Consider the following 72,089-nt stretch of genomic DNA (forward strand, 5'->3'; position numbering starts at 1 on the left):
TATAGGTCAAAATCTACCACGGAACATTTATGGCGAGGAAGTATTGAGGGAAAATCAGTCGAGGACGATCAGGAAATGGCGAAGCTCGTGGTCGGGATGCTTATGATTGTAACGACCCGACCGGTCATTTTGAGCTCTAGCGTGTCGTTCAGTGGTTTGAGGGATTGAGTAGATTCACTTCAGGTATATTGACTGGTACGTATGGCCGGAATTAAATTTCGAGAAGTCCGGAGTTATTTTGGAAGGAAACATTCTAGTTTCGGAAGCTTTAAGTTGGAAGAATTTACTAAGGTGTGATTTTGAGTAAACGACCCCGGAATCAGGATTTGAAGGTTCCAACAGGTGTTTATGATGATTTTGGTCTTGGAAGCGTGACCGGATGTTGATTTGGAGGTCTGTAGGTCATTTCGACGTCATTTGGCAAAAGTTGGAAATTTAGATGATTTTGAGAAGTTTAACCGGGATTGGACTTTTTTATATCGGGGTTGGATTCCGATTTCGGAAATGGGAGTAGGCCAGTAATATTGATTATGACTTGTGTGCAAAAATTAAGGTCAATCGGACTTGATTTGATAAGTTTCGGTACAAGATATAGAATTTGGAAATTTATAAGTTTGATTCGAGGTGCGATTCATGATTTTGATATTGTTTGATGTAATTTAAGGATTTGACTAAGTTCGTATTATATTTTAGGATGTGTTGGTATATTTTGGTAAGGTCCTGAGGGCCTCGGGTGGATTCCGGATGGTCAACGGATCGAGTTTGGACTTGGAAGAAAGGCTGAAGCAGCTGCGGAGCCGCAGAAGTGGCCAAGAGGGACGCAGATGCGGATTTCATTGTTCAGTGCTGAGACAGCAGATGTGGAAATATCACCGCAGAATCAGGACCGCACTTGCGGAGTTGGCAGTGCAGATGCGCATGAGGGCCGCAGAAGCGGCCATCGACCTTGGCTTGGTTTCTCACAGGTGCGAGACTTGGAGCCTCAGAAGCGGCTGTCACAGAAGAGACCTTCTCACCGCAAAAGCAAAATTTGTGTTGGGCAGTGAGGCTTCTTTAAAATGGAGGTTTGGACCATTTTCATCTCATTTCGTTTATGGGAGCCGATTTTGGAGCACCTTTGGAGTGCCATCTTCATCAACTATAATGGGGTAAGTGATTTATTCACATTGTGAGTTAAATACATGATTTTTATGTGGATTCAAGCATAAAAATTGGTAGAAAATGTGAGATTTTGAAAGAAACCTAGAAATTTGGTATTTTTTAATTTTTACAACGAAATTGGACATGGAATTGGAATAAATCATATATTTGAGTTTGTGGTGTTATGGATAAAGTTTATCTTCGAATATTTTCGGAATTCGGGCACGTGGGCTTGAGGGTTAATTTTTATTGACTTTTTGAGCGGAGTTGGGAATTGTTTCGAATGATTAATTATGGGTATGAGAATATATTTTTATAGGGTTGCACAATTGTTTGAATAGTTTTGGATCGACGGGCATCGGTATGCGGTGTTTGAGAGACTTTGGATACAATTATGGAACTTCGGAGCAAGGTAAGTCTCATGTCTAACTCTGTGAGGGGGAAACTACCCCTAAGTGATGTATTTGTTATATGTTACTTATTGTGGGAGCTACGTACGCACAAGGTGACGAGAGTCTGTGCGTAGCTAGATTCATATTATGACCGGGTAGACTTAGGCTCACACCATGTATACTACTTGAGTTGTTTCCTTGTCTATTAAATTCTCTTATTTTACATTACGACTTGAGACTAGACTTGAGTATAGTGATAGACTTACTGTTGTTGAGATTTGACGGGGTTCATGATAAGCCGCGGATTATTTTTACTCTCCTTACAAAATTCTCCCGCGTTATGCATTCTCGACGAAAAGTTCTCTAAAAAATATATAACTCAGACGACTATTCGTGAGTGGGATCGAGGACCCGACAAAGATTCTTATTCTAATGGGATCGGGCCGTTCTTCTTGGTAGGTTAGATACATCTATGGTTCGTGCCGTTCGACCCTTGGCAGTGCGCACACTAATGGGATTGGGTCGTACACCACGACAAGATTTATGTACCATACTCTCATGGGAGCGGGCCGTTCGCCTCGGCAATAAAATAGATGTATCTATGGTTTGGAAATGTTATGATGAATCAGGTAATACACCTCGACATTTCTATGAAATACTATTATGAAATCGTGCGTAATAATGGGCAAGAAGCAAGAATATCTGTGAGCTTCCCTGATTGAGCTATGACGACCTATCTGGTAAGGTCCATATTATATATACTCCGATTGAGGAGGTAACTACTAGCTGAGAGCTTGAGATATCTTTGAGAAGAAATCTGTACCACGTATTTACACCTGTTATTTTTGTTTACTTACTCTGTTTCACATCTATTTACTCCTACCGTATTTGTCTTATTGGACATCTAGTAAGTGTCGAAGTCGATCCCTCATCACTACTTCTCTAGGGTTAGGCTAGATACTTACTGGGTACGCGTTGATTTACATACTCATGCTACACTTGCTGCACTTTTTGGGCAGGTACTTATATGTCTGATGGTCTTTAACGCGTAACGGTGCTGCTATTGCGGGGACTTTACCGTGAGCTTCTTTCCATGTTACGCTCTGCAGCCTACAGAGTCTCCATCAGAGTTATTTATGTTCTTCCTCTCTAATTTATATTCTAGATAGATGTTGTATTTTATGATATTTCCTAGTTGATGCTCATGCATTTGTGACACCGGGTTCTGGGGGTTTTCCTTCAGGGTACGCTTTATCGTGGTTCGTGTAAACATTTTTATTCACCCTATAAATTCTATTTTATACTGTTTAATTTAGGAAAAGCATGATTTCAATTATTAAACTGAGTAGTCGAATTGGTAAATCACCGTTGGCTTGCCTGACGGCTGACGCTGCACTTTTCAATGACTCTCACCAGCTCATCATCCTTCTCCTTAAGTTCATCTCGAAGAGCCTGGAAATTTCTGCTCTCATCAAACCGCCTACAAATTTCCCGGTGCTTGCCACGGTACTCGCGGTATTTTTGCTGCAACTTCATAAAAATAGCCTTATGGCGCTCCTCTTTTTGGGCACTTTCAATTTCCAAGATCAGGGTCTGAAAAAGAAAGAAAAAAAAAGCAGACAGAGTAAGAACAAATCCTAAAATTTGAGCATAACGAACAGAAGCGTCGAAAAACTTACCTTGAGAGCGAGGTCGGCTTTGCTCCTCGATAAGGTAGTATCTTTCAGCTCTTGGAGAGTTCGACTATCCACGTTAGAACAAAGGGGACCGAGGGTAGGAACCACGTTCTCAGTATATTTTAATAAATCCCTATCCATGGGGATCACAATAGTCCACGTGGACCCCTCCAGTATCACCTCCAGCTGGGTAAATCCCTCCTCCATCATCCTCATCTCGTCAGCATCGAGATCAAAACCCATCCTACAGCCAGCCTTGGCAATACCTTTGCCTCTCCCCTAGGTTGGAAAAGAAGCATCATTTGTCGGCACCAAAGTCGACGGCCTCTTCCGGCAGCAAATTATCAGAAGTCATTGCGGCCTGCCCTTTGGCTCCTACCACCGCAAAGGGAAGAGGTATGTCCTCAACGACCACCGCCGATATCGGAACATCAGATGCCAGCTCGACGTCGTCCTCAAGTATTATGTTCGCCATCTCATGGATGACAAAATCATCCTTTGCTGAATCCACAGCCCGAGCGACCCCATCACCAACGTCCATCGATCTTCTCTTACGGGAGACCAAATTCTCGCTGCTCAGCAAAGATTCCCCATCCTCGTCCACTAGATGGTGCAAAGGGGAATATGGGAGTTCTACTGTCGAAATATCCACATGCGGAGAAGAAACTGATGCTCAGGCAGTAGTAGATGGGGCCGACGACCGAGCAGACCTGGCCGCGGTTGAGGAAGGAACAGAAACAGATGATCGATCAAGTCTATCCACGGTCACAACAGGAATAGACGCCGAAGAGGAGGCAGCCTTTCTCTTACGAAACACATGAGGAGGAGCCCTCGGCCTCCTCGAAGATCCTCGGGCTAAAAAATAAAAAATCAAAGCAAGGTTATCATCAGCACCAAGAGAAAACTACAATAAGTAGGCGACCATGAGGCCAAAACAACAAAAACATATATAGATAAACTTACCATCCAAGGAAGGAGCAGGCACGAACTTTTTGAAAAATCCTAGCCACTCACGAATTCCCACGATGTAAGGCAGAATCCGGCCAACCCAGTCAGAAATTCCTCAACCAAAGAAGGGGCGTAGTCTTGGTTGCACAAAGAAGGGATAAAATTTCAGGGCCTATGACTAAAGCAGACAGATCAAATGTTTTACCAAAAGAAGAATAGATACTCACGAGTGTAGTTCCAAGTCTCAGGGAAGTCGTCCGCATTGGCCACCACGTCTTCGATTTTGACAAAGAAGAAGTTGTGCCAGAACTGACGATTTGCCTTGCCGTCCATCTTCACCACCAGGCATTTGCCTCTTTGATGGCAAAAGTTTAACATTGTCCCATATAGAAACTAGGGGCGAAGAGATGCATCAGATGCCGGAGTGTGATCTCGACCCCGGCTAACTCCGCAAATTTAGTAAGCATCCTCATGAGCTTATACATATATGGGGTGAGTTGAGCCTGGCATACGCCATAGTGGTGACAGAATTCGGCCGCAAATGGGAGAAGAGGAAGAGCGTAGCCAACCTGGAAGGAATATGCATAGAACGTGCAATACCCGAGGTGATGGATTTGTACCATGTCACGCCCTGCTGGGACCAAATCGTGCGGGCGGAAATGTGGAATTTTGCCCTAAGCTCTACTAGATCGGCTTCTTTCATCGCCGACTCAGAAACTTCGGGCTCGTCTTCAGGCGCCTTCGAAAACTCAGGCCTAACTTTCTCGTTGCGAGGAATTATTTCCTCAACCGTAGGAAAGTTCTCATCTTTAATGGAGATAGAGACACCATCAACGTGATGAGACATAAGCACCGCCAAAGGGACAGGGTTAGTTACCATACCAGAACCAGAGGATACATTAGCCATATTTTCGATGCGAGAAAGGATATTCAGGTAACGAAGGATTAGAAGCAACATGATGCACTAAGACCAGGAAAAAAAACTCATAGTAAAGTAGGAAGGAGAAGAAGTCATAAGGTTTGATGAGAAAAATACGTAAAGAATAATTGTATGTCATCATATCTCTATTTATAAGAGTTCGGGCATCAAAACCAACAGATTATGCCATCATTACCCAGCACTAGAACCGAAACGACAGCTCTAACTGATAGTCGCACGGGAAATGAAGCAAAGCCTCGGTAAAACACGCCATAATGACACATGATGTCATGATGTCATTCTAGCACAGAAACGACGAAACCCTAAAAGTTGCGACTCATGAAAGGCCACGTTGCCAGCTCATCCAAAACTTAACTGCTTGACCCACTCGTCCACTCTCCTCGACCATAACCAACAAAGTCCGCTTATTGAGGTCGTCTGAGGACGACCTCGATAAATAGAGGAACTATCTGTATAGGTCAAAATCTACTACGGAACATTTAGGGCGAGGAAGTATTGAGAAAAAATCAGTCGAGGTCGATCAGGAAATTGTGAAGCTCGTGGTCGGGATGCTTATGATGGTTGAGGACGTGGTCCGCGGAAAGTATCGTAACAACTAGTTTTTAGAATAGGATAATAGAGGAGATATTCTAAAGAATATTCTCTGCCTATGTACTATTAGGGTTTACTAGGGATATGTCCCATATAAAGAGGACAAAAGAGAAGGAAAAAGGATATGTAATATTCAGGTAATAAGAACATATTTCTAAAAATGATTCTCTCTCGCTAGCAAAGATACAAATATTACCTTTTCATCAAGATTCTTGTTCATATTATTCCATACTTTTTTATCAGATCCGAGAATAGTTCGAACATTCTAGATTATCTATTACTCATCATTGTTAAGAGGAACAATCATCTAGTTCATTCTTCATTGGGTGAATCACTCCTCATATTTACTTAAATGCTATTTATTGCTAGTTACTCCCCCATTATTACTCATACTTTTTGGAATATTTAATACTTGTTATAGTCAATCTTTCACTAGATCTGTCCCACATTATCCACACTTTCAGGACCCGCATTTAGAGATATTATTATTAACTAGGTTTAATCCTTCATTATATAAATACAATAGTTTTAACTGAAAGTTATACTTTTTGGTCAAACAATGACGTCTGATTGATTGTCTGCACATATATGAGATAGTTTTACTTACGTAAACTCTTATGAATACTAATAATCCTTCTGTGCATACTCTGTTAAGGTTAAGTTACCCCTTTTCATAACAACATGTCATGGTTTTTGTTTGTTATAGTTGAATAGTAACTGCTATTAATCTAAACATAGTTGTCTCATGTTTAGATATAAATCTGAGTTTGTATATCTGAGTTGAACTTTTTTTTGGCATAACACTTTCTTTGTCTTTAAACTCCTCATGGCATTGCTGACTTTGTAAAGCTTCCCTTGCTTTTGTAAAATCATTAAAGTATCTATACATAGTTGATGTTATATGTTTCCCTGTTTTGTCTTTATGATTCCATGCCTTTGTTTTAAAATAGTACTCAGTCCTCTTTTTATTGTCAACCTGAACTGAATCAGATCTTTAAATCTTATGAGAAGTTATTTATTGATACTACCTGAACATAATAGTTTACTTAAGGTTAATATTGTTATGAATGTGATCCTGTTGAGCACCTTAGGAGTTCCATGGTCAAATCTGTGAACCTGTAGTCATATTGAGAGTGTTGATCATGTTTCTGATATCTCTAATAACTTATGTAAAAGTGGTTAGTTGTAACTATTTGTCTGAACCTTTACTGATGCCCTTTTAAAAGGTTCCAAGTAGTGTTATTAACCCATGCATGTGCTAGTGTCAAAACCTGAGCTAATCAATCTATAATTAGTCTATCAGGGTAGAAATATTTACATTTTCTGGGTTGCTACACACCTGAATTCTGTATTCTTTACTTTTCCTTTGAATGTATATCCTAGTGTTAGACATTTAACAGTATACCATGATGTTTCTATTTCTCTCCTATATGTGCTCGAAGTTTGACCTTCAGATTTACTTGATATGTGTATTACTCATTTAGTATTAGAAATGTACTCATAAGGAATGTTTGTGTGTCCCTATGTTATTCTGTTATGTGAAAGTATACTTTTGTGGTAGTGGATATTATAGCATTTAGTTTACATTGAAAGGGCCTCATTTGAACTTAAACCCATAGGGGGAAAAAAGTCGTTAGTGGTTAGGGGTATTTAGGAGTGGAGTTTAACTCTAGGTTGGGTTGTTCTCCTCGGCAGAAGCATTGCCCTGGGCCTTGAGTCCCTTGGGAACTTTGAAGTGTAGGGAGATTCAAAGGGGGCATCAACCTTGAGTAGAACTCCCTCCTTATCCCTTAATTCATCGATACTTTTGGTTCTTTAGGGGTTTAGTATTTAATGACAACGAAAGGTTTTCAACATAAATTATTGCCATGTATAACCACTACATTTGTATGAGTCTTCTTATAGTATTATAATATTGATAATTTGTTACATTTTTTATTCAATCATCAGTTTATATGTCTGGTGTATGGTTGAATTTATAGAACATGTATCTAATGACTTTCTCTTTTTCTTGGACATGTATATTTGTTTGGGCCTGCTGAGTTCCTAAGAAACTCAGGCCCACGCCCAGTACTGCTGCTGTAATGACCCGACTTATCATTTTAAGAATTAACACCTTGTTCAGTGGCTTAAGGTCTCGAACAGCTTCGCAATATGTATTATGACCCGCGGATGTGGTCTAGTTTGATTTTTAGAAAATTCGGAATTTAATTAAAAGAACAATTCTTATTTAGAAGCTTAAAATGGAAAGAGTTGACCGGAGAGTTGACTTTTGAGAAAACGATCTCGGAATAGAATTTTGATGATGTCAATAGCTTCGTATAGTGATTTCAAACTTCGACGTATGTCCGGATTCAGATTTGGAAGTCCGTAGGACAATTCAACGTATTTTGGCGAAAGTTGAAAAAATAAAAGATTTTAGAAAATCCTACCGAAGGATGAATTTTTGATAACGAGGTTAGATTTCGATTCCAGAAATGGGAATATCTCCATTACGTTAATTATGACTTGTATGCAAAATTTCAAGTCATTCCGGATTGATTTGATACGTTTCGGCGCAAAATATAGAAGTTGGAAGATTTGAAAAACTTATAATTCGATTCGATGCGCGATTTGTAATTTCGGCGTTGTTTGACATAATTTGAAGCCTCGACTAAGTTCGTATTGTATTTTGGGACGTTTGGTATATTTGGTTGAGGTTCTGAGGGCCTCGGATGGATTTCGGAAGGTTAACGGATCAATTCGGACTTGAAGAAAAGCTGCTGGAATTTCTGGTCAGCTTGCTGTTGTTTTCGCAGGTGCGTGAACAGTGCCTGCAGGTGCATGAACAGTGCCTGCAGGTGCGTGAACAGTGCCCTCAGGTGCGAATCTGGGCAGAATGTTAAGGACCAAAAATGGTCATTTCGCCATTTTCGTTTTGGAATTTTTGGAGCTTGGATTTGGGCGATTCTGGAGGGATTCTTCACAAGCTTGGTTGGGGTAAGTGCTATATGTCCCAAAATGTTTATATTTCATGAATCTATGATTATATTCATCATTTAATTCGGATTTAAATGAAATTTGGAGGTCGAGTTGTTATTGGAATTTGATAAAATTGGTGTGGTTGAACTCGTATCAGAATGGGTGTTCAGATTTCATAAAATTTATGTCGGGTTCTGAGGGGCGGGCCATGCGTTGACTTTTGTTGACTTTTTGAAATAAAATTTTAAGTCGACGTATTATTATCCAAAATTGTTTCCGATTAATTTTAATAAAGTTATGCAATTAATTTTGATAGATATGAGTGGTCCGGAGGTCAATTCAAGCAAGAAGGCGATTTTGGAATATCGGCATAACTTCAAAAAGGTAAGTGTCTTGCTTAACCTCGAGTGGAGGAATTACCCCTTAGGCATCGAGTCTTATGTGCCATTTATGAAATGTGAAAAACCGTGTACGCAAGGTGAGGAGTACGTACTCGGGTTATATGTATAAAGTTTATTGAGTTAAAGTTTTGAGCATATTGTGTGGTAAATTGGATAATTGTTGGTATATATTTAATCATCTATTTGTCGTTCATAAATCGTTGTTGTTGTTGAATATGTTGTTATATGACAATTTGATGTGATTGTTACTTGATTATTTATGTAATTACGTGAATTTGTTGGTTTGATAATTATTGAAATTTAATTTCATTATGGATTTTTCCTCTGCAAATAATTAATTAAATGATCTTACGAAGAAGTGTTTATATAATTATTGAAAATTTGAATTTAATGAAGACTTTGCTTTATGTTGAGTAATTTCTATCTCTATTGATTGTTTTGGGTGTTGTACACATTGTGTGGAGCTTTTGGCTATTTGTTGTGAAATTAATTGACGTGGTTGTAGCTTTGGAATTTGGTTGTGGCCATTGGGCAAATTGTGATATGAATTGATTTTATTATATTGTCGTTTATATAATGTGGGTACAAGGGTGGCATTTCACTATGGTTATGTTTGTTGGAATATTGTCTGGGCGGAGCGATAAGGGTGGCTGTTGTTAGGGACGATATGTGATGATGTGGGGTTGTGGTGTTGATGATTTTCATGTGATATTGTGATTTTCTTATTTTTATTTTTATACCTTGTACAATTTGTCTTGTTGGTGGTAAATTGATAATAATTTGATTTATGTTGAAATTGAGAGCCTGTGGCTATTGCCAGGCGGATTATAAAATGAAATATAGGCACGAGGTGCCGTGAGTAAATAATGAGGATATTTAGCACGTGAACTGTCCGTGTAGTTGTGATATGAAATGTGGGCATGGAGTACTGTGATGAAATGATAATGATATTTGGCACGTGAATTGTCCGTGCAGTTGTGATATGAAATGAGGGAACGAGGTGCCGGGAAAATATGATGATTTAATTATGGGCACGAGGTGCCGTAGAAATATGAAAAATGGGTTGAGACTTGTATTTACGAAAAATATGAAAATGGGCTGAGACCCGTATGAAATGAGGTGTCACATGGTGACTCTTTAATCGAAAGAATTATATTCAAAATATTTATTTGAAAGTATTTTTATTCAAGAAGAATTATATGAAAGAATTGTATTTGAAAGATATTTATTCGACGAAATTATATTTGAAAAAGAGTTTTATTCGTAAGAATTGTATGTGAAAGATATTTAATTGAAGAACTTGATTTAACTAGATGTAATTATATTTATTAATTGTTGAGCGATATTAAATGATGATTTTATTGTCTTACTGTGCATATCATTGGTTGTTTTATGTTGCCTTGGTGTTATTTGCTTCCTAATATTTTGTATATTATATTGCACAGGTTATTAGACTAGTGAGTGTATTGAATGTACCTCGTCTCTACTCCATTGAGGTTAGTCTTGATACTTACTAGGTACCGACTGTGGTGTACTCATACTACACTTCTGCACATTTTTGTGCAGAGCCATGTATTGGAGATATCGGACTTGAGCAGAGTTAAAGCGGGATCGTAAGGATTCAAGGTAGATCTGCTTGGTCGTCGCAGTCCCTTGGGGTCTTTTTATTTCATTGTACTGTTAATTTGTAATCAAACAGTATTGCATATTCGGTCCTCGTGATCATTCCATGTATTCAGTTAGAGTTCGTGACTCAGTACTACCAGTCTTGGGAGGTTGTATTTTTTTTATATTTGTTCCGCTATTAGTTTTGATTACTTATTTTAATTCAAAAATAATGGCTTAAAAAATATAACTGAAATCGGCTTACCTAGCCTTAGAGACTAGGTGTCATCACGACGCCTGTGGTGAGATTTTTGGGTCGTGACAAGTTGGTATCAGAGCTCTAGGTTCATAGTTCTACGAGTCACGAACGAGTCTAGTAGAGTCTTGCGGATTGATACGTAGACACCTGTACTTATCTTAGAGAGGCTACAAAACTGTTAGGAATTTTTCACTTCTTTCATTCCTGTCGTGCGGATTTGTTGATTGTGGAATTTGAGCCTTTGTATATCTATTCTCTCACATATGGTTAGGACACGCTTTATCGGGTTAGCTGAGCAGGCATCCGCACATAGTGCTAGGTCTGCAAGAGGCCGGAACTGAGGTAGAGGCCGAGACAGAGGTCGAGGAAGGGCACGTGCCGCGACTAGAGCACCTGTTCGAACAGCAGTTGGGGAGCCACCAGTAGCTCCAGTTGGGGGACAGGTACCAGAAATACCTGTTGGTACCCCCGGAATTCAGGAGACTTTAGCATAGTTCCTGAGTATGTTTGGTACATTAACTCATGCGGTATTAATCTCTGTTGCACCGAATATTTAGTAGATTGGGGGAGTAGATCAGACTCCTACCACGACTACAGAGGAGAAGATTCACGTTGGTCAGGTTCCAGGTGTAATACCGGTACAACCTGTTATTCTGGTTCTGTCTAAGGTCAGGCTAGAGGCATAAGAAGAAGAACAAAAGAGACTTGAGAGGTTTAAGAGGTACAATCCACCTACTTTCAGTGGCACAGCCACAGAGGATGCCCAAGGATTTCTAGAAAATTGTCACCGTATTCTCTGCATCATGGGTATTGTGGAAGTGAGCAGAGTTGCCTTTATTACATTTCAAATGTCAGGCGCAGCGTATTGGTGGTGGAAAATCTATGAAGAAGGTAGACCAGCCGATGCAACACCACCAACTTGGGCTCAATTTTCGAAAATGTTCTTGAAGGAGTTTGTTCCCCAGACTCTCCGGGATGCGTGGTGCACAGAATTTGAATGGTTGCGTCAGGTCAGAATATGCTATCAGGTTTTGTGTGTTTAGCCCGTCATGCACCTATCTTGGTTCCTACAATCAGAGAGAGGGTCCACAATTTCAGTGAGGGGATCGATTATGATATTAAAATATGCATGGCTCGAGAATTGCAAACTGATACTCCATTTCAACAAGTAGTGGAAATTGCAAGAAAGATTGAGGGTGTTTTAGGCGAGGAAATGGAGTCTAATGAGGCCAAAAGGCCTAGAAGATCTGGAGGGTTCAATGGATTTTACTCTTCATCTAAGACCCATTATAGCGGAGGCTCGAGCAGTCGGCCAGCTCAGTCCGCACATCAGATTACTCGGAGTGCTCCAATAAGTTCTTACAACGCACCACTGGCACGAGATTTCTATAATGATTATTTCAGTTATCCGGCACAGACCCAATTCGAGCAACCACGACCTCATAGGGGTTGTTATGGGTATGGTGACACTAGGCACATCATGAGAGATTGTCCCACACTTGGGAGGGGTGGATTTCATCAGAGCACTCAAGCTACAAGCCTTATTCCAGTTAATACTCCACGTGCATAGTCAGCTAGAGGTGGAGGACAGGCGGGTAGTGGACACCTAAGAGGTGGAGACCTGACCCGTTGATATAATCGCTATGATTTGGCTGAGGCCAATACACCAGATAGTGACGTTACAGGTACGATCCTGATTTTTATTATAAAAGGATATTTTTCCCTTAATTTGATTCTGTTTTGAATATTGAGGCGAGTCCTCCTATTATGCTCCACTTATGGGTGAGCTTCGTAATTTTGTGACCTACTTACATGTTTATCCCTGTTGGGAGATTTGAAAATGTGAGCCCGTGTCTGTCATTTTTATTTTTGGGCACCATTGAGGACTAAAAGTCCAAAAGTAACTTTTATTATTCATTACAGTGGGTTTGATGTGTTTCGGAATAATTGATTCCAATTTTATGAATTATATGCCCTACTGGCATGAGGGTTTATTATGTGTTATGAAAAATGTTTACGAAATTTATTGAAAAGAAGAAAGAAAGGAAATTGAAATTTCAGTTGGCACAATGTGCAAAATACTTGTGATTCAGAGTTGAGTACGAGATCCTCGCATTTTATATATGATGTGAAATATTTAAACCGGATTACAAGCCGCGGTGGAAGTTATATAAGGACGAGGTCCTTGTGGTGAAATATTTATGAGTTTAAAATTCTCCATGTGTGAAGTTTAAATTGTACTATAGTACTAATAGGGAGTCATGCCTGATAGACTTATGTGATAATTCTTTTATGTGTTTCTGTGCCATAATTGTTCTGTAATTATTATGTTTTAACCTATGAGATGAGTGCTCAGGTGGCATTAAATGTGACTCATTAATCCGAGTAAGTAATCAAGAGGTTTTCATGCCTCACATTCTGTTGACGGTGTTGTGAAAATTCAAAATGAGGTGGTGGTTAATATGAGATTAATTGATGATGCTCGAATTAATTATGAATAACTTTTAAGACCAGAGATGTGCTGAAGAGCATACATATGATGTGCTTCATGTCCTGATACCATTATGATAATGTAGTGCTTGTAATGCTGAGATTAGTATTATTGATATATACCTTGTGGTATTTTGTTGGGTTGTGGATGTGTTGTTAGGAATTATTTTGGTTTTACTCTAGCAGGTGGATAGGCCCATTTACAGGGGGGACTCTGCAAAAATTTCTGAAAACTTTGGGAGTTATCGGACTTGAGCAGAGTTAAAGCGGGATCGTAAGGATTCAAGGTAGAGTTGCTTGGTCGTCGCAGTCCCTTGGAGTCTTTTTATTTCATTGTACTGTTAATTTGTAATAAAATAATATTGCATATTCGGTCCTCGTGATCATTCCATGTATTCAGTTAGAGTTCGTGACTCAGTATTACCAGTCTTGGGAGGTTGTATTTTTTTATATATTTTTTTCGGTGTTAGTTTTGATTACTTATTTTAATTTTAAAAAATGGCTTAAAAAATGTAACTGAAATCGGCTTACCTAGCCTTAGAGACTAGGTGTTATCACGACGCATGTGGTGGGATTTTTGGGTCGTGACAGCCGCATTATTGGAGGTATGAAGTCATCTGTTGCCATCTCTTTATTGTTGGTCCTGTCTTCTTGAGGCCCAATTACCAGAGTCCAGTCCTTTTTCCCTCAACTCCTTTATTGTTGTTTACAACTCCACTAGTTTGGCCTACTGTCTTGTTGTATTTCATTATATCTTTGTTATTGTTCTATATAACATGTATATAATACTCATATATTAGATCACGTACTTTATTTTATGCTTTAATGTCATATAAAACTTAGGTAAGCCCTAAAAACATAGGACTAAAAGGATCAATTAGTAATTAATCCCAATTTCGCTAATTACACTTGTTTATACCATATTATATTTTCGCTCATCTACTTTTCTTAACAAGATTTTGAAGCCCATAACTTAGCAAAAACATCAGCCCCATTTTCAAAAATGAAATCAGATCCGAATCGCAAGGCTAGAAAATTATCTCTTTCAAAAAAACCAAAGTGTTGCTGCCCAGCAAAAATTTCAAAACCATTTCTCAAGTCAAATATTTAAGATTTCAGAATCCAAGGTATATTTTAGGTTCACTTTCTTACAAACATCTCTTAGAGTTATATAAACACCCATTCTCTAAACCAAGTATTTTTATAACTTAACCTCTTTTCACATGATTTATAACTATAAACCATTTACATACATATTTCAAAACTCTTTCAATTATATCCACCAATATATCTTTAGACTCCTTTATAATTTCACATCTCTTTAAAGGTCTCACGCTCATTTTATTATATTCTCCCTTAGATATACAGTAAGTTGTACTCTTTAATATTAATTAAGTCATAGTATAAATAATTGATTCCAAACTTAGTCCAAGTCCTATGGAGCAACCTCAGGTAGATTTTAAGGGGTGCCTAACACCTCCCCCTTAGAAGAACAAGAAACCTTACCCATAATCTCACCCCTTATCAGACTAATAAAGAATGTGACTTAGTAATTAAATAGGTACCCTAGTATACTTTTAAATATTAGGTAGCGACTCTCTTCTATCAACAACAGAGAAACCACAAGTTGAATCTTTTTTTGACTAGTGCAAAATAGGGTGCAACACTTATGCCCGGAACCCAAACGCTATCGGGGAAAAATACACTTGAAGCATTGTATAATTAGACGCAAAAAATAAACTTTGCACAATGCTTTAAGAAAAAGCACTTTTATATAACAAATGTGCCAAGCGGTAAAAGTAAAAGAATATGAAAAGAAAACAACAAAGGAAAAAGAAAGCAAAAAGCTAAACTACCGCATCCCCAAAACTTGGGGGAAGAGAAGCATCTGCACTCCTAGGAGAAGTTGGCAGATCTATCGCTGACTCGGAACCTTGACCTTTGTCGCGACCAAAAATTTACTATAGGTCGTGATGGCGCATAACGCCTCCGTCAGGCAAGCCAACGTTAATTCATCAATTTATTTTCTCATTTATTACTCTCGAGATCATAATCTCCATATCTTAAACAATATAAAATAGAATTTACAGGGGGAAAATGATAATAACTACGTGATCTACAATAACGATCAACCAGTAGAAATCTCCAAAATCCGGTGTCACAAGTACATGAGCAATTTCTAAGGAGTACAATATTAATACAACGTCCCGAATATAATAAGACAAATAAAATAAATAGTACAATGGAGACTCGATGGACTGCGAAGTGTGACCTGGAATGCATCTCACATAAAGTCTTCACAACAGGTGCACTTACGCGCCGGGATGATCACCAAATGCACATGTTAGTTCCTGCACATTTTGTGCAGAACTACAACATGAGTACGTGATGAGAGGTCGACATCGACACTTACTATAGGTCAAATAAAACAATATAATAAAACTTAAGCAGATATACAACGTATGGCAATAACCAGATAAATCTGTAAGGTGCATAATCCTCCAATTATTTCTTTTAAAGTATAAGTTTCTCGATCTTGTATCCTACCTTAATAGCTCAAAAATTATCAAGTGCCATTATCAAATAAATAAGGAACACCGTATAATATGTCGGGCATCAATCGAAAGATTAACTCGTGAATGTTTGGACTACCAGCGATATAACGCACGATTATGCCGAGGTCGTTCGGTCCAATCCAGAATAATGTGTACACTGCTGATGGTCGAGCGGCATGAACCATAGATGCACCTATATACTGCCAAGGCATTCGGCCCGCTCCACAAAAAAATAAAGTTCACCGAATTATGAGACACGTGTTTACAATACAACAAAGGAGCATAAAATGAATATAATCGTTACCATTTCTCATTTAACTTGCCCAAACATTCAAAGTATCAAGGCTTGGCCTATTATACATACGTTTATTTCTAATTCAAATTCAATTATATCTTTAATTAGTTAGGCCAGCAGAATGAGTTCAGATAATTTAAATATCACAAGATAAGTTCCTAAGTCTATCCAGACATAACATGTTTTAGCTACGTACTGACTCTCGTCACCTCGTGCGTACGTAGCACCCACACCTAGTTGCACATAAAAATATTTATCACCTAGGGCTAGTTTCCCCCTCACAGAGTTAGACAAGAGACTTACTTCGCTCCGAAGTTCCATAACCGACTCCAAGGCCTTTCAACACCTCAAACCAATGCTTGTCGGTCCAAAACTAGTCAAACAATATACAAACCAATCAAAATATACTCTAATACCCATAATTAATCAATTTAAACAATTCTCAACTTCACTCGAAAAGTCGATAAAATCAACCCTCAGGCCCACGAGCCAGGATTCTGAAATTTTTGAAGATAAACTTTACCCATAACATCACGAACTCAAATATATAACTTATCCCAAATTCCATGCCCAAATTCGTGGTTAAAATCCAAAAATATCAATTCTAGATTTTCTGTCAAAATTCCACAATTTTACTCCTTAAATCCACATATAAACCTTACATTTAGCTCACAATATGTGGGAAATTACTTACCTTGTGTTACATGAAGAAACTCCTCAAAATTGCCCAAGAATCAAGCTCCAAAGATCCTAAACGAAAATGATGAAATGACCAAGATCGATCCCTTATGTTCTTCCCAGTTTTCGTTTCTGCGGACAAAATTGCTGCATCTACGGCCTTGATGTTGCGAGTAAAAAGATTCTTCTATGAACGTTACCCACATATTCCATCTCCACTCCTGCGTGCCAAAATGCACTTCCGCGCATGCGCTTCTGCGCGCAGACTGCCGCTTCTGCGGCCTTCCCTCTCACCCCAGCCTGCTTCTGCGCTCCTCCGCCCTCATCTACGAGCCCACAGACGCGGCAAATTTTCTCTCACCTGCAAATCCATCCACCCTCACTCATTCCGCATCTGCGACCCCTGGGCTGCTTCTGCGGTCTCGCACCTGCGGCCGTTTTCTTGCATGTGCGATTGCACCAGACACCAGCTGCCTCAGCTTTCCCCCAAGCCCAAACTCGATCTGTTAACCCTCTGAAATCCACCTGATTCCCTCTGCACTTTAACCATCTATACCAACGCATTTCAAAACACATTATGAACTTATTCAGGGCCTCAAATCACGCCAAAGAACATCAAAACTACGAATCGTTGATAGAAATCCTTCTTTGACTTTTAAACTTCCAAACTTCGACGAACGCATCCGAATCATATCAAATCAAGTCTAATTGACCTCAAATTTTGCACACAAGTCCTAATTGACACTAAGGAACTACTCCAACTTTCGGAATCAAAATCCGACCCCGATATCAAAAACTCCACTCCCAGTCAAACTTTCAAAAAATCATCCAATTTCCAACTTCCGCCAATTGGCGCCGAAATAACCTACGGACCTCTAAATCAACATCCGGACACGCTCCTAAGACCAAAATCATCATACGAACCCGTTGGAACCTTAAAATCCAAATTTCGAGATTGTTTAATCACACGTCAAACCTAACTCAATTCTTCCAACTTAAAGCTTCTGAAATTAGAATTTTCTTTCGAAATCAATCCCGAACTTCCCGAAAATCAATTCCGATCACACGCACAAGTCATAATACCTGAAGTGAAGCTACTCAAGGTCTCAAACAGCCAAACGACGCGCTAGAACTCAAAATGACCGACCGGGTCGTTACATTCTCCCCCACTTAAACATACGTTGGTCCTCGAATGTGCTAAAAACTGTTCTGGAGTTGTCCAAAATCACTGTTTAACACCTCGTACACCTACTCGGTTACCACATTCCAGTTGAAAACACTAGCTCGAGCCAGACAGAAAATCCTCCCTATAACCTTAGCTAACAAGCTTTAGAACCACAACTTCCGAATATCCTTACAAGACCTGATTATAACATACAAACATTGTACCAATCACCATGCCCTGTACCAAAACATGATTATGCACCTATGCTGAGATTACACCATGCACCACCTAAGTCGGTTTACTATAGTAACATCCTCCGACCACTAAAGCTGAAATTTGACAAAACCGATGCCCGCAATACATCTCATGAAACATATAAATCCTATTCCAATTCTTGCGATATTTCCATGACAAAGGAGATGCATAGGATCTCATAACCACATGCTGAATCAACAAATCATGGAGTCTTTCCCCCTAACAAGGACCATTACCTCGTTCTGATTGACTAACGATATTTGCTCTTTGACATACCTTATAAAAAAAAATCTGATTGCACTGATTTCAGGTCTAATAGTCTCGTCTCACCCAGTATAAGATATGCAGGCAATAAGCCACATCAAACAGTGAACAAGATCTCATACGACGCCAATAATGCGCCAACATGCTACAAACTCGAATGTGATATATAAGGAAAAATGAACTCTGGAATGGAACCTCCCAGCCTGCATAACAAATAAAACGGCCGAACAGACGCTATTAACTCTCCTTAGTGAATGAGAAATAAAATACACAGAAACAAATATATGGAACCGTACTCAACATCTCACTATTGCGGTGTGCATCCTGATCCAACATGACACTGTTGTGGAGTGCAATCCGATCCAAACAATATATACCTGTGGCGGCTTGCCACCCGATCCGCACATAATAATCAAAAAGAAAATATACATCAAGTCGTAACGCTTGCCCTTACAAAAATACTCAAATATCAACCACACGCACATTGATTTCATAATACAACTTCCTAGGGAGATGGATAGTGCCATACGCTACAGACCCAAGCACAACTAAGTTGCGATAAATGACCTGCATCTCGAGGGCCATCCTGCTCATATAATATCACCAGCTACACGGGGCCTCAACACGTATGCGGATAATCAATCCATCTGACCGCCTACATGGCACAGTAGAGTATTATATGGAATACTGACGACGGGAATGACATCCAGTGTCCGAAGACTTTTCCATAAGCAACGCCATGCTGAACGAACACATCTGGTCTGATGTAGAGCACACATTCACATTAGACCCACCAATAGACTTCAAGACGATTCTGATCCTATTGTACTGGGCTAATAACCTTTCAAGGGTCCACAATAACCTTTTTCCATGACACACAAGTACAACCACCAAATTCGGCACCAACTCACACGGTCAACAACCTAAGGAATAGAACGCCTCTCAAGCATTAAACTCTCGCATTTGCGATATAACCAAAATCTTCATACTCACTTTCAATCTTTAACAATCATGTGACTAACTCGTCACACTTATACAATCCTCCCTGTGGGGTATGACCCCACGACCTTTCGCACCAGGTAGAAAAGTCTGCACCTCTATACCACCAACGGTACTAATCTGTAAAGCAATCCAAGAACCCACAAATTAATACACAAAGCCTTTTATATAGAACGTTGTTCTCAAGTGACACTAGAGAAAAGGCCAGCTTACTCTGAACACCTGAATTCACCCCTGTTCATCCGAGCTCGTGACATTCTTGTCAACACCGAAACGTGACCTTGATCCTCAACTCTCAATTTCCCATGCCGCTCACTACACCTATCATGCCGATACGTGAGAATACCAAAATTCATCATAACTCCTGAGCTACTAGTAGAATGAACACTTCATTGGCTACAAAACCTTTCACTTAGTTCATTTCAGAAGAACCAATAGAACACGCAACTGAATTCCCAAACCGCAGAAAATACAAACCTCGAGTCATGATCTAAATCGCCATAACTCCCCCTGAAATACATTTACACCACCAGGCCATTCGAATCCAATACTTCCCAAATTTACTAAATTATGGTGGTTGTCAAGCCCGCACGTACCACCACCTACATGTTATAAATTCACGGGTGGAATGAACTGATCATTGCCAAAATCATGCTGATTCAACCATTACTAACCGACCTAACTTCTTTACATTTACTCTTGACCTGTCTTAGAAATGATAATAGCACCTTCTACAACATAACGAATTCTATACGCACTTATTCTGAGCGACCCGAATCGCGAGACCATATCGTCTCAATACCCATGACTAATTTCATACCTCCTTACGCGCACAATATCATCTCCAACTGGTGCACCCATTCTATAAGACCTTCCGCGAGTCCGAAGCAATTTCTTCCTTACCTCTAGTATTGCGCTTAAATTCTTGAATCCACTAGGACCGTTGTCGAGAGTCACCCACTCTGACGTGGTCCCAAATATGACCAAACTCCAACGCTCTACTAGCACATGAACACCCTCTCGAAGAAGCAACCGGCTGAACTCTTTTTCTTGTATATCACATCTACAAAAGCATAAGCTCCGAGTTTACCCAAAATCTTGAACATGCATCGATAACGCTGAATATAGCACGCGTCCATCAAGTTCTTTGTTGAATTACCCTTGATATTTCCTTTTCTTGGTCATACATAATCCGCCAATGCACCGATAACCAAAAACCGCACAAGCAGACAACCACGCGATGCAATTGAAAATGGTGGGGCTTCCCTACTTAGCTTTAAGCTACCATCACATAATGCAGAGCCCACAATGATTCCTCCTTCTCAATTACCATGATAACAACGTTAACCCGCCAGACTTCTAAAAGTCTATTGTTAAGCTTTTCATGAACATCCTGAATCATGAGTCACAGTCACACACTCGACCTATTACCGGGTAGCAAATAATATTCCTCGCAGAGGTTTCATCAACATCGCGCCACCGCTAACCCGCTCACAGGAGATAACCTACTTGTGGAAATTCCTTACCGACATCTTCCAATGACGCTGCACTGGGTACAACTACCACGTAATTTGTAAATTCTCCTGAGCTCATGCTCATCCACCAGCTATATAAGCCTGCTCCATCCTTATTGACATCACATGAAAGTTCAAAAATACCTACTTAACTCAAGTCATATTACACCTGAAGCGATACTCAGATCTTCACACCCCTCTTCATTTCAAACAAACTTCTTTATGCAATATTCAATCTTTTTTCGTACAGTAACCATTAATCCAGATAAAATCCGTAGGCCAAATCACATTCCATCATGATCTCCAAACCGTTCTACACTTTCTCAAGACACACAGTTATCTTACCACAAAATCCATATGCTAATATGCCACTCTTACTTTGGTTAAACTATCTCCTTTAAGCAACTTCTCCACCTCTGCTTCTCATACTTGACATGCTAGTACTTCAACCACTGCGAAACACTTTCCGCCGTGTCTTCCCTCATACTTTGCTGCCCAATTGTTGTATCAAATGAAAAATGCATCTCTGTAGCACATGAATTAGTAGATTGTTACCGACTTTAAGACTCTCCAAATATCATGTCTCTCGAGCCATCGACATTAGAAATACCAACTCGATCCTGAACCGTTGCACACCGCTATTTCTGACAACCGCCCCCATGCACCATTTCACCCCACCCCACCCCGAAAGCAAAATCAAAGAAGACCATAACACCAGTGAAGCATAATGCGTTCAAACAACGACACCGCATCGCAATGAAAATTCCTCCACGCTCGAAAATACCAAGTCTCGTTACCCCTTCAACCAAAAACCTGAAGATCCACAGTCCAATTGCCTTTTCTTTGCTGGAATTAAATGATGAAACTGAGAAATCCCCATTTCAATCCATTCACTGCCTCAACACATAACCGAGCACCCTACCATTACATCAACACTGTGCGATAACAACGCATGAATATCATCGCAATCTGTGCATCGTCTCGAAATTATTGAAAATACAGATACTGAGCTGGAACAAAAGAACATCCTTACGCTAGGCGATGATTATATCCTACCCGAGCACACAGGGAAAACATCTTGCACCACGTCTGCAGTACCAATACAACTCCTCAATGTCCAATTGACAACGAGCGCTTTGCGTCGCGTAAGATTGAGTAGGAAGGAAATAAAGGCACTAGCCTCAATGGAATCAAACTGCACGATGAGGAAACCAAGAAGGGAAGTGCTCCTAACAACCCTGTAGCCTCTCGAAGTTAAGTACAGACGTCTCAGTACCGATCCGCAAGACTCTACTAGACTTGCTCATAACTCGTGAGACCTAAGTGAACCTCGCTCCTATACCAAGTTGTCACGACCCAAAATCCACTATAAGTTGTGCGTAACGTCGACGTCAGATTAGGCAACGTTAATTCATCAATTTACTTACTCATTTATTACTCTTGAGATCATAATCTCCATTACTTTAATAGTATAAAATAGAATTTACAAGGGAAAAATGATAATAACTACGTGATCTACAATAATGATCAACCAGCAGAAACCCCCAAGACCCGGTGTCACAAACGCATGAGCAATTTCTAAGGAGTACAATATTAATACAACGCTGGTCCTGAATATAATAAATAGTACAATGGAGACTCGTGTACTATGATGCGTGGCATGGAATGCAGCTCACATAAAGTCTCTTCAACAGGTATGCCTACGCGCCAGGATGATCACCAAATGCACCTGTCAGTTCCTGCACATTTAGTGCAGAAGTGCAATATGAGTACGTAAATCAATGTGTATCCAATAAGTATCTAGCCTAATCCCGGAGGAGTAGTGACGAGGGGTCGACATCGACACTTACTATATATCAAATAAAGCAATATAATAAAACTTAAGCAGATATACATCGTACAACAATAACCAGATAAATCTGTAAGGTGCATAATCCTCAAATTATTTCTTTTAAAGTATAAGTTTCTCGATCTTGTATCCTGCCTTAATAGCTCAGAAATAATCAAATGCCATTATCAAATAAATAAGGAAGATCGTATAATATATCCGGCATCAGTAGAAAGATTAACTCGTGAATATTCGGACTACCACTGATATAACGCACGATTATGCCGAGGTCATTCGGCCCGATCCAGAATAATGTGTACACTGCCGAGGGTCGAGCGGCACAAACCATAGATGTACCTATATACTATTGAGGCGATCGGCCCGCTCCACAAGAAAAGGAAGAAAGTTCACTGAATTACGAGACACGTGTTTACAATACAACACATGAGCATAAAATGAATATAATCGTTACTATTTTCAATTTACTTGCCCAAAATTCAAAGTGTCAAGGCTTGGCCTATTATACATACGTTTATTTCTAATTCAAATTCAATTATAACTTTAATTAGTTGGGCCAGCAGAATGAGTTCAAATAATTTAAATATCGCAGGATATGATCCTAAGTTTACCCGGACATAACATGCTTTAGCTACGTACGGACTCTCGTCGCCTCGTGCGTACGTAGCACCCACACCTAGTTGCACATAAAAATATTAATCACCTAGGGGTTGTTTCCCCCTCACAGAGTTAGACAAGAGACTTACTTCGCTCCGAAGTTCCATAACCGACTCCAAGGCCTCTCAACACCTCAAACCAATGCTCGTCAGTCCAAAACTAGTCAAAAATATGCAAACCAATCAAAATTGTCACGCCCCAAACTCGGGGAGCACGACCGGCGCTCAACCGAGTGAACCCGGCCGAGCATGTCTATTAGATTTCCTTCTACCCAAACTCATCCATGAATAAAAAGGATATGCACTCCATTAATCAAACACTAAAAATATTTTATTAACAACTCCCATTTCATTCCATTAGCAACTTCATTCATAATTTCCAAAGTATTACAAGTTTATAGATATAATGAAAAACATGTTTGCCAAATGGCAACATTTCTAGTTCAAGTCCCAACATCATACACCAACAACAAACTGTCTACGGAGCCTCTAAATATGATAGAAAAATAGTATGGAAGTGCGCGCAACAAGGCCCCGGCTATACCTCAAGACACAAAGGGTAACATCAAGTGGCATCGGGCTCGGAATAGAGTAGGGCGCACCAAAACCTGCTGAATAGGGAGTAACTGCTAACAAGGACCAAAGTTGCCCACTGCTGAATCACCTGCATCCATTGAAGATGCAGCGCCCCCGAAACAAGGGACGTTAATACATGTGGAATAGTACTAGTATGTAAAGATAACTGTCCTCTTTCAAAATAGAATGCCAATGTGAGAAAGGGAAACCCGTGGAAACAACAATCAACAATCAATGATATTCAAATGCCAAGTTAAAATATAATAATTTCCAAAATATGAAGATAACATTGTAAAGTGATAACCAGAATATTTTTACAATACCAATATTCACAATACCAATACTACTGTTCACAATACCAATATTCATAATAGCAATACCACTGTTCACAATACCAATATTCACAATAGAAATACCACCGTACTTTTAGCACGGAGTCCGATCACGACCAGATCGGCTTGGCAATCTCATTAGAGACAACAACCACAATCACTATTAATACCAATACCATAATACTTTTAGCACGGAGTTCGATCACGACCCGATCGGCTAGGCCATCTTAGACATCAACCACAATCTCAATCACAATCTCTGTGCAAATATACCACCGTGAATATAGCACGGAGGCCGAGCACGACCCGATCGGTTAGGTTGTCTTATTTGATGACATCAACCAAAATCACAATTTCAATTATAATTTCCAGCACAATCACCACCATGTGTACGACATGGTGTCTGATCACGACCCGATCAACTAGGCTGTCTTATTCGAGATATCAACCCTTTTATATCAATCAATCTCATCCCAAATAAGAAGAATAATTTTATCACATCAATCTCATCCAAAATAAGCGGAATAATTTTACCATATTAATCTCATCCCAAATAAGAGGAATAATTTTATGACATCAATCTCATCCCAAATAAGGGGAATTATTCACAAAAGTAACATAGGTACAAATGTATTTACCTCATCATCTTCCACATTGTATAAATGTCCACTAGTATTTTCAACCAATAACAACAACAATATTTCCTTGGCTCTTTTGGCCATTCACAAGATTCTTTATTCAAGGCACGGTGACCATATTTGTTATTCCACACTTTCATTTCTTCCCTCTCATGTATCATCATCATAAATATCAACATACATATAATATTCCAGAAATCACAACTTTAAGTTCATTAGAAATGAACAATTTAAGCACAATAGATTTTTTTCCGAAAAATAGAGTAAAATAATTGGCAATTGATGCGCAAGTTAAAATCATCAACAAATAACACACCATTTATTCTTGACATATTTCCCCCCAAAAAGGGCAATACATAATTTTCACTCACGAATATGTAAGAACGCAAAACACATTGAAAATACTCACAAATCATAGCGTCTGTTAAAACAGCCACATATAGGCATGACTTGAGTTTATAAGCGTTTAGGCAATTCTATTTTTGAAGTCAATTCAGAATAGTTGAATCAAGGCTCATTTCATAACCTTTCTCACATCATTTCATTTTATTGGCACCAGTGGCCACAAGTATAACTTTCACTTATATCAATCAGCGCATTTCATACTTCTTTCACATATTTTAATTCCATTGGCGCTATTGGCCACAAGTATAACTTTCACTCTTGCACATTGGCCACACTTTATATCCCAATTCACTTATTTTAGTTCCAACCATCTTTATAGGTTATCAACAGTAAGACATTTTCAATCAAGACTTTAGGTACACATATGAGCAATTAAGAGTCTTAAGCATATTGAGTTTTCTCACATAATTTGGAATCATAACCTTCATTTGAAACACAACTCAAAGACATAACATTTTAATACACATATCATTCTTGAACACATTCCCAAAGGATAACATAATGTGTTAGGAACATTCGGAACACGTTTTGAATACTTAATTCTCGACACTTTGCTTATTCGGGACAATCGAATTTATTGGGAACAACTCGGAACATAGAATAAGGAACTTGAGACAACCATACTTGAAACTTATGAGAACATCATTGAATTCAATTCTAAGAGCGTAGTTTAGCCAACATACCTTGCTTTGAGTTTTCCTTAAATTACTACAACGTTCCGCAAATTCTAACAATCACAATCTATTTTGAGACATAACAAAATTGAACCATTATTAGGAAGATATTCATGGTCTCAGCTCATTTGAGTATTTTATCAAACACTAGGTATGCAAAGTTAACTACAAGGTCCTTCTACAAGATTTCCTTCACTCCATAATCTAATATTTACTTATTGGAGCTCAAAAATCTTCTCACAAACCTTATTAGTAAAAGCATGTATAAATAATACTTTTACACCCAAGAATCATACTCCCAATCACCCATCTTTTACCCCAAATTAGAAATTGAAGACTAGGGGTTTGAATCTTACCTCTTAGATGAAGATCTTGTGTGATTTCCTTGTTGGATTTCAAAGTTAGGGCAAGATCTTGATAAAAAAAACACTTCATCTACTTTCTCTCTCTAGAAAACTCCCACTTCTCTCTAAAAAATCTGAGATGATTGCCCCAAAATAAGTTCCAAAGCCAATTTATCAAAATAGGGTCGGGTTATTAAAATAAAAAAAATAACCCGCCGAAATTAGGCATGCAGTCGCATAATGGACCGCATAATGGCTATGCGGGTCGCAAAATACACCACAAAATCGGTGCAAAAAATTGGGTTGTACTGGTCCATTCTGCTACCAGTTTGCGGTCGCATAACCACTTCTGTGATCTTATAATGGTCGCATAATTGGTCGCGAAATCGCATTCTGCCAGCCTTTGGTAATTTGATCATAATTTCTTGTAGGAATGTCCAACGATGAACGATTTGAAGTGTTAGAAATTAGACACATAGACCTTTCTTTTGATAGGTAATACACAATATAAATCTTCATATTAGGAGAGTTATGTTCGTTTGAAAATAGGTCTTGTGCGAACTCACTTGAAACATTATCCCATCATAAAATTTTCAACTTGACTTAGCCTTGGGGATCTTCTTATACCATAAACCATTATTAATGCACCTCATACATATATTATCATAATCAATTGATATCATTCATATAATAGTCCTTGTCTGCACACAAAATAATATAATTAGCGCACATCAACTTTCTTAATAGCGCTTAAGTACTTCAAAATATTTACTTATTGGAGCTGAACATTCTTCTCACAAACCTTATTAGTACAAGCATGTATAAATAATACTTTTACACCCAAGAATCATACTCCCAATCACCCATCTTTTATCCCAAATTAGAAATTGAAGACTAGGGGTTTGAATCTTACCTCTTAGATGAAGATCTTTTGTGATTTCCTTGTTGGATTTCAAAGTTAGGGCAAGATCTTGATTAAAAAAACACTTCATCTACTTTCTCTCTCTAGAAAACTCCCACTTCTCTATAAAAAATGTGAGATGATTGCCCCAAAATAAGTTCCAAAGCCAATTTATCAAAATGGGGTCGAGTTATTAAAATAAAAAAAATAACCCGCCGAAATTAGGCTTGCAGTCGCATAATGGACCGCAGAATGGCTATGCGGGTCGCAAAATGCACCACAAAATCGGTGCAAAAAATTGGGTTGTACTGGTCCATTCTGCTACCAGTTTGCGGTCGCATAACCACTTCTGTGATCTTATAATGGTCGCATAATTGGTCGCGAAATCGCATTCTGCCAGCCTTTGGTAATTTGATCATAATTTCTTGTAGGAATGTCCAACGATGAACGATTTGAAGTGTTAGAAATTAGACACATAGACCTTTCTTTTGATAGGTAATACACAATATAAATCTTCATATTAGGAGAGTTATGCTCGTTTGAAGATAGGTCTTGTGCGAACTCACTTGAAACATTATCCCATCATAAAATTTTCAACTTGACTTAGCCTTGGGGATCTTCTTATACCATAAACCATTATTAATGCACCTCATACATATATTATCATAATCAATTGATATCATTCATATAATAGTCCTTGTCTGCACACAAAATAATATAATTAGCGCACATCAACTTTCTTAATAACGCTTAAGTACTTCAAAATATTTACTTATTGGAGCTGAACATTCTTCTCACAAACCTTATTAGTACAAGCATGTATAAATAATACTTTTACACCTAAGAATCATACTCCCAATCACCCATCTTTTATCCCAAATTAGAAATTGAAGACTAGGGGTTTGAATCTTACCTCTTAGATGAAGATCTTGTGTGATTTCCTTGTTGGATTTCAAAGTTAGGGCAAGATCTTGATAAAAAAAACACTTCATCTAATTTCTCTCTCTAGAAAACTCCCACTTCTCTCTAAAAAATGTGAGATGATTGCCCCAAAATAAGTTTCAAAGCCAATTTATCAAAATGGGGTCGAGTTATTAAAATAAAAAAAATAACCCGCCGAAATTAGGCCTGCAGTCGCATAATGGACTGCAGAATGGCTATGCGGGTCGCAAAATGCACCACAAAATTGGTGCAAAAAACTGGGTTGTACTGGTCCATTATGCTACCAGTTTGCGGTCACATAACCACTTCTGTGATCGTATGATGGTCGCATAATTGGTCGCGAAATTGCATTCTGCCAACCTTTGGTAATTTGATCATAATTTCTTGTAGGAATGTCCAACAACGAACGATTTGAAGTGTTAGAAATTAGACACATAGACCTTTCTTTTGATAGGTAATACACAATATAAATCTTCATATCAGGAGAGTTATGCTCGTTTGAAGATAGGTCTTGTGCGAACTCACTTGAAACATTATCCCATCATAAAAATTTCAACTTGACTTAGCCTTAGGGCTCTTCTTAGACCATAAACCATTTTTAATACACCTCATACATATATTATCATAATCAATTGATATCATTCATATAATAGTCCTTGTCTGCACAAAAAAAAAATATAATTAGCACACATCAACTTTCTTAATAGGGCTTAAGTACTTCAAATACCCATAATTAATCTGTTTAAACAATTCCCAACTTCGCTCGAAAAGTCGATAAAATTAACCCTCGAGCCCACGTGGCTGAATTCTAAAATTATTCGAAGATAAACTTTATCCGTAACACCACGAACTCAAATATATAACGTATCCCAAATTCTATGCCCAATTTCGTGGTTAAAATCCAAAAATACCAATTCTAAGTTTTCTACCAAAATCCCACAATTTTCCTTGATTTTCCTCCTTAAATCCACATATAAACCTTATATTTATCTCACAACAAGTGAGAAATTTCATACCTTGTGTTACATGAAGAAACTCCTCAAAATCGTCCATGAACCGAGCTCCAAAGATTCTAAACGAAAATGATGAAATGACCAAGTTCGATCCCTTATGTTCTGTCCAGTTTTCGCTTCTGCGGACAGAATTGCCGCATCTGCGGCCTCGCTTTTCCGAGTAAAAAGTTGCTTCTACAAACTTCCCTCACCTAGTCCATCTTCGCTCATGCGTGCCAAAATGCGCTTCTGCGCACATACTATCGCTTCTGCGGCCTTCCCCCTCAGCCCAGCTCTCGCTTCTGTGCTCCTCCACCCGTATCTGCGAGCACGCAAGTGCAGCAAATTTCCTCGCACCTGTGAATCCATCCACCCTCACTCATTCCATATCTGCGGCCCCTGGGCTTCTTCTGCGGTCTCGCACCTGCGGCCTTTTTCTCGCAGGTGCGATTGCACCTGACACCAGCTGCCTCACCTTTCCCCCAAGCCCAAACTCAATCTGTTAATCCTCCGGAATCCACCCGATGCCCTCGGGACCTTAACCAATTATACCATCGCCGTTCCAATACACATTACAAACTTATTCAAGGCCTCAAATCACGCGAAAAAACATCAAAACTATGAATCGTCGATCGAAAACCTTCTTTGACTTTCAAACTTTCAAACTTCGACGAACGCGTCCGAATCATATCAAATCAAGTCCGATTGACCTAAAATTTTGCGTACAAGTCCTAATTGACACTACGGACCTACTCAAATGTTCGGAATCAGAATCCGACCTCGATTTCAAAAAGTCCAATCCCAATCAAACTTCCCAAAATCATCTAATTTCCAGCTTCTGCCAATTGGCGTCGAAATAATCTACGGACCTCCAAATTAACATACGGACATGCTCCTGAGACCAAAATCATCATACGAACCCGTTGGAACCTTCAAATACCAATTCCGAGGTCATTTACTTACAGGTCAAACCTTAGTCAATTCTTTCAACTTAAAACTTCTGAAATTCGAATTGTATTTCCAAATCAATCCCGAACTTCCCAAAATTCATTTCCAACCACACATACAAGTGATAATACCTGAAGTGAAGCTACTCAAGGACTCAAACCACCGAACAACGTGCTAGAGCTCAAAACGACTGGTCGGATCGTTACAACCTTCATCGCCATCCACTTCAAGTTCCTCCTCAGTTCCCGAGAATGCGAAACCGGAACCAGAAGAGTCCGTTGCATCAGGTTGGATCGGGAGGCCCTTTTGGGTAGTTGTCTCCAGCTCACGGACCTTGGCGATCTCAACATCAAAATTAATGACACCCATTTTGGCCTCTTCCAAGATTTTTCTCCTCATGCTATACATTGAATATGATTTCTCAATAGTGAGGGAATTCGTTCGGCGCTGAAGCTCTGCCTTAAGCTGGTCTACCTCGGCCGAAAGGTTATTTCGCTTGGATCTGGTGGCCTGAAGGCTGACGTCAAGGTCACGGATAGTGGAGTGATAAACTTTATTCTGCTCCGTGACCCTCTTATACTTCTCTTCCATCCAGGCATGCCTCTCCTCAGCAGCTGCAACCTCCTCATCTTTGGAGTTCAAGGCTGCCTCAAAATTATTTAATCTTTCAGAAGAGGCAGCCTCGTGCTTGACAGCAATAAGAACAACATTTTAGACCTCAGACCACTTTACCTTGGCCTCTTGAAATTGCAGCCTTAATATGGCGGCCTTTTGGCTAAGGGTCATCACCTCTTGTTCACTCTGATGCAATCGAGACTCTAACTCAATGGATTCGGCAGCCTGTGCTTCTAGTACCGAAAGGCGAGCACTAATTTTCTCCAGTACGACCAACAGTTGATCCCGTTTGGATGTGAGTTTTTCTTTATCAAGGATCAACTTCTTAAGACCCTAGGAAGCATTAAAGTTAGCCTGCAAAGCAAAAGTTCAAATAAAAAATCCTACCATAGTGAAGCTAGAAGAAGCAGTAAAGGGAACAAATATTGTACCATTGCCGCGTTGTGCATGGTGTTGTTTATCATACATTCCCCCAAGAGAAAGTGTATTTTATTCTTATCTTTCTCTGAAGCCAGAGGCTTCAGGTAATTGGCGAGTTTCATCGGCCGGGACAACAGATGGCACTTAGTAGAAAACGAGAGGGAGACACTCCTCCTCCTCCGGGGATCTGCACAAGGGGGCGAATAGTTATGCCCCAAATTTCCACGAATTGGGCACTGGGGAGTAGGGATATCCTCCTCTCATGTGTCTGCGACCGGTGTAGATAATGTAGCAGTTGCTGGTAGAGAAGGTATGGCTGGAGAAGAAGAAGATGAAACTGATGGCATTGTGGGTTGAGAAGTAGCTGCAACAAAAGCAGTGCTAGTTATTGGTTGCTCATCAATCGAAGACGGAAGAGGCCCGGTACCCGGCCTCACAGTACCGTGAGCAGCGACTGGGGTCCGAAAGCAAGAGTTGATATCTTCTACTATATCATACTTTCCACAGAGCGTTTCGACATCATCCTCGGTTGGTGTTATTAACTCCACAAATTTAGCGATCTGTTGAGCTGATGAAGGCCGTTGTCTCCTTTGTAGGGAAGCCCCTTCATCATCGATACCCCAACAGCCCATGTATGGCAGTTAGCAAAAGCGAACTTCTCTTCAAAGTCCTTGGTTGTATTAAGCCTTCTAGGGATAATGGTGCTCATCGTAGGAGGAGTAGCATCATCAATGCTTTCCTTTTTCTTTGAAGAGTTGGAGTTCTTGGAAGTGGAGGCGATAATTAGCAGAAGGAAATGAGAATTTCTCTGAAGAAGAAGGTTAAAGAAAGATGAAAGCAAGAAAGATTTGAGTAGGAAAGGTTGAGGGGTTTCGAAAAATTATGAAGTGTGAAAGAAGGAGAATGAGGCGTATAAGTAAAGAAATAGGCGGCTAAAATCGTGGCCATAATTACCTCGAGAACCGGCACAAGTATTGATGAATCGTGAAGTGACACGTGTTCGAGGCATTAAATGCGGAGAGACGTGCGTCTAATCAAGCGTCGGAAACTTTTCAGAGGGGATCAGAATATTTTCCCCCAAGAAAGGTATCTTCACCAACTTCCCGATGACATAAAGATGTACCACTGGAAAGCAGAGGGACTATCTTTGTAGGGTAAAATTAGTTCATATTAAATACTCGTCTAATAGAGCGACACGCGGAACCGGAGACAGATGAAAAGCGAGACTAGTGAAAATCAAGACCAGAGGCAGTAGTTTCGGTTGGCACCAGGAAGCCCCCGAAGGGAGTGTTGCTCATGAAGACAAACGAATGTCTGCTACCCGATAGCATTCAATGAAGAATATTTTGCAGTATTAAATACATAGTCCGTTATAGAGAATATGACATTGATTGTCCGCCGTTACACATTCTTCAATTGCTCCCATAATTGACATTTAAGATGGGCTTGATCCTACGACATTGTTCCCTAGGTGCAACTATAAATAACGATTTCAACAGCCATTGTAAGGGACGAATTTTCTGACAAACTTATGTTATATACTGTTCAAAAGCTCAATAATACTTTATTGCTTGTCTTCTAATATTTTGTATTACTGCCTTCAAAAACTCCACTCTCGGAACTAGAGCTATCTGCTACTTTATCTTGATTTCAACGCTAAGTCTTACATTTTATTTTATTTACTTATCATTTTGGGATTAAATTGATTCGCTTGTCTATAAATCACGTTACAAATTCAAATATACCGTTTTATAGGTAAATGATATTATAATTAAATCAACATACTAAAGTTGCAAAAATATTTAATCATTAGTGTACGTATACCTTGATTGATTTTATGGACTCTTACGACGAACATAGTAAAATATTCTTAAATGGATAAAAAGAAATTAGAATATTTATATTTTTTGTCTTGAATTCTAATTTTTTTTATAGTTTGATCTGTTTTAATTAATAGTTAGACCACATCTTTAAATATGGCATATGGCTAAAAATCAAAACTTTAGCACTCACTATTTTAACAAAACCAATTAATACATAATATTTTATAGTCATATTTAATTTAATATTTTTCCTTTCTTCTTTTTGCGTGAAAATTACCTAAGTTATGCTATCGAGGGGTTGGTGTAAAAAGAGAAATATAAATTTTTAATCGCTTCAAAAAGTAATAGGTAACGAAATATATATTTATATGTATGCTATTATATAGTTTGTGAATACAATTAGTTTATTATCGACGGTTAATATTATATTTTCTCCGGGTAAAAACGCGGTCAACATAGAGTTTGACGGGAGATGTGAGGCCGCCCAAGAGAGTAATTATATTATAGAAAAAGGTATATGGGATTACGTGGACACGCGGGCGTTTTCAAAGACAAAAGTGGCTATAGATGTTGATTGACGGCACGTGCCAGCTTTTTGATAGATTATTACACGACGACGGCCGCTGTTTTCTGGAATGAGGTTTGGTTTTGCTGTCCTTAATTCTAGAACACGCTTGTTCTCTGACACGTGTAATCCACTCTTATGAGTATGTGACAACTCCAGCAGCCAAGATTCTTCCTTTTCAATTTTTTACTTCTTGACATGGCTTTGTAAATATTTGACTTACTAAAACTTACTCCCACCGATTCCAATGTAAGTAAACTCTGTTATTCGGCACGAAATTTAAAAAAAAATATTTTTTTTTATAATTTATAGTACTAAATAAGTTAATAATGAGTCAGAATATTTGTTTTATAATAAAAACTTTTTATTAAGGATATAATTGAAAGTTTAAGTTAAATTATTTTTAAATTTAGAAATAGATTTTTTTTTTTTAACGGACCAAAAATAATAGATTCACATAAACTGAAACGGATGGAATAGATAATAAGATATAGGCAACTAAATCTACCCACATTTGGGTGAAGAAGAAAAATGAAATAAAATTCGATCGTGGTTGGCAAATTATGCCTGGCCTAGGAGTGCAAATGCTTGAGTTATACTTAAGAGATGATGACCAATTCGAAACGGAAAGAATCTGCTGCGCAGTCCTGTAATTAGCTCCTTTCACTTTAATGATGCTTGCTTGCATAGCCACAATATCATTGGAAGTTTAAAAGTATAAATTTCAAAAATCTTAAATTCTTTTTTGAATTTTTGTAATCGGGTAAAAGTTGCTACATAAAATAAATTGGAAAAGGTATTTTAAATCGCTTTTCAACTAAATACTTAAAAAGAACAACTTCTTCAACTTTTGCAAACATTAATAAAAATAAACTGGTGTTCAATTGATAATACTCTTCGCAAAAGTTTGAAATTTTTTACTTTCAAAAATTCTTCTAAATATTTTTCAAGTAAACGCCACCTTATTTTGGAACACCTTTGCCGCCGAGTAATGACTCATTTATGTTTTCGTCCAATGGGTGTTGGTGACTTGGTGTTGTGCGTATATAATCAACAAGCGGTACTATCGATTATAGTACTCCTATTCTTTTTTATTATGTGGTGTTCAACTTGCACATATTTTTGACTAAGTTTATTGTATATCTGTATTATCTTTCATTATTTTGTACTTGCTAACTCTCATTATTATAAATATCGAACAACTTTATTTATTAAATTTGAAATAAATAAAAAGAAACTTCACTTGGGTGTTGCAGTTAAACTTTTTTATAACAGTCTCGTTTGTTCTGAATATTTTTTAATAAAAAATTATATTATAATATTATTATATAAATATATTATTATAGAGAGCTCCGACTGTACTAATACTCCTGTTCTATACTCAATTAGTTGTCTTCGGCTGCGATGACTTTCGCTGTGATAGCAATAGCTCACCGGTCAAGTCCACTATCTTCATCAGACACACGGCCACGCGTTTTTGTAACAAATCCCTATTTTAAACTCTTCTACTGTCATGTTCCTATTCGTTTATAGTTTGACTATTACATAGTATTTCTCACAAAGAAGAGAGGTGTTTACTATATACTATATATTTAAATGACATTAGTTGGTCCAATTCAAACCTTCTATCAAATTAAAGATGAAATTAATTCCGTTGTCACCATTATCAAATAGGCTTACTACTGTTTTGTTACACGAACATGAAATGAGGCATTTTGGTGAGACAAAAATGGAATTTATGAAATTTTTCGACAAAGCACAATGTAAATAGTAGTATTAGAATTTCGACAAATTGAGAGGATTTACGGAGGCTGAGGCAAGATCGAAGACGGGATTCTAAACCTACTAAAATGTCAACTTAGAATCAAATTTATGACCTAAAACATATCTTGTATCCCATTTGCTGTAACGTTCCTTGTGTTAATAGGATCCAACAATTGATACATACACATTAAAAAAAAAAAATCACCTATCTAAAGTTGGTCGATCAATTCCTCTTTCCTTTTTCCGGCCTCGACACATCTTAGAATATATTTGATCGGAAGGAGGTGAGGAACGAATACAGTGATTTGACTGCTGGGATCCCGGTCAGCCTGTATCAGCGATTATCCAGTTTTTTTTTTTTTTTTTCCCACCTCCTCTATGAAGGAAAGTACAAAGGCAGCTGTTTCAAAGTTAAAATGACTAGTACATTCACTATATGTCTTTAATTTCATACATAAAGAGAAAGATTAATTTTCTGGCAAGGAGGATTTAGTTTGACTCGGGCCAATGTGATTCCGCCACTGATTAGGCCCATGTACATCAATCTTTAAGAAGAATTAAATTGAATTAAGAGAAAAGAAATTGAGTATTCCTAACGACGTGAAAGAGGGAAGCCAATTCCATGGCGAGTTGTAGGGAATGCAACAAACAGCAATGTGCAAATTACGCCAACAGCCATAGGCAGAGTTGCGAGAATCTCTTGAGTTTCTGGTGGTGGAGAAGGATACAAACATTTGATCACATTTTGATCAAACGCCGCGACAGCGCCAAAAACAAGTATAGATAATAAGGCATGAAACACATCCAAAAATTTCAACTTATACTTTGTTGCTTCCTCAGGAGGAATGGTAATATTCGAACCATCAATAATCCATAAACCTCTGAATGTGGCCAATCCATAACGAACTTTCCCTCTTTCATCGCGAAAACTATCTGTAAAATTAAGGAAAAAACAAGAGATTGCACAAAAGACTAAAAGGCCTAATGTCATAGAATGGCTAATTGAGGAATGACATTGACCTTCATGTGTTATAACTGGTGACAGAATTTGGAATGCAAGAACAGAACCTGAAGGTAAAAGATTGGCTAAAATGGCTGTTTTCTTGAATGTTTTTCTAATGACCTTTTGTGCTGGTGTTTTCTTTGGTTTTTCAACAATTTCTTCATCTTCTAATAAGGGTATTTCCAATTGGTTTTCAGATGCTACAACATTTTCTGTTCCTAATTTCTTTGTGGCCTCCATCTATATGTGTGTTGAATCTTGTAAAATTTTATTTTTAAGATTTTAGTTCAATGTATGAAGATCACTTTGGGGGATTAATTTATAAGTATATATAACGGAATGTCGAAGGAAAAAGGGAAATTTAATATGCTAAAAACTCTCTAAGACAGATTTATGATATAGGGTTCTGGTTCATTCGTTATTTGAAGGATATGGGTTTTTAGTAAAAGGTTTAAAGGCCAGAATTAATTCACGCCTTTATTTGACGTAAAAGTTCACTTCCCTCATTTAGAATGTTAAGGACTTGGCTCGTAAGTTATGGCTGACATAACGTAACCAAGTTGTTTTAATTGATTAAGCTTACCTTGATGTTACCAAATATAAGAGTTGGCCAACTTATTTCTTCCAGGGAAGTTACACATTTAACCGCAAAATATTTATATTCTCTAATTAATATACATAAATTATACACTAATTATACATATAATGTATATCTGCCGATAATCCTTTCAGATTGATGGCTATACAGTATAAAAAATCCCTTTTTTTTAAACATCCCGAATAACGCCGATAATATTTTCAGGTGGACGGCTATACAATGTGAACAATAAACCTTCTTTTTCTTTTTAACGTCCCGAATAAATAAAAACATTGAGAATTTAGTTAAAAAGGTATGGTTTGAGTTGCCAACAGGCTCTACTTGAGACAATAATTAGGGAGGAAGAAACAAATATGTGCGCATCAAAAACTCAGACTAAACACATTTAGAACTGGATATATGAAAGATGAAGCTTCCACATTTAATTTAGGTAATAAAAACAGCTGATAAAGGAAGAAATGGAGAGCAGGCCTAGATATGATTTCTCTTTATAGCTTCAATTTTCATATTTATTCTCCGAGGAACAACATTTAAAAGAAGTGTAGTGAACTGGAAAGGAAAATTCGAAGTTGAAAAGAAAAATAGACTACGAGACCAAATTGCTATCTCAATCGCCAACAAGAGGCTATCTTCAAGCAGAGGAAGAAAATGCAATGGTGAAATAGCAAACCGTTTTGCCATGGTCGCTTCCTGGTTACTTACTTCCGGTTGTCTCCAAGTTCAAGCCCTGAAGGTTGAGCAACAAATCATCAGAACTCAAGTACACTTTGTTTGCTGCATTTGAAATGGTATGTGCATTATCTCTTGCTGCTTCAATTTTCCTGAGCGTGATAAACGCTGGATTGTTGGCAATAGCTTGACCGATCAGCTGCGCGCTCTTAGCCTCACCCTGCAGGAAGGAATTCAAGCACCATTAATCATAGTATTCCATATAAAATGACAAGTTGAAGAAGTAACTGGAGATTAGATTAAAGAAAGAAGGATATGATTTGGAAAATATTATGACCTGAGCTCTAATAATAGCACTTCGTTTATCCTGCTCTGCTTTTTCCACAATATACTTTGCTCTCTCTGCTTCTTGAGCAGCCACTTGCTTTGCTTCAATTGCAGTCGTGAATTCCTTTCCAAAAGTCAAGCTAGTTATGGACACATCATCTAGAGCGATGTTGAAGTTGGCTGCCCTTTCAGTTAAGATCTTCCGTATTTCTCTACTAACATTCTGCACAAGTACACAAGTTTAAGCAAAGATGGTGAAGAACCTTTAAAATTCCAATGAGTTTCTACGGCAGCCAAATAGAAAATTTGCAGCTATCCACCATAGTCCCCTACTTCAGAGAAGGAAGTGGAGCATATATTCAATATCAGAACATTCCTCACATTTGGCGCCAACCACACCATACAGTACAGATGCAATATTACCAGTTATGACCTATAGCGCAATAATTACTTCTACAATAGCAACATCAACACACTAAGTAGGTATATGTCCTCTTGCACGTACCTCTCTCTGGGTGATGAGCTGGCTAGCGTTGTACTGTGCAACCACAGCTTTCAAAGTTTCATGAATAATTGATGGCAGGACACGTTCACTATAATTTTCACCAAGAGTTCGGTAAATAGTGGGCAGTTGGTCTGGTACTGGACGCGTGAGAACCCGAAGTCCAATTTTAACCTGAAAATAATTAAGGAACAAGATATATTTTACAACCTGTCATTCTTATAACACAGAAACGCTCTGCTCCTGGGATTAAGGAAACATATGATGAACACCTTCTATCCCTCATAAGTTTGTACAGTCTTTACCACATGTTACTTTTGTCCTCCCAATCCCAAATCTTTTGGTTTCTCTTTTCTTTTTATATGTGGTAGTAGGGAGCCAAGCAAGTGCTGAGAGAAGAATTTACCATCTGAAGGTCGCGACTGCCAGAAGTGCTTTCCACTAGATGTGGACGTGCACGAACGTCATATATGACAGGCCTTTCAAACCAGGGAATCATGAAGTGTGTCCCCTCTGGATAAACCTATTAATAAAATATCCAACATCATGTATCAAAAATGCATAAGGCACATCGATAGTAGACGAAAAACAGGACTAAAGGTCATAAACTAGGATGTACAACATCAAATAACTACATTGGAGATAAAAGATATAATAAAGAGATGAGAATAACTTTAAAATATATAACTTGAACGTGCTTGAGGATACAACAGAATTTGATTACTTTTACACTTCAACCTCCTCCTTTTATATCTATATAGGTATGAAGAATAAGTATGACATCTAGAAAACCTCGAGTTCTAAGAATTAATATGTCGTATTGAAAGACAAATTATTGGATTTTGGGATGAGATGCGTCCGGATAGAGCAAAAAGATATAGAAATACATATAGTCGACCCAACTAGTTTGAGATTGAGGTGTAGGTGGTTGATTGATTGACTACTTAGATGTGCTTGGACATCACGGTATCAAAGAAATATGAACAACACATTGATCTCTATCTTACAAAAACGAAAAAATCCAGAAGAAAGAATCCATCAAGCATATCCTAAACGAAATATTAAAGAAGCAACGCGATACTAGAAGAACTTCCTTAACCGCAGAAGGCAGTTAAATCCAGCTCTGACCTAACTAGATTTCTTAAACATAGATAGAGCTTCGGAGATGACTGTCCAGTGTCCAGTGGATGCTAGCCCTCAGGTCAATCTAATATATGTACTGAAAAAAGGGTCCAAAAACCATCTTAGTCCAATAGGGAAAGGACAAGACATACCTTATCTTTAACACCAAGAATACGGTTGAAAACAATAGCACGATTCCCGCCGTCAACATTGTAGAGACTGTTAGCAACTCCATACACACCAAGACCAGCAACAACTCCTAACTTAATCAAAGCAGAAGCGGCACCACCACCAGGCATCTTAGGAACCTTAACATTCTTGAGATCCATCTTGCTAATCCCTGAAAGTAAAGCCAATAATAGTCATCATTATAATCATTTAACAAAAGCCTGCTAATATGGAAAAGGAGTGATCCGTGAGTATCCTAAAGAGCATTTGCAAGTAAGCCTACATCTCTTTTGATTAGTCAGCAGGTAATTTCGTCACAGAAAGTTCCAACACAAAGGACTTGACAAAATTTACAGTTTTTACTCCGTGAATTATCCGTAAGATCTTTACTTACAGAAAATCTAAATTTGAAAGGATACTCTTCTAGTTTCATTATATGGCCATAAAAACACTTTGTATGCCACTTAATCTGTCTACCTTCTGACGGAATACGCTTAAGCAGTTCAACAAATCCAATCGATTCAAATAACAAGCAAGACCAATACAACAGTAAATTGTAGCAATGAGTCATTGACTACTTTTTTTAACAAGATTAAACAATTGAATTGAGAAAATGTGTGTATAACTTAATCTCATTTTTCACATTCAATTGTTTGTTAGTACTATTTCGTTGAAACTTATATGAAACACTCAAATACTTATCATGCACACCAAGATTCTGAAGGGGTTAGTGGAAATAATTGATACATTTATCTTAACAAATAAAAGATAACGAATTGATACTTCTATATCTGTAGCCTTAGCTCAACGGACAATACGATAATACATGATCATCCAATTAACAAACTCAAGTACAAATCATATTTTACACTACATGTAAGCAAAATCCAGAGAGACTATTCGTTTGCTCCGAAAAGAATCTAACAATTGTGCATGCTTACTCACAGACTCATAAATAAATGTACTGAATTGTCTAGAGAATATATAACAGAGTCAAAGACAAAAAGCAAACAGATAGCAGACATCATAAACACGCACAGGGTTTGAGCCAAATTACGATTAAACACATAAAATTAGAATGGGCCTGAATATAGCAGAATGGATACAGATCATTCACATAATAGGACTCAATACAAATGCTCAGTTATTATAGCTACTTAAAAAAAACATAAACTTATTTGTAACCCAGAATCATACCAAACAAAAAATTTATTTAAAATCCAGAATCATAAAAAAAGACAAAAATAAAATTATTTAAGTTATTTTTTCGTAAATTTACTCACTTGAAAATCAAATAAGAACTAAGAACACACCAAACTCCTGTAACTTTAAGGTTCTTCACAATCGGTTTTTAGGAGAAATTGTTTTTACATAAAAATACATAAAAGAATGTGTAGATTAAGAAAACCGAACTTTCAAACGAAGATTTTTTACCTGATCAAAATGCAGGGAAGGAATCTTCTAGAAAGTTCTTTTTAGAAGAAAAGGAACTGAAATGGGGTTTAAGGAAGCTTGGAGAAGGGGTTTATTAATAGTTCAGGGCTTTACAATTTATCTATTCTAATTTTAGGGAAAATTGTCAAATATGCCCGAGTACTATTGGAAATTAAGAACCTTTACTCTTTGTTAGGTGTTTGGTTTAATATTATCCCACTGTTTAGAAAAAGTTTTATTTGGTTGTTACGGAACTTAATTTGAAAGTAATTTTAAATTACAACACAAAAAAGAGAGTAAATTTTGACGCTTTCGAAGAAAATTAAACACGTGGAGTCCAAACGATTCACTAAAAGTAAGAATACGGACAGAGAAAAAATATAATAAATGATAAAATTGAACAATTTCAAATAATACATTATGTCAACTAATTTTTACTGAACTATTTCAAGTATATGTCACTTGAACGAACTCGAATTTTTGTGTAGTTATATATCTTCGGGATGTTTATAATCTTCAGATTTACATAGAGTTATTTTAGTCTCAAATCCAAGGGGATAGGGAATTGGTTATATCACATTTGCTTCATATGACCTACCTAAATAAAATATCTAATGCACAAAATTTTTTCCAAAATAATAATAATTTTTTATATTTTTCTAATATTTAGAAAATTGAAATCAACTAAAAATTTTATGTATTAAAATCTTCATATTAAAATATTATTTAAGAAGTCCTAAAATTTAGGTTTAAAATCATCTAAAAACTTTCCTTATATATATTAAAATTAAAGTCCTAATATTTAGGACCAAATATATAACAAGAACTAAATTATGACGTTGAAATACTTGGATATCTCGCCACTAACCATTCGATTTGGATTCAAGTTATTAAAGGAAAAAATTGAAGAACTACAAATATTTTTCTTTATTTGACGAAAAGAACTACTATTATTGATTTTCTAAAATGAAACTAGATGAGGAATTGGGGATAAAACCAGCTATAAACGACAAATACGAGGAGTTTAATTTCTATCTATTAATTAAGAGCCTTTTGATAGGTACAAAGATGGTGAATTTTTTAGTGATATAAAACATTAATTATTTTAATAACATGAACTCCAACCAAACAAATATTTGGTCAATCGTAAATGATGATGGATGACTACACTTATAGATTAATTAGTACTGAAGTTGACCTAATAAACTCACAAAGTTTACTAACATAATTAACTTAGAGTTGCTTGCATAATTTATGTCGTCAAAAACTCACCCCAGAAAGGATAATATATAAATACCCCATTAAAGTTTCATTACTCTTTTCTCCCAAATTAATTATTTAAATTATTGCATACACGTAAATATATATAACTATTTTTCAGAAAAATATAGTTCAATCATAAAGTATAGTCCATTACCTATTAGTGTAATCCATTCTGATCATCTAAATATTATGAGTGCTATAAATAATTTTAAAAGATAATTTATGAAAAAGTGCGATAGAAAAAGATGGAAAAAATAATGAAAATAAATATACATCTCACTATAGTTGAAAAAGAAGGTAATAAACTCTTAAATTAATCATCAACTAAAATTCAAAGGTGAAATGTTGATAGTTTCTTACCTTTTGAAAATAAAATTTTATTAGATAAATTACTATTAATATTAAATATTAAAAAATTAGAAATAGCTAATATTAAGAATTTAGTCAACATAAAGTATATCAATTTCTTTACAGCTTGTTGGATGGTCGTTACCTATTGTATTATATCGTATTGTTACTTTAAATACGATGTTTGTTTTGGTTGTTACTTAAATTTTATTATATCGTATCGTTAAATCCGTCGTTACGTAATGACGAAATGTGACACTTTATGTAACAACCGATTTGGTGTGGTGTCACGACCCAAAAGTCACACTTGTCGTGATGACGCCTATCTCGATACTAGGCAAGCCAACAATCTCAATAAACCATAATTTTATTTTAAAAACTAAAAACATAATAATTAAGTTTAAGAGTAAATTCCACAAATACTGGATATAAAAACACTCCCAAAACTAGGTGTCACTAAGTACATGAGCATCTATACATTACAAGTCTGAAAAACCCGGTCTATAGACCAAATATAATAAACCAAAAGGATAGGGAAGGAGAGACAAGGTCTGCGAAACATAACTGCTACCTCTGAATCTCCGAAAAATCAACGGTGTGAAAGAATCAACACCCACTATGCCCGGGATCACCTGGATCTGTACACGAAGTGCAAGGTGTTGTATGAGTACAACCAACTTAGTAAGTAACAATAATAAATAAGGAAATGAAAATAGTGACGAGCTTCTCAGCTAAGTCCAAATTTAATATGCTAAAACTCTCAAGTTCAACATATAAAATTTCATAGAAATTTCTCAAATTTGAATGAAACAAAAAATAATGTTTTTCCGAAATTTCTAAAATAGTGATATATGACAGTTGAAATGCAGAAAATAATGAAATCAATGCATCCTCTCAGACTAATAGTCACTCAGTCCTTCCATTCACTCCAACCTCACAATCACTCTTTCCTCACAGTCACTCATCACTCGGCACTCGTACTCAATAGGTACTTGCTCTCACTGAGAGTGTGTATAGATTCCGGAGGGGCTCCTTCAGCCCAAGCGCTATATCAAGCCAATCATGGCATATAATTATGAAACATGTTGCGGCGCGCAACTCGATTCCATAAATATCCTCACAATTAGGCCCTTCGACCTCACTCAGTCATCAACCTCTCCAGTCTCTCGGGCTCAAGATGCCATGAAAATCAACCCCAAAATAATAATATGATGTATCAATAAATAGCAACAGAGACTGAGATATGATATGGAATGAATGAACATGACTGAGTGTGAAATTATAATTTTAGAATATAATTCAACCACAGAAATGATCCCAGTGGGTACCAATAATAACAACATATGTCTAAGCATGATTTTTAATACGATTCTCAGCTCAATTTTCTCTAACACGTAGAGAATGTACGGATATCAACAGATAATTCTACTACTCAGTTCCATGGAATTTGACCAAGTCACAATTCCTATGGTACACACTCACACGCCCCATCACCTAGCATGTGTGTCACCTCAAAATCAATCACATAATACATAATCCGGGGTTTCATACTCTCAGGACCAACTTTAGAACTGTTACTTACCTCAAACCGTGTAATTCTCTATTTCGCTATGCCCTTACCACGAGAATTGGTCTCCGAAAATCTCGTATCTAGCCATAATTAATTCGATTAAGTCAATACCAATTATTATAATTAATTCCATAAGGAAATACTAATTTTCTAATAAAAATCCGAAATTAACTTAAAACATTATCTGTGGGGACCACATCTCGGAACCCGATAAAAGTTACGAAATATGAACGCTCATCCAACTACGAGTCCAACCATACAAATTTCACAAATTTCCGACATGAACCCGACCCTCAAATCTTCAATTAAAATTTATGAAGATTTCTACCATTTTCAACGCAATCTTTACCTATTTGAGCTCAACAGTCTTTCCAAAACCATATTGGTATGTGTATGTATAAATAATACTCTAACACCCAAGAATCATACTCTTAATCACCCATCTTTACCCCCAATCGAAATTGAAGACTAGGGGTTAGAACCTTACCTCTTGGGTGAAAATCTTGTTGTATTTCCTTGTTGGATTTCAAAGCTTGAACAAGATCGTGATGAACAAAACACTTGAGCTTCTTCCTCTCTCTAGAACACTCTCCCTTCTCTCTAAAAATGTCAGATTTTGGCTCAAAAATGGCCCTTTGCGTGTATTTAATGAAGTAGGATCGGATTGTAAAAACTCAAAAAATAAAGCTCAGAAACAGGATATGCGGTCCGCATATCGGCCGCACAATTGACCTCCAGAACTGGGAAGAACCTTCCTGGGTTTGCGGTCACTATGCGGCCCGCAGACCTGTTCTGCGGTCGCATAGTCGACCGCAGAATGGCATCCAAAACGGCCCCTTACCTGCCTCACTCTGCGGTCATTATGCGGTCCACAGAGTGATTCTGCGGTCACATAATGGACTGAAGAAACACATTTCTCTGCCACAAAGTTTCCTTTACTCCATAGTGCATTGTTCAACCCCAAAAGCCCGAGCCGCGAGAAATTTCTATAACCTTTGTACTAATTGATCTACCTCGGCACCACAAAACCTTAATTTCCTTAGCAAAATTCTCCGGGGTCGTTATACATAAGTCAACATTCGGTCAACCTTTTCTACTTAAATTCTAAACCTTAAAACTAAGTATTCCAAATCATTCCAAAACCTCACCGGACTTGAACCAATTACCCCCAGCAAGTTACATAACAAATGTAAGGCATAAATTGAGCAGTAAATGGGGGAACGGGGTTGTAATACTCAAAACGACCGATCGGGTCATTACATTCTCCCCCTCTTAAATAAATATTCGTCCTCTAACGGGTTTAGAATTATACCTGGAGTCTCAAATAGGTGTGTATATTTGCTCTGTATCTCCCGCTCAGTTTTCCAAGTAGCTTCTCCGACTGGCTAGCCTCTCCATTGCACTTTTACTGAAGCTTTGTTCTTTGATCTCAACTTTCAGACCTGCCGGTCTAAAATAACAATCGTCTCCACAGCATAAGTCAAATTACCATCCAACTGCACTATACTAAAATCCAAAATATAAGACGGATCTCCGATATACTTTCGGAGCATTGATACATAGAACACTGGATGAACACCCGATAGACTGGGTGGCAAAACAAGTTCATAAGCCACTTCTCCAATTTTCTTAAGTATCTCAAAAGGCCCAATATACCGAGGGTTCAACTTGCCCTTCTTTCTGAACCTCAACACACCTTTCATGGGTGAAATCTTAAGTAGAACCTTTTTCCCAACCATGTAAGCAACATCACGGACCTTCCGGTCGGCATAACTCTTTTGTCTAGACTGCGCCGTGCGAAACCTCTCCTGAATCAATTTAACCTTCTCCAAATCATCCTGAACCAAATCAGTACCCAATAGTCTAGTCTCATCCGGCTCAAACCAACCCACTGGAGACCGACACCGTCTCCCATATAAAGCCTCATACGGAGCCATCTGAATGCTCGATTGGTAGCTGTTATTGTAGGCAAACTCTGCAAGCGACAGGAACTGATCCCAAGAACCTCCAAAATCTATAACACAAATGCATAGCATATCTTCCAATATCTGAATAGTGCGCTCGGACTGCCCATCCGTCTGAGGTGAAATGTTGTACTTAGCTGAACCTATGTACCTAATTCTCGTTGTACTACACTCCAAAACTGTGATGTAAACTGCGTGCGACACTGGCACACCGTGTAGGCAAACAATCTCGCAGATATAAATCTCAACCAACCGCTCCGAAGAATAAGTAGTACCAACTAGAATAAAATGCGCGTATTTGGTCAACCGATGCACAATCACCCAAACAACATCAAACTTCCTCAAAGTCTGTGGAAGCCCAACTACAAAATCCATGGTAATACGCTCCGATTTCCCTCTCCGAAATTTCAAGTCTCTGAAGTAATTGTGATGACCCAAAATGTCATCTTTATATTTAATAAGTAATTCTATGTTCTAAAACCTCGAAAGTACCATTTAATCATTCCTCGACTTGCGTGCGCAGTCCTTACAAATTTTCGGAAAGTTTTTATGTGAAAAATGGATTAAAATATGAAATATAGCTGTAAAATTCAAGTGGGTTGACTTTGGTCAATGTTTTTAGCAAACGGATCCGGATCCATATTTTGACAGTTCCGATAGCTCCGTATCGTGATTTGAGACTTGGGCGTATGCCCGGAATTTAATTTGAAGGTCCCTAGCTCAAGTTATGACCATTTAACAGAACTAGCAATTTAAAGGCTAAATATTCCAAGTTTGACCACGAGGTTGACTTTTTGATATCGGAGCCGGAATCCGATTCTGGAAATTTGAACAGCTCTGTTATGTCATTTATGACTTTTGTTCCAAATTTGAAGTCATTCCGGATTTATTTAATATATTTTGGCACGAGATTTGTAAATTGAAAGTTTAAAACTCAAAGTTCGAATCGGGATGTGAATTGTAATTTCAGTATTGTTTGACGTGATTTTAGACCCCGAGTCAGTTCGTATTATGTTACGGGACTTGTTGGTATATTCGAGCGGGGTCCCGAGTACCCCGAGAGTGAAACAGATCGAAATTGGAACAAGAATTGGACTTAAGCAAAATCTGAAATTTTGAGTTCTAGTATAATCGCACCTGCAGAATTTTGACCGCAGGTGCGAGCTCGCAGAAGCGAAACTTCCATCATAGATGCGGCCTTCGCAGGTGCGGCCCTTGCGCGCAGATGCGGACGTCGCAGGTGCGACATTTTGTCCGCAGATGCGGAACCTCGCCTAGTAGCCCCTTTTTGCAGATGCGAGATTTTTCTCGCAGATGCGAGCTCGCATGTGCGAGCCCAGGCACCGCAGATGCGAAAATGCTGGGCAGAATACATAAAATCGGGTCTTAGCCATTTTTACTCATTTTTGAGTTTTGAGTTTCGGATTTCGGCGATTTCAAGGGAAATTTTCACGACTTTGAACTAGGTAAGTGTTCTTTATCATAAAGTGATTATATTTCACAAATCCATGTCTATATTCATCATTTATTTCGGATTTTGATGGAAGAAATTAGAATTTTTGTAAAACTTTCCAAAAACAAAAATTTAAGATTTGAAGGTCAATTTGATATCGAAATTGGACAAATTTGGTATGGTTGAACTTGTATCGGAACGGGTGTTTGGATTTCACAAGTTTTTCCTGGATTTGAGATGTGGGTCCCACTGCCGACTATTATAATGAATTTCGGTTTTTTATTTAGAAAATTTATAAATTCATATGGAATTAATTCCTATGATTCGTATTGAATATATCGATTTGTTTGTGAATTGATTTGATGCTTTTAGAGGCAAATTGAAAAGGAAAAGCCGTGGTTGAATAATTGATTGGAATTTGCAAAGCGAGGTAAGTGTCGGGGTTAACCTTGACTTGAGGGAATAGAACCCTTAAATTGTTTGTTATGTGAATTGCATGTAAATGACGTATAGGCGAGGTGACGAGTGTCTATACGTCATCAAATTAATTGTATGCCTGCTTACTTGAAAAATCATAAATTATTTTTAATCATAAATTAACTATTATAATAATTATTTCTCACTTATTCTTTGCAAATATAAATTCTTGAAGTCCTACATTAACTGTTACATGCTATTTGAATTATGTGCCTTAATTGTTATTTGACATTTAGCATATTAAATATTAAACTGCCCATTTGCTCTCTGATTTCCATAATAATTTGCTATTTATCATTGTTTGCTTCATAATTAAACCATAATTATTGTATGCTTGTTGTCTTGTAATTTTATACTAATTGCTACATTTATTGTGAAAATGTCTTCTATAAGAATTGGTAAATAAAAATATTGGAGAATCGGGTTGCACGCCGCAACAGACTTATTAAAAGTCAATATTGGAGGATCGGGTTGCACGCCGCAACATACTTATTAAAAGTTAATATTGGAGGATCGAGTTGCACGCCGCAACAGACTTATTAAAAGTCAATATTGGAGGATCGGGTTGCACGCCGCAATAGACTTGTTAAAAGTCAATATTGGCGGATCAGGTTGCACACCGTAACAGACTTATTAAAAAGTTAATATTGGAGGATCGGGTTGCACGCCGCAACAGACTTTTCTAAAAAGTTAATATTGGAGGATCGGGTTGCACGCCGCAACAGACTTGATTAAAATAAATATGTTGGAGGAGCGGGTTGCACGCCGCAACAGAACTGAATGTGGATATATTATGAGAGCGGGTTGCACGCTGCAACAGAAATAATAAAAATGATAATTGGTTATGACTGCTGAGTTGCCTTCAATTATTATAAATGAATTACCTGATTTATTCCTATTATTGTTGTTGTTACTAATATTGCGTACAGGTTAATGTAAGTGAACCGCCTTAGCCTCGTCACTACTTCGTCGAGGTTAGGCTCAGCACTTACCAGTACATGGGGTCGGTTGTACTGATACTACAATCTGCACTTCTTTTGCAGATTTTGGAGTTGGTCCCAACGGCGTACCATAGACTTTCTCGGATTTCAGCGACCAGAGGAGACTTGAGGTATAACTGCATGACGTCTGTAGTTCTGAAGTCCCCGTCTATTTTAATTTGGCTGTGTGTTTATTTCCAGACAGCTTTACTTTATTCAGACCTTTATTTGTATTTATTCTTGAAGCTCGTGCACTTGTGACACCAATTCTGGGATGGTATTTAGACACCATTATTATTATGGATTATTTCAAAATTGCTTCCGCATTTGTTTTCTTGTTATTAATACATTTACAAATTGTTTTAAAATAGATAATATTATTCTAACGTTTGCTTGCCTAGCAAGTGAAATGTTAGGCGTCATTTTGACCGCAGGTGCGAGCTCGCAGAAGCGAGACTTTCATCGCAGATACGGCCTTCGCAGATGCATCCTTCACAAGTGCGGCCCTTGCGCGCAGATGCGGACGTCGCAGGTGCGACATTTTGTGCGCAGATGCGGAACCTCGCCTAGCAACCCCTTTTCGCAGATGCGAGATTTTTCTCGCAGATGCGAGCTCGCATGTGCGAGCCCAGGCACCGCAGATGCGAAAATGCTGGGCAGAATACATAAAATCGGGTCTTAGCCATTTTTACTCATTTTTGAGTTTTGAGTCTCGGATTTGGGCGATTTCAAGGGGGATTTTTACGACTTTGAACTGGGTAAGTGTTCTTTATCATAAAGTGATTATATTTCACAAATCCATGTCTATATTCATCATTTATTTCGGATTTAGATGGAAGAAATTGGAATTTTTGTAAAACTTTTCAAAAACGAAAATCTAAGATTTGAAGGTCAATTTGATATCGTAATTGGACAAATTTGGTATGGTTGAACTCGTATCGGAACGGGTGTTCGGATTTTGCAAGGTTTTCCTGGATTTGAGATGTGGGTCCCACTACCGACTATTATAATGAATTTCGGTTTTTTATCCGGAAAATTTATAAATTCATATGGAATTAATTCCTATGATTCGTATTGAATCTATCGAATTGTTTGTGAATAGATTTGAAGCTTTCAGAGGCAAATTTAAAAGGAAAAGCTGTGGTTGAATAATTGATTGGAATTTGCAAAGCGAGGTAAGTGTCATGGTTAACCTTGACTTGAGGGAATAAAACCCTTAAATTGTTTGTTATGTGAATTGCATGTAAACGACGTATCGGCGAGGTGACGAGTGTCTATACGTCGTCAAATTAATTGTTTGCCTGCTTACTTGAAAAATCATAAATTATTTTAATCATAAATTAACTATTATAATAATTGTTTCTCACGTATTCTTTGCAAATATAAATTATTGAATTCCTGCATTAACTATTATATGCTATTTGAATTATGTGCCTTAATTGTTATTAGACATTTAGCATATTAAATATTAAGCTGCCTATTTGCTCCCTGATTTCCATAATAATTTGTTATTTGTCATTGTTTGCTTCATAATTAAACCATAATTATTATTTGCTTGTTGTCTTGTAATTTTATACTAATTGTTACATTTATTGGAAAAATTTCTTCTATAAGAATTGGTAAATGAAAATATTGGAGGATCGGGTTGCACGCTGCAACAGACTTATTAAAAGTCAATATTAGAGGATCGGGTTGCACGCTGCAACAGACTTATTAAAAGTCAATATTAGAGGATCGGGTTGCACGCCGCAACAGACTTGTTAAAAAGTTAATATTGGAGGATCGGGTTGCACGCCGCAACAGACTTGATTAAAATGAATATGTTGGAGGACTGGGTTGCACGCCGCAACAGAACTGAATATGGATATATTGTGAGAGCGGTTTGCACGCTGCAACAGAAATAATGGAAATGATAATTGGTTATGACTGCTAAGTTGCCTTCAATTATTATAAATGAATTACCTGTTTTATTCCTATTATTGTTGTTGTTACTAATATTGCGTACAGGTTAATGTAAGTGAATCGCCTTAGCCTTGTCACTACTTCGCCGAGGTTAGGCTCAGCACTTACCAGTACATGGGGTCGGTTGTACTGATACTACACTCTGCACTTCTTGTGCAGATTTTGGAGTTGGTCCCAGCGGCGTACCATAAACTTGCCCGGATTTCAGCGACCAGAAGAGACTTGAGGTATAACTGCATGGCGTCCGCAGTTCTGAAGTCCCCATCTATTTTAATTTGGCTGTGTGTTTATTTCCAAACCGCTTTACTTTATTCAGACCTTTATTTGTATTTATTCTTGAAGCTCGTGCACTTGTGACACCAATTCTGGGATGGTATTTAGACACCGTTATTATTATGGATTATTTCAAATTTGCTTCCGCATTTGTTTTCTTGTTATTAATACATTTACAAATTGTTTTAAAATGGATAATATTATTCTAACGTTGGCTTGCCTAGCAAGTGAAATGTTAGGCGTCATCACGGTCCGAAGGTGGGAATTTTGGGTCGTGACAGTAATCCTCCCGGTCTCTGATGCTCATACTTCACCTGTTGATAATTTAAACACCGAGCTACAAACCCAACTATATCTTTCTTCATCCGCCTCCACCAGTAGTGCTGCCTCAAGTCCTGATACATCTTCGCGGCACCTGGATGAATGGAGTACCGCGAACTGTGAGCTTCCTGGAGAATCAACTCACGCAAACCATCTACATTAGGCACACATAGCCTACCCTGCATTCGTAATACACCGTCATCTCCTATAGTGACTTCCTTGGCATCACCGTGCTGAACCGTGTCCTTAAGGACAAGCAGATGGGGATCATCATACTGGCGCTCTATGATGCGATCATATAAAGAAGACCGAGAAACCACACAAGCCATAACTCGACTCGGCTCGAAAATATCCAATCTAACAAACTGGTTGTCCAAAGCCTGAACATCCAAGGCTAAAGGCCCCTCTGCTACTGGTAAGTATGCTAAGCTGCCCAAACTCTCTGCCTTACGACTCAAGGCATCGACCACCACATTGGCCTTTCCGGGATGATAGAGAATTGTGATATCATAATCATTAAGCAACTCCAACCACCTTCGCTGCCGCAAATTAAGATCCTTATGTTTAAACAAATATTGTAGACTCTGATGATCGGTATATACCTCACAATGGACACCGTACAAGTAATGCCGCCAAATTTTCAAGGCACGAACAATACCTGCTAACTCAAGGTCGTGGACCGGATAATTCTTCTCATGTACCTTCAACTTTCTGGATGCATAGGAAATCACCCTACCATCTTGCATCAACACTGCGCCAAGACTACTACGTGATGCGTCACAATACACAGTATAAGACCCTGAACCCATAGGCAACACCAATACTGGAGTTGTAGTCAAAGCTTTCTTGAGCTTCTGAAAGCTCTCTTCATACTCATCCGACCACCTGAACGGAGCACCTTTCTGGGTCAATTTAGTCATAGGCGATGCAATAGATGAGAAACCCTCCACGAAGCGACGATAATAATCGACCAAGCTGAGAAAACTCCAAATCTCGGTAACTGAAGATGGTCTGTGCCAACTCTGAACTGCCTCTATTTTCTTCGGATCCACCTTAATCCCTTTACTGGACACTATGTGTCCCAAGAATGCCACCGAACTAAGCCAGAACTCACACTTAGAGAATTTGGCATAAAGTTTCTCTTCCCTCAGCCTCTGTAGTACAATACTCAAATGTTGTGCATGTTCCTCCTAGCTATGTGCGTACACTAGGATATCATCAATAAATACTACGACAAATGAGTCAAGATACGGTTGGAATACGCTATTCATTAAGTGCATATATCACGACCCAAAATCTCACCTGTCGTGATGGCGCCTATATCAATACTAGGCAAGTCGAATATCTCAATAAACCACCATATCTTTTAAATTTGAAAATAAAATAATTAAATTCAGCGGAAGAAATCTCACAATTTCAAATCTAACACTCCCAAAACCCGGTGCCACTGAGTAAATGAGCATCTAATATGAATATAATGTCTGATTTGATTAAAAAACCACTGTCTGAAAGTATAGAACAGTACAATAACTGAAGAAAAGAGAGACAAGGTCAGCAGGCGCCAAACAGCTACCTTGATAGTCTCCAATTGATAGTACTCTCAAATCTAACAATCTCCGTGTCCGAAAGCACCTAGATCTGCACACGAGGTGCAGAGTATAGTATGAGTATAACTAACTTAATAAGTAACAAGTCTAACCTCTGGGCTGAAAGAAATGATGAGCTCTGCAGGTACAGTCCAGTAAAAACAATGGTACAGAAATATAGGCATGCTTTTAAGTTCAACAGTAAACTCTGTACAAGTGAAATAGATCAATACTGCATGATATGAGGCGTATGACATCTCAGTAGAAAGACCTCAACTAAATACTGGTCACAAAATATCCAGTCACTTGGTACTGTTTATGGCCAATCCAGCCCAGGGGTGTTCCAACCCGTATATAAATACACATCGACTGACATTCAGTCACCCAGTACCGTATAAGGCCAATCCAGCCCTGGGATAATTTATTCCCTAAATATAAATAATACAATCAAGATCTATGTCCAAGTAAACTCATTACAATACAAATAAGTAAGGCAAGTCCATGCCCTGGGAAAATCCATCCCAAATATATATATATAAGCAGTAAGTGAGGCAAGTCCATGCCCTGGGAAGTCCATCCCGAGTATCGATGACCATCTACGCTTACTGGGGGTGTGTACAGACTCTGGAGGAGCTCCTTCAGCCCAAGCGTAATACAAGCCAATATGGCCTACTGCAGGCGGACAGTCCCGATCCGTATAATAACAAAGCCTATAAGGCCTGCTGCAGGCGGGCAACCCCAATCCATAAAACAGTAAAGCCTATAAGGCCCTCTGCAAGCGGGTAGCTCCGATCCATATAATAATAACGTATAAAGCCATTCTGGCCTGCTGCAGGCGGTCCTTCCCGATCCATTTAATAATAACATATATAAAGTCAAATGGCCTGCTGCATTGCACAACTCAATCCCATAAATATCCTCACAATGGACAATAATTACTGAGTGTGAAATGTATATTTTAGAACAATTAATTCAACAACATCACGACCCCATGGGTCCAAAAATATCGACACATAGCCTAAACATGATCTTTATTACTAGCCTCAACTTAATTCCTCTATCACGTGCCACATGTTCAGATAATAACATGACTCTTTAATTTTTTTTTTCTTCTTCACATGATTTATTCAAGACACACTTTTTGTGGTGCACGTCTACATGTTCGTCACCTATTGTGTCTGTCACCTCCAAACAATTCATATCATACCAAATTCAGGGATTCATACCCTCAGAACCAAGTTTAGAAGTGTTACGTACCTCAGAGCGTGAAAATATTTACTCTGCTATGCCTTTGCCTCGCAAATCGGCCTCCGAATGCCTCAAATCTAATCACAAATAATTCGTTTCAGTCAATAAAGTTCATTGGAATTAATTCCATACGAAAATAATGATTTTTCCATAAAAATCCAAAAGTTAGCTCAAAAATCGCCGATGGGGCCTACATCTCGGAACTCGACAAAATTTACAAAATACGGAAGCCCATTCAACCACGAGTCTAACCATATCAATTTTACCAAAATCCGACCCTAACTCGACCCTCAAATCTTCAATTTAAAACAAGAGGGTTTTCAAACTTTACCAACTCAATTCACCAATTAAATGATAAAAACAATCATGGATTCGGGTAATTTAACCAATAATGAGTTAAGAACACTTACCAAGTTGTTTCTTCTGAAAATCACCCAAATATCACCTCAATCTGAGCTCCAAATCGTTAAAAATGGAAAATGGGACGAAGTTTCATTTTCTGAACTTAAACTTTCTGTCCAGACCTCTCTTTTTCGTGAACGTGACAGGTCCCTCGCGTTCGCGAAGCACAAAATGTGCTGCCCAACATTTTCTCATTGCGAACGCGAGACACTGCTCGTGAACGCGATGCTTTAGAGAGCCCTTCTTCATGAACGCGAGCTCCACTTTGCGAACGCGAAGGCAAAAACCCATGCCCGCTATTTTTCCCTTCGCGAACGCGAACGCGATTCACAACCCAGCTCCTCTTCACGAACGCGAGACCCCATCGCGAACGCGAAGAGTAAATCCAGCCTGCCTGAAATTCCTCTTTGCGAACGTGAAGGCCCACTCGCGAACGCGAAAGAGAAAATCCAAAAAATGCAGCAACAGATATCAGCAATCTTACCAAGGCCACAAATGATCTGTTAACCATCCCAAACTCACCCGAGTCCCTCGGGACCTCAACCAAATATACCAACAAGTCCTAAAATATCATATGGACTTAGTCGAACCCTGAAATCACCTAAAACAATGCTAAAACCATAAATTACACCCCAATTCAAGCCTAATGAACTTTGAAATTTCTAATTTCTACAAACGACTCAGGAACCTATCAAATCACGTCCGATTGACTTCAAATTTTGCACACAAGTCACAAATGACATAACAGAGGTATTCCAATTTTCAGAATCGGATTCCGACCCCGATATCAAAAAGTCAACTCCTCGGTCAAACTTCCCAAAATTTTAACTTTTGGCATTTCAATCCTAATTCCACTACGGACCTCCAAATAATTTTCCGGACACACTCGTAAGTCCAAAATCACCATACGGAGCTATTAGAATCATCCGAATTAAATTTTGAAGTCGTTTACACATAAGTCAATATCTAGTCAACTATTTCAACTTAACCTTCCAAGCTAACTCCGAAATACCTTAAAAGCAAAACCAACAATTCACACAAGTCATAATACCTCGTAGGAAATTATTCAAGACTTCAAATAGTTTAAATGAGCGTAAATGCTCAAAACGACCGGTCGGGTCGTTACAATCTCCCCCACTTAAACATACGCTCGTCCTCGAACGTGCCAAGAGTTGTTCTTAACCTTCAAATCTCTATTCCACCTTACCACGCACATAGCCGTGGGTGATCTCATGTCACCCTATTCTATATAGGCTTGACAATATAACATAACTGAAAATCATTAATTTAACCTTAGCCCAAAAACTATGGAGCCAAATTTATAACATCCAGAATTCTTTTCAATATCCGAATCTCACATCTACACACTGTATAAGTATGAACAAGTTGTATCCAGCCATAGCCATAGTCCCAGATATAATCACTTTCTATGCCGACCTTCAATATTATCCTCCCAATATACCGGAATCTAACCTGATAGTATCCATTCTCGGTCCAATGACCTTATATTATTAAACAAAACTATCCTATTGACATGCCACACCAATACAACTCAATCCACAACTGTGCAACCTTGTACCCAAAAATGGAAAATATCTCAAAATAGAGAACCGTATTGTAAGTTCAACAAGCACCACCACAACTGTAATGCTATAATCTCATTATATATTGTACAACTGATACACACAAGTTTAATAACAGTAACCAGCTCTTTTAAAGCTCACATTAGCATCACTCGCACGGACAACTCACGTGCTATAGTATCAATATCTGAACCCGCACGGACAACTCACGTGCCAATAATATCAGTATATGGATCCGCACGGACAACTCACGTGCCAATAACATAATCCGCCTGGCATGGTCACAGACCTCCAGTCCAAGCATATCATAGAGGAGCAATCAAATAAGTACACATGTATGTGATAAATGAAATAAGATTCACATGCTCCTGGACTAGTGTAAATAACATGCCATAGCGTAAGCATGTGCAAAGTATGGTGTCATACTTCAAATTGGCAAGTTAACTCAAAAATAGTAACTACCCCATTTATTCAGGGGAATTAACCTCTTTGAAACCTCAAATGTAGCCCAGATAGTTCTCAACAAAGGTACGAACACGAGAAACGTAATAACTTTACTCTTAACAGTCAACTCTAGGCATATCATAGCCTAAGCATTCTTTCGAGTATGAGTACTTGCCCTGACGCCCGCACATTGGCTCAAATCTCACATATATGCACACTTATAGCACGTAGCTATCACAAATAATTAACGCAACTAGTTCCTCTACTGAGTTAAAATAAAATACTGACCTCAAACATGTCGTAACCTAAAATAATATACTTCTGAGAACTCCCAGTCTCCAAATTCATCAAACACATGAATCACCGTAACTGATCCCAACTCCAGCACTAGAATGACTAACACGTCTTCCTTTCATGATCTTCCCATGAGGAATACTTTCATAATTCTTTCGTGCCACATAGAAATAATTTGAATATTAGCAGTCTATAACCGAGGTGGGTACTTCAATATCGATGAATATCTGTAAGTCAAAACACAACGCGTCTTCTGAAATGCACACCCTTCTCAGGGATCCTCAGGCAGTTATAACATTCCTCTAAATATATGAAAACTGACCATTCTGTCCAAAATTCATGATCTTTCTTTCAAGAATGAACTGCCACCTTATGCGTGTGAATCTTAATCCCGCACAACACACCACATCTACCATGTGAAAGTCACAAGAATCTTATTATCAACTCTGAGTCACCGACAAATTACATACCCGGTTAGTTAGAAACCTTCCTCTCGCTTCCTTCCAGGAGGAAATCACAATATACAACACGTTTCCCACACCAGTAGAAAATATCGAGTTCAAACCATCAAGAATACTTTGAAATCCATCTGCACATAACTAAGCTATTAGAACTAAATTCCTCTAACTCGACCAAACCACGTAGGTCACCAAAACCCAAGAATATTGCCACCAAAACACTTGTAGAGTCTCACCACATCATAATTACCCTTATAAATACCACAACCGAAATACCCACTTTGAAAATACCTTATTTGAGTCTAAGGCCATTTCGTTCACCTTCCTGATACCGAAATATAAAATCCCTAATGATATACAAAAATGGCATAAGTCTCGACACCATCCAACTTAAATCTCATATTTTAGCCATAATCAAATCCACCAAAAATTCTCAATTGTTACATATTAATCTTGAATCCATTGGAACTTTCTCAGGAGTCATCCACTCTGCTTAAATATCAATTGCACCCCCCAAACGGGCCGAAAGACACATGCCCCATTAGCACAACAACACCCAAAGAAGTACCCCAACCTTAATACCACCAATCAAATTCATACTCTGTGCGCACTACATCCTTCACAAATAACAACTCACTCATTCCATGATTTTCATATATTCATAAGTGCAATATAACCCGTATCCATGAATTTCCTTATTCGAATCACCCTCGATCTCAACCTCTGCAAGTCATAACTAACCCACAAGTATGCCTCAGACCAAAACTAAATTTTAAACATATAACCATGAATTGAATTGTCAATAGCAGATTCCCCCACTTGGCTCAAAGCCATAGAACAAAACACACGATAATTCATAATACCCATACTTTATTACTGTCATAATACTGTAGTCAGTTCAATGAAAATTATTCTCAAGCTTATGCAACACCCACCATAAACTACTTCAATCATCCGCTAAGTTCACATTTATTCTCGCGACAATCAAGTCAAATTTCTCAACCAGATTCAAATTCAAGTCTCAACACATACGCCCTGTGGCAGAAAAGAAACTCTCTATTCATATCGTAAGGAATGCACCTACATAGATTACTCCGCAGGAGATAACCCACCTGCTTAGTCTCAAATTGGCATCTTGTTATACCCTTTCGCATCCATAATTACTACGCAATCACTTAATCTTTCTGATTCTAAACTCATTAACAAGACATGAGAATTTAATTTGTCCCACAATTTAACTGAAAGATCCTTTAAAACATTCATACTCGAGACTGTACGTCACATCAAAACCAAAATCAAGCACCTAATGGCCCTTTTTACATTTCAAGGAAATACTTCTTGTCACATTCAAATCGTCTTAACATATTTCGAAGTTACATCATTCTCATCACAAAGCCATTCCACCGCTCATCGAGCCACAAATTTCTCTCGTAAGGACATTACCGGACATATGAGCCCAAATGTACAAATTACAACTGAAGTTACCGAGCCTAAGCTGCGGTCTAAACCTGGCCTCAAGTCCCCCAGACTGGCCCATCACCAAAACACAGAATACACATCATGAACCTCGTTCATATAATCACAAGCAGGCGATACACAACTTATACTGAGCGCTCATGTGCGCATACGAATGCATGGAAGGAATTCAAAGAGTTATGTTGCAAGCTGGACCAATTCCACACGATAGGTACAGATGTCTCCGTGCCGATCCGCAAGACTCTACTAAACCTGCTCATGACTCGTGAGACCTATGTAACCTAGAGCTCTGATACCAACTTGTCAAGACCCAAAATCTCACCTGTCATTATGGTGCCTATCTCAATGCGAATATCTCAATAAACCACCATATCTTTTAAATTTGAAAACAAAATAATTAAATTCAGCGGAAGAAATCTCACAATTTCAAATCTAACACTCCCAAAACCTGGTGTCACTGAGTACATAAGCATCTAATATGAATACAATGTCTGATTTGATAAAAAAAACAACTGTCTAAAAGAATAGAACAAATAGTACAATAATTGAAGAAAAGAGAGACAAGGTCAGCAGGCGCCAAACAATTACCTTGATAGTCTCCAACTGATAGTACTCTGAAATATAACAATCTCCATGTCCGAAAGCACCTGGATCTGCACACGAGGTGCAGAGTGTAGTATGAGTACAACTAACTCAATAAGTAACAAGACTAACCTCTAGGCTGAAAGAAATGATGAGCTCCGCAGGTACAGTCCAGTAAAAACAATGGTATTGAAATATAGGCATGTTTTCAAGTTCAACAGTAAACTCAGTACAAGTGAAATAGATCAATACTGCATGATATGAGGCGTATGACATCTCAGTAGAAAGACCTCAACTAAATACTGGTCACAAATTATCCAGTCACTTGGTACTGTTTATGGCCAATCCAGCCTAGGGTGTTCCAACCCGTATATAAATACACATCGACTGACAGTCAGTCACCCAGTACCGTATAAGGCCAATCCAGCCCTGGGATAATTTATTCCCCAAATATAAATAATACAATCAAGATCCATGTCCAGGTAAACTCATTACAATACAAATAAGTAAGGCAAGTCCATACCCTGGGAAAATACATCTCTCTCTCTCTCTCTCTCTCTCTCTATATATATATATATATATATATATATATATATATATATATATATATATATATAAGCAGTAAGTAAGGCAGGTCCATGCCCTGGGAAGTCCATCTCGAGTATCGATGATCATCTACGCTCACTGGGGGTGTGTACAGACTCCGGAGGGGCTCCTTCAGCCCAAGCTTAATACAAGCCAATATGGACTACTGCAGGTGGGCAGTCCCGATCCGTATAATAACAAAGCCTATAAGTCCTGCTGCAGGCGGGCAACCCCGATCCATAAAATAGTAAAGCCTATAAGGCCTGCTGCAAGCGGGCAGTCCCGATCCATATAATAATAACGTATAAAGCCATTCTGGCCTACTGCAGGCGGGCTACCCCGATCCATTTAATAATAACATATATAAAGTCAAATGGCCTGCTGCATTGCGCAACTCAATCCTATAAGTATCCTCACAATGGACAATTATTACTGAATGTGAAATGTATATTTTAGAACAATTAATTCAACAGCATCACGACCCCATGGGTCCAAAAATATCGGCACATAGCCTAAACATGATCTTTATTACTAGCCTCAACTTAATTCCTCTATCAAGTGCCACATGTTCAGATTAAAAATTAAAAAATCATGTTATTATCTGTACACACCCCCACCCTCTATCAAGTGCACGTTTACATGTTCATCGCCTATCGTGTCTGTCACCTCCAAACAATTCATATCATACCAAATTCGGGGATTCATACCCTCAAAACCAATTTTAGAAGTGTTACTTATCTCAGAGCGTGAAATTCTTTATTCTGTTATGCCTTTGCCTCGCAAATCAACCTCCGAATGCCTCGAATTTAGTCACAAATAATTCGTTTCAGTCAATAAAATTCATTGGAATTAATTCCATAAGAAAATAATGATTTTTCCATAAAAATCCGAAAATTAGCTCAAACATCGCCCGTGGGGCCCACGTTTCGGAACTCGACAAAAGTTACAAAATTCGGAAGCCCATTCAACCACGAGTCTAACCATACCAATTTTACCAAAATCCGACCCCAATTCGACCCTCAAATCTTCAATTTAAACCAAGAGGGTTTTCAAACTTTTCCAACTCAATTCACCAATTAAATGATAAAAACAACCATGGATTTGGGTAATTTAACCAATAATGAGTTAAGAACACTTACCCTGTTGTTTCCTCTGAAAATCACCCAAACATCGCCTCAATCCGAGCTCCAAATCGTTAAAAATAGAAAATGGGACGAAGTCCCATTTTCTAAACTTAAACTTTCTGTCCAGACCTCTCTTCTTCGCGAACGCGACAGGTCCCTCGCGTTCGTGAAGCACAAAATGTGCTGCCCAACATTTGCTCTACGCGAACGCGAGACACTACTCGCGAACGTGATGCTTTAGAGAGCCCTTCTTCGCGAACACGAGCTCCCCTTCGTGAACGCGAAGACAAAAACTCATGCCCACTATTTTTCCCTTCGCGAACGCGACGCACAACCCAGCTCTTCTTCCCGAACGCGAGACCCCATCGCGAACGCGAAGAGTATATCCTGCCTGCTTGAAATTTCTCTTTGCGAACGCGAGGACCCACTCGTGAACGCGAAAGAGAAAATCCAAAAAATACAGCAACAAATATCAGCAATCTTACCAAGGCCACAAATGATTCGTTAACCATCCCAAACTCACCAGAGCACCTCAAGACCTCAACCAAATATACCAACAAGTCCTAAAATATCATACGGACTTAGTCGAACCCTCAAATCACCTAAAACAACGCTAAAACCATGAATTACACCCCAATTCAAGCCTAATAAACTTTGAAATTTCTAATTTCTACAAACGACTCCGGAACCTATCAAATCACGTCCGATTGACTTCAAATTTTGCACACAAGTCATAAATGCCATAATGGAGGTATTCCAATTTTTAGAATCGGATTCCGACCCCGATATCAAAAAGTCAACCCCTCGGTCAAACTTTCCAAAATTTTAACTTTCGGCATTTCAAGCCTAATTCCACTACGGACCTCCAAATAATTTTCCGGACACACTCTTAAGTTCAAAATCACCATACTGAGCTATTGGAATCATCCGAATTAAATTTCGAGGTCGTTTACACATAAGTCAATATTCGGTCAACTATTTCAAGTTAAGCTTCCAAGCTAACTCTGAAATACCTTAAAACCAAAAGCAACAATTCACACAAGTCATAATACCTCGTAGAAAATTATTCAAGACTTCAAATAGTGGAAATGAGCGTAAATGCTCAAAATGACCGGTCGGGTCGTTACAACATAAATGTTGCTAGGGCATTGGTTAGCCCAAATAACATCACAAGAAATTCGTAGTGACCATAACGAGTCTTGAATGCCGTCTTTAGGATATCCAAATCCCGAATTTTCAACTGGTGATACCCCGATCTCAAATCAATTTGGAGAACACCCTCGCTCCCTGAAGCTGGTCAAATAAGTCATCAATACGCGAAAAAGGATATTTATTTTTAATTGTAACTTTGTTCAACTGCCTGTAATCGATGCACATCCGCATAGTACCGTCTTTCTTTTTCACAAACAGAGCCGGTGCACCTCAAGTTGACACACTAGGCCTAATAAACCCCTTATCAAGGAGTTCTTGAAGTTGCTCTTTCAATTCTTTCAATTCTTTCAATTTAGCTGGTGCCATATGATACAGAGGAATAGAAATGGGCTGAGTGCCCGGCACCAAGTCAATATCTAAATTAATATCCCTGTCGGGTGGCATACCCGGCAGGTCTGCAGGAAATATATCCGGAAAGTCTCGCACTACCGGTACTAAATCAATAGTAGGGGTATCTGCATCAACATTTCTCACAAAGGCCAAATATGACAAAGACTCCTTCCCCACCATACGCTGGGCCTTCAAATAAGAAATTACCCTACTGGGAACATAATCTAGAGACCCTCTCCAATCGACCTTTGGCAACCCCGGTATTGCCAACGTCACGGTTTTTGCATGACAATCTAGAATAGCATGACATGGAGACAACTAATCCATACCCAGGATTACATCAAAATCAACCATACTGAGCAATAAGAGATCAACTCTACTCTCCAGTCCCCCAATAGTTACCACGCACGGCCGATACACACGGTCCACAATAATAGTATCGCCCACCGGTATAGTTACACAAAAAGGAAAAACTAAGGACTCACGGGGCATGTCCAGATAATGAGTAAAGTACGATGACACATACAAATAAGTAGAACCAGGGTCAAATAATATAGAAGCCTCACTATGGCACACTGAGACAATACCTGTGATCACTGCATCTGAAGCAACAACATCTGGTCTGGTAGGAAAAACATAGAATTGGGCCTGATCGCCACCTGATCGGCCTCCCCCTCTTGGGCGACGCCTAGCTGACTGACCCCCACCCCGTGCTGGCTGGGCAGATGGTGAAGCAATTGGTGCTGAAGTCGTAGTGTGACTCCTCTCCTGCACTGGACCTCCCGAGCAACGAGGACACTGTCTCCACATATGCCCAAATTCCCCACACTCAAAGTAGCTTCCCGGTACTGGTGGTGGTATAGACTGAATCGGGCCCTCAGAACCAGAATAACTGCCAGAAGCATCGGGTGCAAATGAACCCTGAACTAAAGGGGAACGGGACGAACTCTGGGCTGGCAGGGCACTGAGAGATGACTGGACCTGATGAGAACTATATGAGCCCTGGCCGGATGATGCACCACGGTGAACTGGACGAGCCATCTGAGCGTGTCTATAAGGACGACCTCTACCGCGGTAAAACTGACCCCCTGAAGGAACACCGCTGAAATCACCTGGTCCACGAGGCCTCTTGGCCTCCCTCACTCCACGTTCCTGACTACGAACCATCTATATCTGCTGAGCAGTGTCAACTACCTCATCAAAATTCAAACCCGATACTCTCTCCCGAGTCATAAGTAACCGCAGCTGATATGTGAGGCCATCAATGAACCTCCTAATCTGTCACGACCCAAAATCCCACCACAAGCGTCGTGATGTCACCTAGTCTCTAAGACTAGGTAAGCCGATTTCAATTACATTTTGAAGCCATTTTTTTAAAATTAAATAAGTAATCAAAACTAATGGAGGAACAAATATGAACATACAAACTCCCAAGACTGGTAGTACTGAGTCACAAACTCTAACTGAATACATGGAATGATTACGAGGACCGAATATACAATACTGTTGGATTAAAAATTAACAGTACCATGAAATAAAAAGACTCCAAGGGACTGGGACCAACAAGCAGCTCTAACTTGAATCCTTACGATCCCCTTTTAACTCTGCTCAAGTCTGATATCTCCAATACCTGGCTCTGCACAAAAATGTGCAGAGGTGTAGTATGAGTACACCACGGTCGGTACCCAGATAATGTACAAAATAATAGAAAACAAATAACAATAATGACAACCTAAAACAACCAGTAATATGCACAGTAAGACAATAAAATCACCATAAATATCGCTCAACAATTGATAAATACAATTACACCTAGTTAAATCAAGTTCTTCAATTAAATATTTTTCGCATATAATTCTTACGAATAAAACTCTTTTTCAAATATAATTTCCTCAAATAAATATATTTCATATAATTCTTTTTGAATAAAAATCCTTCCAAATAAATATTTTGAATATAATTCTTTCAATTAAAAAGTCACCATGCGACACCTCATTTCATAATCATAAAAATATGGGTCTCGGCCCATTTTCATATTTTTTTGTAAACACGGGTCTCAGCCCATTTCATGTGCCAATATTATTATCATTTAATCAAATTACCTTGTTCCCACATTTCATATCACAACTGCACGAACAATTCACGTACCAATATCTTCATTATTTACTCACAGCACCTCGTGCCCACATTTCATATCATAACTGCACGGACAATTCACGTGCCGATATCTTCATTATTTACTCACAACACCTCATGCCCACATTTCATTTTATAATCTGCCTGGCAATAGTCACAGGCTCTCAATTTCAACATAAATTAGATTATTATCAATTACCAACTACAAGACAAATTTCACAAGGTATCAAAATAAAGACAAGAAAATCACAACATCACATGAAAATCACCAACACCACAACTCCACATCATCACATATCGTCTCTGACAGTAGCCACCCTTATCTCTCCTATAGCCACCCTTATCTATCCTATAGCCGCCCTTATCCCTCCGCCCTGATAATATTAATAGCCACCCTTATCGCTTCTATAGCCACCCTTATTACTCCTATAGCCGCCCTTATCGCTCCGCCCAGACAATATTCCAACAAACACATCAACAGTGAAATGTCACCCTTATACCCACCTAATATCAACGCTGAAATGCCACCCTTATCTCTTCAAAATAATAACTCACACAACACAATAATTTACACGGGAAATTATCACGGCAACATAACAAAATCAATTCATATCACAATTTTTCCAATGGGCCACAACCAAAATTCCAAAGACACAACCACATCAATTAATTTCACAACAAATAGCCGAAGGCTTCACACAATGTGTATAACACCCCAAAAAACAATCAACAGAGATAGAATTTACTCAGCATAAAGCAAAGCCTTCATTAATCCAAATTTAGATAATTATATTATCACTTCTTTTTAATCTTGCATAATTAATTATTTGCTTAGGGAAAATTCGTATGGAAATTAAATTCCAAGAAATATCAAACCAACAATACTCACGAAATTACTTAAATTTTCAAGTAACAATCACATGAAATTGTCATATAAAAATAAATTCAACATCAAGGATTTAGGCATGACAAATAGATGATTTAATAAATACTAACAATTATCCAAATTACTACACAATTTGCCCAAGACTTTAACTCAATGAATTTTGCACATATAATCCCGAGTACGTACTCGTCACCTCGCGTACACAGATTTTTACATTTCACAAATGGCATATAAGACTCGATGCCTAAGGGGTAATTCCCCCACTCGAGGTTAAGCAAGACACTTACCTTTTTGAAGTTAGGCCAATATTCTAAAATAGCCTTCTTGCTTGAATTGACCTCCGGACAGCTCAAATCTATCCAAATTAATTGTACAACTTTATTAAAATTCATCGAAAACAATTCCGGATAATAATATGTCGACTTAAAATTTTATTCAAAAAAGTCAACAAAAGTCAACGCGGTGCTCGCCCCTCGGAACCCGATATAATTTTCATGAAATTCGAACATCCATTCCGATACGAGTTCAACCATACCAATTTTATCAAATTCCAATAACAACTCGACTTCCAAATCTTAAATTTTTATTTTTGGAAGATTTTGTAAAAATCTTGATTTCTTCCATTTAAATCTGAACTAAACGATAAATATAATCATAGATTCATGAAATATAATCACTTTAGGATATAGAATACTTACCCCAACCAAGCTTGTGAAGAATCCTTCCCTAATCGCCCAAATCCAAGCTCCAAATATTCCAAAACGAAATGCCAAATATGATCAAGTTTAATCCTTATGTTTCTGCCCAGTTTCGCACCTGCGGACATTTTAGTCGCACCTGCGAGCTTGCTTTTGCGAGAGAAGACTAGCTTCTATGAAGACCACTTCCAACCAACACATCCCACCTGTGGACTCCTTTCCGCTTCTGCGCATTCGCAGGTGCGATGAAACATGCGATCTGCGCAAATAATCGCGTATGCGCCTTCCTTTCCCGCTTCTGCTGTTCCACAGGTACGGGAATTTCTTTGCACTTGCGACCACTACCATGTCCTTCCATCTTCGCTTCTGCGATGGCTCCCTTGCTTCTGCGTGGTCGCACATGCGCCCAAAATTCCGCAGGTGCAATGCCAACAGCTTTTGACCAGAAACAACAGAAAATCCTAGTATTTTCAACAAGTCCGAATTCGATCCGAACCTCGTCCGAAGCGTATCCAAGCTACCTGGGACCTCGTACGAATTTACCAATAAGTCTCATAACACTGGACCTATTCGGGGTTTCAAATTACATAACACAACACCAAAATTACGAATCGCGCAACGAATCGAATTATAAGTTTTCAAATCTTCCAACTTTTATATTTTGCTCTAAAATGTATCAAATCAATCCGGAATGACTTCAAATTTTGCACACAAGTCATAATTGACGTAATGGATCTATTCCCATCTCCAGAATTGAAATCTGACCTCGTTATCAAAAATTCACCCTTTGGTAAGATTTTTCCAAAAATCTTCTATTTTTCAACTTTTGCCAAAATGCGTCGAATTGTCCTATTGACTTCCAAATCCAAATACGAACATACGCCGAAGTCCGAAATCATCATACAAAGATATTGACATCATCAAAATTCAATTCCGGGGTCGTTTTCTCAAAAGTCAACTCTTTGGTCAAGTGTTTCCATTTAAACTTCTAAATAAGAATTGTTCTTTTAATTAAATTCCGAATCTTCAGTAAATCAAAATTGACCATACCCGCGGTTCATAATACATATTACGAAGCTTCTCGAGACCTTAAGACACTGAACAAGGCATTAATTCTTAAAACGACAAGTCGAGTCGTTACATTCTCCCCCTCTTAAACAAACGTTCGTCCTCGAACGTGCTAAGAATTATTCTGAGGTTACCAAATTGATGATTTTACTTTTACACATATACTCACGCTTGATCCCACGTTACCACATTTGAGATAAGCCCGACAACACCGTGTCCTTTTAGATTATTTCTTTGATTTACACTTATAAGCCTTAAAACCAATTTCTTACACTCCAAACATTTTCAAAAGACCTGATTTTCACATCAACGCACGGTATTAGTCTCAATTGGCTATAGCCACTCGTGCCTACGAACATATCAACTTTCTTGATATTGTTGAAGTACTTCGAAATTTTTCCGGAGTGTTACATTCTCCCCCCGCTTAGGATCATTCACCCTTGAATGAGAAATAGAGTCTTCCCTCAAACACATAACATAACTTTTCTCTTCTTTCGCACATATCAATTTCCCAAATTCTTCTAACTCCCAAATTTTTCAGAAATCTTGGCAGAGTCTCCCCTGTAAATGGGCATATCCACCTGCCAGAGTAACACCAAAACAACTCCTAACAACACATCAACAACCCAACAAAATACCACAAGGTATATATCAATAACACCAATCTCAGCATTACAAGTACTGCATTATCATAAAAATATCAGGACATGAAGCACATCATATGTATGCTTATCACCACATCTCTGGTCTTAAAAGCTGTTCATAATTAATTCCAGCATCATTAATTAATCTCATATTAACCACCACCTCATTTCAAATTTTCACAACACTGACAACAGAATGTGAGGCATGAAGACCTCATGATTACTTACTCAGATTAACGAGTCACATTTAACGCCACATGGGCACTCATCTCATAGGTTAAAACTTAATGTTTACAACATGAAATGGCTGAATATGCACAAAAAATATACAAGAATTATCAGATAAGCCTAACATGCATGACTCCCTATTAATATTATTGTACAAATTAAATTTCACAAAGGGAGAATTTTAAACTCATAAATATTTCACCACAAGGACCTCGTCCTTATATAACTTTCACTGTGGCTTGTAGCCCAGTTTAAATATTTCACATCATATATAAAATGCAAGGATCTCCTCCTCAACTCCGAATCACAAGTATTTGCACATTGTGCCAACTGAAATTTTAATTTTTCTTTCCTTCTTCTTTTCAATAAATTTCGTAAATATTTTTCATAACACGTAATGAACCCTCATACCGGTAGGGCATATAATTCATAAAAATTGGAATCAATTATTCTGAAACACATTAAAGTCACTGTAATGAATAATAAAAATTACTTTTGGACTTATAGCCCTCAATGGTGTACAAAAATAAATGACAGACGCGGGCTCACATCTTCAAATATCCCAATAGGGATAAACATATAAGTGGGTCACAAAAATTAAGAAGCTCACCCATAAGCGCAGCATAATAGGAGGTCTCACCTCAATATTCAGAACCGAATCAAATTAAAGGAAAATATCCTTTTATAATAGAATCAGGATCATACCTATAACGACACCATCTGGTGTATCGGCCTCAGCCAAATCATATCGATTATATCAACGGGTCGGGCCTCCACCTCTTAGGCGCCCACTACCCGCATGTCCTCCACCTCTAACTAACTATGCACGTGGAGTATTAACTGGAATAAAACTCGTAGCTTGAGTGCTCTGATGAAATTCACCTCTCCCAAGTCTGGGACAATCTCTCATGATGTGCCTAGTATTACCACATTCATAACAACTATTGATGCCCAATTTTTCCCTCATATTTTCCACACACACACACACACACACACACACACACATATATATATACCTTCAAAATAGCGCATATGCATCATCATTTGATTTACAAGAATACACTAGTATTTTTCATAATTCTTCATAATTTTTAAAGACTTTAAATTAATTTATTTCTGTATTTTTATTATATAAATATCCAATAATTACCCTAAAAATTATTTTTTATGATGATTTAATCATCTAAATTTACCATTTATACCAATATGAGTTTTTAAATATTTCTAGTGTATTTCTTATAATTACATTTGCATTGTAAGGCTAAAATTCACATTTTTTCAATAATAGCTCATATGCATATATAATTATATTATTCATACAAAAAATGACTTTTTATATTTTTATAATGTTAAGTAATTATTTTTAATCATTTTCATGCACAAATGATATTTTTTTTTTTAATTAATTATTTTATAAATTATTTATTTGTTAGATAGTGGGTATTTAAAATCTAGCCCTAAAATCCCCTATTTTCAGATTTAACCCAACACCCTTACACCAACCCAATACCCTGAGCCCAAACCAAATAACCCCTAGCCCAACCAATTAAACTAACCCGACCCAGAAACCCCAACTAATTGTGGCCATTGATCTCTTAGATCAACGACCCATATTACTCCTACCCTTTTAATTAACCAAACTCCCCTAAACCCTAAACTATTCTCCACCATCCGACGCCTTTGGATTCTCTCATCTCTCTGCCCAAACCCTAGCCGTCTCCCCCAATTTTCTCTCCTAATCCCACCGGACATAGGATTACATAGCCGTTTCTTGCTATATTCTACTTCCCCCTGGTACTGGAACCTTTTATATATTGCTTGCCTAAATATGGCAAGCAGATCTCATCAACTTCGAACCAAAGCTGGCTCAGTTCCTTGACCTTTTCCGTCTTTGTTCGTGCTTGTTCTTTTATGGTATAAATCTCTATGAACCTCTGTGATTCTTACTTACCCTAGAATTAGGGTTTCAGATCTCTTTTAGATCGAACCAAATCTGGTTCGATTATTTGATTTTAAGCGTTATTTTCGTCTATGTTCATTCTTGTTCTTTTATGGTATGAATCTCTGTGTATTTCAGTGATTCCTACTCACCCTAAAATTAGGGCTTCAGATTCTTTTAAATAGAACCGAATCTAGTTCGATTCTTTGATTTTAAAAGGTATTTCTGTCTATGTTCATCTTATTCTATACAGCATGTGATTTTTACCTTTTATTTATTTTAGATTTATGTCGATTTGTGTACTTTACCTAAAATTAGGGTTTTGAAATTTTCTTATTTCCTTACTGATTTCGTGCTTTCCTTTTTAAGTGTTTGGCTGATGTTTTTCCATATTTATGTGTTCGATTTCTCCACTATATAAACCCCTCCCCACTCCCCTTTAAAAGAGCTCTCGGATCATTAAGAAAATTACTAAAAATTAAAGTTGTGTACTCTCTATTCTTTAACAATCTTGTTCTGCACTTTGATTCCTGGACGGCTGAAAGCCAAGGCCAGAAATTCTGGGTTCTTGCTCTTTCGTTGATATTCATAACACTGCGGGCTTCCTTTATTTCTTGTTTCATTTAACTGGTGAGTTGCCAAACCTTTGTCATTTCATTCTGATTTACCTGTCATTAACATGAGTTTTCACTTCTGAAGATTTTTATTCCATGTGTTACTTCAATTTTAGGCTATGCTAATCTGAATGCCATTACGTTTGTAGTTTGAGACATGTTTAGACCCGAGTTCATTAATTTATTTTAATTCTGCCTAGCCTATGTGTTATTGATAGCCACTCCTCTACTTTTTAAAATTGCTACTGGAACATGCTCTCCTATCTCCTTCTATGGATTAGTTGATTAAGTATGAGTGTATTCATTAAGTAAATAACAAGTTTGTTTCTGAATTGCTACAATGTAGCCTGTTTTGATCCTGTTTTTATCATGTATTGACTTCTCCAGTAATTGCCCTAATTAGTTCTCAGCATGTTAGGTTCTATTTCCAATTGATATGATTCCTTCTTGTGACACTAGTCTTCTGCACTTAGCATAATCTGAGATATCTTTTTCTTCTTACTATAAGTCTGTCTTGCAACTTGTCTTGTTAATATGTGCATTATGTGA

At 38.1% G+C, this 72,089-nt stretch overlaps 3 protein-coding genes across 4 annotated transcripts; all 3 read right to left on the reverse strand.

Annotated features, from left to right (window-relative positions):
- Window positions 1-30,556: 30,556 nt before the first annotated feature.
- On the reverse strand, window positions 30,557-31,465 carry LOC138893648 (uncharacterized). The gene is made up of 3 exons (XM_070178295.1): window positions 31,385-31,465; window positions 31,115-31,330; window positions 30,557-31,069 (listed from the first exon to the last, which is right to left on the reverse strand). The coding sequence occupies exons 1-3, from the start codon at window positions 31,463-31,465 to the stop codon at window positions 30,557-30,559; spliced, it is 810 nt and encodes a 269-aa protein (XP_070034396.1).
- A 4,239-nt stretch (window positions 31,466-35,704) lies between these two features.
- LOC104087172 (protein DMP7-like) lies at window positions 35,705-37,096 on the reverse strand. Its single transcript, XM_009591576.4, has one exon. It carries the CDS (start codon window positions 36,810-36,812, stop codon window positions 36,162-36,164), a length of 651 nt encoding a protein of 216 aa, XP_009589871.1. The 5' UTR covers window positions 36,813-37,096; the 3' UTR covers window positions 35,705-36,161.
- A 521-nt stretch (window positions 37,097-37,617) lies between these two features.
- On the reverse strand, window positions 37,618-41,521 carry LOC104087171 (prohibitin-1, mitochondrial-like). 2 transcript variants are annotated; one of them, XM_009591574.4, is made up of 6 exons: window positions 41,393-41,521; window positions 39,943-40,130; window positions 39,075-39,191; window positions 38,672-38,842; window positions 38,177-38,389; window positions 37,618-38,059 (listed from the first exon to the last, which is right to left on the reverse strand). In XM_009591574.4, exons 2-6 carry the CDS (start codon window positions 40,117-40,119, stop codon window positions 37,865-37,867), a joined length of 873 nt encoding a protein of 290 aa, XP_009589869.1. In that variant the 5' UTR covers window positions 40,120-40,130; window positions 41,393-41,521; the 3' UTR covers window positions 37,618-37,864. The 2 variants fall into 2 exon arrangements, with proteins under 2 accessions (XP_009589869.1, XP_009589870.1); XM_009591575.3 differs by lacking the exon at window positions 41,393-41,521 and adding an exon at window positions 41,242-41,356.
- Window positions 41,522-72,089: the final 30,568 nt, after the last annotated feature.

Source organism: Nicotiana tomentosiformis, chromosome 6 (genome assembly GCF_000390325.3).
Source record: "Nicotiana tomentosiformis chromosome 6, ASM39032v3, whole genome shotgun sequence".
In the NCBI taxonomy this organism is placed as follows: domain Eukaryota; kingdom Viridiplantae; phylum Streptophyta; class Magnoliopsida; order Solanales; family Solanaceae; genus Nicotiana; species Nicotiana tomentosiformis.

Bases quoted from the DNA above. Each gene is read 5' to 3' on its own strand.
- LOC104087171 (XM_009591574.4), bottom strand. From the start codon at position 40,119: ATGGATCTCAAGAATGTTAAGGTTCCTAAGATGCCTGGTGGTGGTGCC. The intron at 39,192-39,942 runs GTATGTCTTGTC...TTTTATTAATAG, and splicing joins TTCTTGGTGTTAAAGATAAG to GTTTATCCAGAGGGGACACA. The intron at 38,390-38,671 runs GTACGTGCAAGA...GTACTTGTGCAG, and splicing joins AGCTCATCACCCAGAGAGAG to AATGTTAGTAGAGAAATACG.
- LOC104087172 (XM_009591576.4), bottom strand. From the start codon at position 36,812: ATGGAGGCCACAAAGAAATTAGGAACAGAAAATGTTGTAGCATCTGAA.
- LOC138893648 (XM_070178295.1), bottom strand. From the start codon at position 31,465: ATGTATGATAAACAACACCATGCACAACGCGGCAATGGTACAATATTT. The intron at 31,331-31,384 runs GTAGGATTTTTT...AATGCTTCCTAG, and splicing joins CTTCTTCTAGCTTCACTATG to GGTCTTAAGAAGTTGATCCT. The intron at 31,070-31,114 runs GTAAAGTGGTCT...ATTGCTGTCAAG, and splicing joins TGCAATTTCAAGAGGCCAAG to CACGAGGCTGCCTCTTCTGA.